Source organism: Conger conger, chromosome 6 (genome assembly GCF_963514075.1).
Source record: "Conger conger chromosome 6, fConCon1.1, whole genome shotgun sequence".
NCBI classification, from domain to species: Eukaryota; Metazoa; Chordata; class Actinopteri; order Anguilliformes; family Congridae; genus Conger; species Conger conger.
In genome coordinates this window covers 30320253-30392341 of record NC_083765.1, presented here as the reverse complement: position 1 = coordinate 30392341, position 72089 = coordinate 30320253, and the positions used below count along the sequence as shown (strand labels likewise).

General features: G+C 41.5%; 3 protein-coding genes across 5 annotated transcripts; 1 reads left to right on the top strand and 2 right to left on the bottom strand.

Annotated features, from left to right (window-relative positions):
• The first annotated feature begins 38556 nt into the window (after positions 1–38556).
• cdkn2a/b (cyclin-dependent kinase inhibitor 2A/B (p15, inhibits CDK4)) lies at positions 38557–40920 on the top strand. Its single transcript, XM_061246137.1, has 2 exons — positions 38557–38951; positions 40084–40920. Exons 1-2 carry the CDS (start codon positions 38826–38828, stop codon positions 40333–40335), a joined length of 378 nt encoding a protein of 125 aa, XP_061102121.1. The 5' UTR covers positions 38557–38825; the 3' UTR covers positions 40336–40920.
• A 2783-nt stretch (positions 40921–43703) lies between these two features.
• Positions 43704–64472, bottom strand: mtap (methylthioadenosine phosphorylase). The gene is made up of 8 exons (XM_061244986.1): positions 64177–64472; positions 61459–61545; positions 60007–60065; positions 59601–59768; positions 52867–52969; positions 51739–51978; positions 48015–48137; positions 43704–46320 (listed from the first exon to the last, which is right to left on the bottom strand). Exons 1-8 carry the CDS (start codon positions 64195–64197, stop codon positions 46282–46284), a joined length of 840 nt encoding a protein of 279 aa, XP_061100970.1. The 5' UTR covers positions 64198–64472; the 3' UTR covers positions 43704–46281.
• A 1417-nt stretch (positions 64473–65889) lies between these two features.
• toporsa (topoisomerase I binding, arginine/serine-rich a) lies at positions 65890–70440 on the bottom strand. Of its 3 annotated transcripts, none has more exons than XM_061244983.1 (2): positions 70348–70440; positions 65890–69286 (listed from the first exon to the last, which is right to left on the bottom strand). In XM_061244983.1, exons 1-2 carry the CDS (start codon positions 70348–70350, stop codon positions 66605–66607), a joined length of 2685 nt encoding a protein of 894 aa, XP_061100967.1. In that variant the 5' UTR covers positions 70351–70440; the 3' UTR covers positions 65890–66604. The 3 variants fall into 3 exon arrangements, with proteins under 3 accessions (XP_061100967.1, XP_061100968.1, XP_061100969.1); XM_061244984.1 differs by lacking the exon at positions 70348–70440 and adding an exon at positions 70099–70339; XM_061244985.1 differs by lacking the exon at positions 70348–70440 and adding an exon at positions 70271–70321.
• Positions 70441–72089: the final 1649 nt, after the last annotated feature.

Genomic DNA, 72089 nt, shown 5'->3' with positions numbered 1-72089 from the left:
ATTATTATACTTCACTTGTGGACTGTTGGGCGCTCACATGTGGTGAGGTTTTAATGTACACTGTTGATTTTTATTTGGACATTTTTTGAGAATGAGCTATTTTCTATGCTTTGCTATATAAGATTCATTTCAATAATAAAGAATTAAGCATTTAATTGAAAAAGTTTTATGCTACAAAAGCACAGGCGTTCTTAGCTCCTTCCCTTTGTGCCAATGACTTTTACAGCGCTGTTGTAATTAAGTTTACATTTACTGAGCACTTTATTAGGTATCTTTTACTTATTTGTCAGACTTATTAAGTCTTGTGCTGCTGTAGCCTAGAGGTTTGACGTGTTGTGTGTTCAGATGCTCTGTTTGTGATACTCATCTGCATACCTTGGTCTGAACAATAGCTGAACCTCTTGACCATATCTGCATGATTTTATGCATTTAGTTGCTGCCTGATTAAATATTTGCATTAACAAGCTGGTGTACAGATCTACCGAATGATCACTGCGTGTATAATAAAGTTTAAGCAGATGCCCCAAAATAAGTTAAAACTTGATGGAAGCTAGACACACTTCTGGTTACACATTTCTTTGACACAGAGAATAAATAGCTATAGCAGATCTGATCTCCCAATTGATAAAACAATCTAAATCAGCCAACAAGTAAAGACTGAAGTCAATCTCGATTCTTTGGATATAGTGTAAACTAAAATAGTTTACCCTGACATGAGCTGAAATGCTCTTGAATACTGTTGGACATTATCTTGATACTGGCGGCACAGATGGTGCAGTGGGTAGCACTGCCACCTCACAGCAAGGAGGTCCTGGGTTCGAATCCCCGTCGGCCGGGGCCTCTCTGTGCGGAGTTTTCATGTTCTCCCCGTGTTCGCGTGGGTTTCCTCCCACAGTCCAAAGACATGCATGTTAGGCTGATTGGAGAGTCTAAATTGCCCGTAGGTATGAGTGTGTGAGTGAATGGTGTGTGTGCCCTGCGATGGACTGACGACCTATCCAGGGTGTATTCCTGCCTTTCGCCCAATGTATGCTGGGATAGGCTCCAGCCCCCCTGCAACCCTGTTCAGGATAAGCGGGTTCAGATAATGGATGGATGGATGGATTATCTTGATACCCATCACGCATATGGAAAATTCTCAAAGTAGAATTAATTAATTTATCAAGACCATTCGGTTGTAAGCATACTTCACATTTCATGCACTGTGCAACTGACTGGAATTGGAATCAGATGTACTAAATACGAAATGAATTCACTTCAATTTGGGTATATTTTTACCTCACTGATAGTTTTGGAGACAACTAAATCAGTTACTTTTATATAATAAAATGAATAAATACATATTTTACCATTAAAGCATCAGAAAGTGGCTGCCCCACAACACAAAGATTCACTCTGCATTATCTAGTCATTCAGTTAGTCAGGTCCCACTAGCACAGACACAACATTCTGGGAATAACCACAACAACTCAGATTGTTGTGGTTATTCCCAGACAGACAGACATTCAGGAAGACAGTCAGACACAGTACGGAGAAATCCCCTCACTTAAAGACACAGAAATGAGGAGAGATTTTAATCTTGAACACATTTCAGTGTACACTGATAGGCAGATGCAAGTTTGTGAGGTGACAGGAGAGCAGAAGGGCTGGAGAAGAGGCACTCTGCATCTCAAAATCAGGGGTATTACATGCCCCAGCTGGTCACAGTGTGTATAAAACACTACCTGCAATTTGGAGTGGAGAGGGAATGAATGTGATTAGTTTAATTGGAGATGGTAAACATTGCTGTGTGTTGCTTTTGTCATCGTAGCAATAAAATATTATTCGTAGTAATGATACAAAGTAATGATACAAATAACAATTATCACAATTATTGTTATAGATTATCTAAATCAATGCATAATTATGGATTATAGTTCATGTCTATGCAAAGTAAAGGAATATCACACACACAGTATATGTGAATGAAGTGTGTTTGTGTGCGTGTGCGCGTGTGCATGCGTGTGTGTGCATGTGCATATATACACACACAAATGTCTGCATTTGTGGTCAATGGGTAGCGTACTGGGAGATAACCTTTGTCTCAGGGATGCTAAATATACCAGCGCAGTGAGAAGAGCGGATTATACGCGGAGGTCCTCAGTATGAGGCGGGGAGGAAAAAAAAGCCCATGACCGTAGAATAATTTCAGCCTTCTCCTTCCCCTGGGATTGTGTGCTGTCTGAGCCCCTCCCCCCCTTCTCCTCCCCCTCCCCCCTCCAATCCCCTAACTGCCTGCTGATGCCGGATGTGAGTGGAGAGACAGGAGCAAGGCTGCCTGGCTCCAGCTCCCGTGTGCTGCAGCAAATCTTACCCCCATTCCGAATACGGGCAATTAGTGGCGGAGCACATCCTCACAAACAACTGCACACAGCACACACATGTGTGCGCGCACATATGCACACGCACACACACATGCACATATACAAACATATACAGATTCATGTTAAGATACATGTTATGCTTCTCTTTTTGAGAAGGCTTTCTCAGACATTGGAAAATGAAATAATGGGACAGAATGTCTGTGTGTATATGTTGTGCATGCGTGTTTGTGTTTGTAAGTTATTTTCTAAATAATTCTGTGGAGGAGCTCCTGTGTGTTTTGTAGAATTACGACTAAACCACAAATAACTCTGAACCCAGTAGCTGCTTTGAGTAACATCCCCATTTCAGTGCTAATCTTGGGTAATCACATGTTAAAAATATGAATGGGTATCACCCAGTTACCAGGGAGTGAGTGTGAAATGACTCACACAGTCATATCATGCAAATAATAATAATAATAATAATAATAATAATAATATTACGCATGTGCACAAATTACAATATAACAAAAATCAAGCCATTACAAGAAATATGTATGCTTTAAAAACAACAAAAAAAACAACAGCAATTCAGTGCCCAGCCTTTCGTGGCATCTGGCTGGAGAAGGGACGGGAGCAGCGAGTTGTGGTTCCACCTTAAGAAAGGTACCTTAAAAGATTATCTCGGTTATTTCACCGCCACTGAGCCGGCACTAATAGTCCAAGGCAGATATTGAAGAGCAGCGCAGGGCCGTGGAGATCTATTAGAAATTCCCATCTACGCGCCTCATACATATTGATTTCTGACACCAAGCAGCAATGAAAGCCCCACGGGAATAATATATTTAGCAGGGTTTGCAGTGGGGAGGTCAGAGAGTGCATAAAGATTAGCCGCAGAAGACCATGACAGGCCCGCGCGTGAGAGCCAAAATTCTAGACACACATACGTGTATTTTCATGTGTTTATTTTTCCATCCTATACATTTTATACTCTAGGAAAGAAGTATCTTTGCACCTCTAAAAATCCCCAGGAAAAAAATGGCAACAGCTTCGAGCGGCGGATGTACACGCAGATCCTCCTGCCTGTCACATTGGACCTGTGTGAAAGACATGTGACATTTAAAAAAATACACAAACACTGAGTTTGTTTTATGCTGAAGGTACTCTGAAGGCACAGAACCAGTAACATTTTAATGCTTTTGGAATGTTAAAGTCTTCATTTCTCCATTGCTCTAACCCAACGTAAGTCTAAGAAACATGCTAACCTTCGGTACTGCAGTAATAATAACAATAATAATAATAATAATAATAATAATAATAATAATAATAATCACGGTCAGTTGATTCATGAATATATTTTTAGTCCCAATCAAACGCATGATTAAATACTGAAAAAAGGAAGAAATGTTAAATTGACAGTGTGATGGGGACTATCAGAAATCTTTTTATTTGCCGCACTTTTGTTCGATGCCTGCGCCGGCAGCAGAGTCCTCTCGGCTGGTGTTGGGGCGGCCGGCTCTGATGAGCTCGTCCAGGTGAAAGGGTAATTGCTTCAAAGTGAATCCGACTGCCGGGAGCAGCGCTCCGACCTATGGGGGACGGCTCGACTCCTGGCAGAGAGCACTTAACACCGCCTTCCCCCTCACCCTGCCTCGCTCCCACCGCCTGCATACCCAATGACATCGGCGTCCTGCTTTTTTTTCTTTCCTTTTTTTTTTTTTTTTTAGAGGCACTTCAAAGCGCCACTCGGCAGCCTCTCCAGAAATTACAACTGCTCCGGGTTTAGGCAATTTGACCAAATCCATTCCGCGAGCAAGGAGGGGGAGGTGGGGGGGGGGGGGGTGGTGAGGGGACTGGGGAAATGAGGGGGGTTGAGGCGAAATTACTGATGCGTCGGGTGAGGCACGGCTGACAGAATCAGGGTTATCACATTTTTAGGGGATGGGGGAGTAGTGGGGTGGGGGGGGCTTCACATCTCATCATAAAAAATATATATTTTTCATGACAAGAGATAAATGTGAGTGCCCGTGTTTTTAATGAGCAGAACATACTTTTAACGTTCAAATTTTGTTTTGGTCCCAAACATACTGCATGGGAGAGAGGCCCATCCATATGTATTCACAATGCACTTGTGTTTTGCACTTGCTGTATGAGGTTTGGGTGAACAGATGTATCTCACAGTTTCATTGGACTCTATCCCATGGCTCAGTTGGCTGAATGTTTACATACATGATTTTTTTACAATTTACATTGCATATGTGTGTATTTGCGTGTGTGTGCGTACATGCGTGCATGTGCATCTGATATGTACAAATTAATATACCACCTAGAGGAAGACATACTACCAGATGTCCAATGATACCAATGATATTGACCATTTTAAAATGCATACTGAAAAAAAAATTATGAATTAAAAAAACTGAGAGACTGACAATTAACATGGAACTCTAATGAACTGTGATTAAAGTCTGAGCATCTCGGGGAAATTTAATTTGGGTTTAAGTGGCAGTCAAGTTCCATGATCTTCTGTGCATCCAAAAAGCGTTGGGAATCTTTTTACAGCTTAGTTCACAAACAGCAAACAGCAGAGCCAGTAGAGAACTGTCACATCCCGTGTCTCGGTGTAATGATTCACTTCCTGGTTTCTTTGTTTCTATGTGTTTTTCCCACTTCACATTTTCCTTCTTCCCCATTACATGTCCACACACCCCGCATCATATTTGGATTTCCTCTGTTGTAATTGTCTCACCTGTTCCTTGTTGCATATAAACTCACCTGTTCCTTTGTTCTGTGCCAGATTGTATTGTGCTTAATTACTTTCCAGCATTTATCTCCTGTACCTATTCTGAGTTCCTGTCTCCAGTCCCACGTCGTCCTGTCCTGCCTCTGTTCTCCTGCCTGCCCTGCCTGTCTGTGTGAAGCCCTGCTCCAGCCCTTCGCTCTCCTGCCCCGCTGACTAATCTCCCGGTTCTGACTTCTGCCTGGTTCTGGATTTCGCCCTGCCCACCACCTTCTGTGCCTCTACCAAGTACAGTCTCCGACTTCTCAATCGAGTTCCGGACATTGCAGCCTCTCCTGGGTGGAACAAGGAGGCACTGTACCATACCTTTCTGCATAGCCTGTCTGAAAAGATCCAGGATGAACTAGGCCAAGACCGTGATGGGCTAGTGGACCTCGCCATCAGAATCGACACTCTTCTGCAGGAACGACGGTCAGACCGTGGGATCCAGCTCCGAGCCTCTCCAATTCACTCTGCTCCTCGCTGTTCTCGTCGTCCTGTATCTCCAGAGCCATTTACCCCATCGGAACCCATGCAAGTGGATCATGCCAGGCTAGCACTCCACAAACGTCAGCGACATTTCACCAGCCACCTATAATGTACCGTACTGTGGGGGTCAGGTGCATTTACAGCTGTCCGGTAAAGACAACGCCCATCAGTGAATGAGGAGGTCCTGATGGGTGCTTCCCTGACCCGTGGAGATTCTGCTCTCTTGTTAGTGTTGAAGATAACATTTGAGGAGTGGTGCCATTGGCTGGAGGGAGCCTCTTGTGTTGACTGACCACCAAAACCTGGAGTATCTTTGCTCTGCCCATAGACTGAATCCACGTCAAGCCCAGTCTTTGTTCTTTTTGCATTTCCTCTTCAACCTCTCCTACCGACCGGGATCAAAGACCGTTAAGCCCAACGCATTGTCCCAACTACACACCTCGCCCATGGAAGAGGGAGGTCCGGAATTAGTGCTTCTGCCCAGGTTGGATATTGTTGGTCATGGAGGAGGCCCTGCGAACCAACCTGGGGCCTAGCAACACCCCTGAGGACCACTTCTACATTCCTGAGGCTACATGTTCCCAAGTGCTCACCTGGGCCCATGCCTCTCATCTGGCATGTCACCCCAGCACTACCCACATCCTGGCCCTCCTTTCTCGCAGATTCTGGAGGCCCACCTTGAGAGTGGATACAGCAAAGTTCATGGCGCTACGCGTGCCCGCACCAAGATGGGTAACCAATGACCCAGTGGTCTGCTCCAACCCATAGCTGTACCTCATCACCCCTGGTCCCACATCACCTTTGACTTTGATACGGGACTACCTGCTTCGGAGAGGAAGCATGATTCACTTCTTTGTTTCAATGTGTTTTCTGTATTTAGATTCCAATTCACGTTTTCCGTCCTGCGTATAAGCTCACCTGTTTCTTTGTTCAGAGCCAGATCGACTTGTGCCCTACCTTGTGCTTGTGTTCATTACTTTCCAGTGTTTATCTTCTGCTCATCCCATACCTATTCCAAGTTCCCGTCTCCAGTCCCACGTTGTCCTGTCCTGCCTGTCTGTCAAGCCCTGCTGCAGCCCTTCACCCTCCTGCTCTCCTGCCCTGCTGACTGATTTCCCAGTACTGACTTCTGCCTGGTTCTGGACTTTGCCTTGCGCACTCCCTACTGTTCTGTTTGCCTGGACTTGGTTACTCTCTGCCTGATCTGTATTGCCTGGTGTCTGACTTGTTTCTGTAAGCACTGAATAAAGCCTACCATTTACTACATAACTATTTTATCCAAACCTTCAGGAGACATATTCCACAATCCAGTCTGGCTCATTCCACAGAAGGAGGGGGGGGGGGGGGGGGGGCAAGGTTGGAAACCTTTTCAGATTTCATGCTGCTGACTGTTGACTGTGGAACTTAAGACAAGGACGGACTTCAGGACAACGTCATCAAAAGCCGAGCCCCAAGTCCACCCATACGAGAGCTTTTCTGCACAGGTATTGATATTGATATTGTGTTGAAAGAAAATTTCAGCCAGTTAATTAGGTTTACTGTACATTGAAGACAATGTGATTTTGAACAAACACTTAAATGTAGGCTGCTAGATTATGATATTAATGCCTCTAACACCATATAGTTTTAGCACAATATTTTATGTAAGCAAGGTAGTCCTATGGATGCCAGATTGTGTCTGTCATTGGCCACAAAGAAAGGTGGTGTTAGGAGGAAACAGGAGAAGACACAGTAGCCCCCCTTCAAGAACACCAGTCAACTCCTGAAATAAGTACTATATTCAGTACTGCTAATCACCACCACTACAGCAACTAATACTGATGATACAACTAAACTAATTCTACTACTTCTACCACTGTGCCTAAAGCGCCTACTTACAGCAATAATATTGAATACTCGGAATACTATAACTGATGCTAAAAATGCTATTGATAATACTATTACTATTGTATACTATTATACTACAAATATTGGCACTATTAAAAGAATCATTATGAGCCACTGTTTATGTAAAAAAATGTACAGTCACTCGTTCATCTAAGAATTGGTTGAAATTGAATTGAATAAACTAACCTACTTCCAGTAAAATAGAAATAATGTAAATTTATTATCAATTTGTGATACAAATACAATATTGGTAAACTAAAAAGGACACCAAAAGGGTTATTTATATCAGCCCTTATGCAACGCGAACCAAATCATGGCCTGTTTTACAGATTAATATTTCATGTTTTTTTAAAGCATAACTTCTGCTTGAAGCCCTACTTCAGTTCGCAATGACAAGAGGTCTCTCTGTCTGCACCAAGCTGCAGACCTGAGCCGTGCAGTACAGTAAATTAGCATTCAGAGCACGCGGCGTATTTAGCACTTTGCGATTGAGTTCACCGGAGGCTTCGCCCAGCTTGTCCCTGAGGTATTCGCGGAGAACGACGCAGCGGCAGGTGGGTGGGGCTGCCTGTCAAAATGAGATAATAATGCATAGGGGCAGCAGCAGATGAATGCACACAAAAAGGCATCTATCCTGGAAACACACGATAAAGAAGATGCTGGGAGCTGACAGCGAGTGTAGGATACGTGTGTGACTCTCCATACAAGCTCTGCATTCTCAAAAACACCTCACAGGAATTTATGAGTTGCCGCAGCAAAAATAAAGGAGAAAAACAAATTCTAAAAACTGAACCGCACCTTTCCCTGGTAATTTCTGCTGAACGTGCAATAGCTGTTATTAGATAGATTCTTTTTTACATCGGTATTGATAATTAGTATTTCTTTTGTGCTTTCAAAATGTGATTCTGAATGAAGTGTCAAGAATGGCATCTATTAGTTGCTCATGACGCATATGCAGGTGACATGAGGATTTGATATACCTTCTGCAAAAATAGTTTTGGGGAACATTTTATGGGAAGAATACACTCACACTTTGCATGCCTTTATATCCACTTCTTGTGATGTTGCATACTTATGAGGACCATTAATTCCACTCAACACATGTGGATCACAATAAAGCAGCTAGTATAAATTAAGTATCTCAAGCCAATAACTTGTATCAGATTGTACAGTACTATACAAAGACATTAAATAGGGTTTTGAAGGTCAGTGCTTCCCAATGGTTAAATATAATTAGCCAGCCGTGACTATTATCTTCTATCACCCTAATAATCTGGCGAGTATTGAATGTTTAGTCCATGAACTAAAACCATAAGTTACCAAACCAGTAGATGTTTTTAATTGAACTCATAAGATCCAAGTACCTCTATACTAACTGTAAAACAAGGGAATGATGGGGGACACAGATAAGTACAGGGCTGGATCTGGTAGTATATACTGCAAAAACTATTAACTAAATGATAGATTATTTATAAACTACTTTCTTTGAAATCAACATTGTCCTTTTTCTGATATGCAAATATTTCTGTGAAAATGCCTGTAAATGTCTTTGTCCAATGTCAAGTGTTTAATAGAGTGATGATGCAGAATGCTGTAATAGATAGTCAGAAAAAGCGGACACACCAACAGAAAATGTCATAATCTCTCCAGGCTCAACCACCGAGGAGGAAAGGTTGGTGGAATTTCCACAGAAAATTAGCAAAGCGTTTGGTTACAAAATGTAGTCATATATTGAAATCATAGTGATGTTCTAAATACCAGAAAGCTGTTGTGTGGCTTACCGCACACAAATCAGGTTTAAACCCTGGATTTGCACTTTTATTTCATTGCCAAGAAGTCCATGGCTAACAACAGCTAACGCCATTAGCCTATGAAACAAAATCCTAAACATCACTTCTGCAACGTGATGTTAAAAGTGAAACCGACCAATTATTATCAACTAGGTAGTGTGGTAGTTATCTAGCTAGTTAGCCTACTTTTCATGGTTATGGTTCAAGGTAGTTGGCATGGGATGTATTGATATACAGCATAAGGACAGCACTTGAGTCCTTTTTGGTTTATTTTTGCCAAAATACCTCAGCTGGTCTTTAAATATAATGATTGAATGCAATTTCCTGACATTATTATTTATTAAAATACTAAAATAGCAATTATCTATGATGGCTACCAATTCAGAACAATGGCAGACACAGGTTTGTTTTCCCCCTCAGAAGGCTCCACCTACATGCCTGAGACGTGTTGCCGACTGGATGTATTAGCTTGTTTTGGTGGTGAAATCTAAACATCAGCTAGGTGGCTAAATGGAAAAATTTCAAACACAAAAGCAGAACTCGGACCAGCAGAAAAGGTAACCGAGCAGTAACATTTTTAAAAATCTGTTGTTATTCTGGACCTGTTTTAAACACCCCTCAGTCTATAAACTTGCAAAATGCTTAAAATAGAACAACACCCAGTAACGTTAGCTAGCTTATGCCTACCTTTGCTAATGAGATACTACTTCAATGCTATAACCGGATGCTGGCTGCACATTGAGAACATCAAATGAGTGACTAAGGGGTTAATGTTGTAAAGCTTTTCAAGGGGTTAATGTTGATGGGGTGTCATGTTGGTCATCATATTAATGATGCATTGCTTTTGCATTGCCCCCAGTAGCTTTTGAATGTTTGAGGACAACAATGTCAAGGCTTAATGAAAGATTAAGCTAGCTAAGTTAATATAGTTGAACTTGTTTTGTTTAGGCAGTTTTTGACTGTGGCAATAGGCTACTTACTTCGGTAAGCTGGCTAGCAAACTTGTAGCCAAGTGATTGAGTCTGGAAATCTGTAAATTATGCTGAATGCACTATAGGCCAACTTTAAACTTATAAATAGCTTTTCCATAAGATTACATTATTGCCTTTTTACTTCTAAGAAATGACTACAGTGCTATTGCATGTAAAAGCTCTCTCCGGGTGTTGCATTCTACCCTCCCCCCATCAATGTTCAGCAGAAAGTGACGTTCTGCTTTTCACTATGTTGTAAGTTATCTACAGGCAAAAAAAAAAAAAAACCCGGGCACCTTGCACTTGCACACAATATTATTAAGTTGGCTGTGACAAACTGATAAAATTGAAGATGTTATACATAGGCTAATTAAATGCGTGCATCTACTGTCCATATTTTTATTAAGTAGATTTTTATGAATATTCCGTGCAACCACTATCCAACATTTGTCTTTGTGTGTTGTAGTGTTCTATAACCTAGCGTTGGGCAGAGAGTTGTGCCTAGATTGGCTAAAACTCCACCCAGACCATCCAATCCCTACAGTCGGCTATTGTCCTATGTCATGCCAGCTACAGGAGAAAGAGCATCCCTTAGCAACAAGGAGAGTCTAAACTAACATGCACCTGCAGTTCTGAACTTGCTACATTTTCCAAGTATGAACAACCTCTTACTTTCATGCAAAATAGTCTGACATTTACTAACAGGTTATAGACATTTACGGCTTACATGATTAATGCTAAGACTAATTGTCTCCTCTAACCATTATGCAGGATTAAAAACCCATTACTTAGAAATGCAGTTTGGTCCAACGTGATATAACAGCTGAAGAGGCAGGGGTATGATTATGCGTATGAATTTATCTCTAGGATGAGAATACACATTTTTGAACACCAGCATGTTGAACTCTGCAGAGCTCGTTCGGGCAGACAGCGCGAGAAGTGCCGTACCCTCACATGATGCTTACGTCTAATGGGAGGGGCTATATAAAGCACCAACCTTACCTGTTAAGGCCGTCACACATCTTGCAGAATCCTACTATTATTCTATATAAATAAGGAGCAGGCTTTTGAATAATAACTGGAATGTGAAATTGTCATATTTGTTTGACTTGTTCAAGCTTCAATCAGTGGACCTCAATCAATATATTAGTATACCAGATCTTATTATTGCAATTATTGTACTTTTTTTACAATCTTCTGGGCCTGCTGCTGCCAGATGGGGAGAACAAGAAGATAGAGAGGTAGGGGAGGGTGACAGGCAGGGGGAAAGTGAGAACAAACTTTTCAGGATAAAAAGTGTTTTATCATTTAGTAAGCAATTTAGAGTATTTTACATCTCACAACACATAATTTCATTTAGTTTACATGTGTCCTTTTGGAGTCTCCAAATGTCCTTTTTGGAAATCTGCCTAGACATACAGAATGCTCATTTAAGGTGATATTGGCATCAAATTTGAAAGGGATTTGTCCCGCGATTTTGCTGTGGTTCCATTATGTTTCTAAGCCAACCAGACACAGCCATGAGCATCTTTTCAGTGAAAAAAAGCTTCCACTTCCACTGTGTCTGAACATCTGTAACCTTGTGTTCGTAATATTTTGAGTAATTCTGGCTTTTGGAAAACCCCAAAGGGTTACTTTCCAGAGACCATGATTGTGCCAGTAGTCAAATGGGTTGTAACCATTCTAGAACCATTTTCAAGCTTGTGTTAAGAAAAGGGGTGATTATTAAAGGATTATACAAGTATACTAAGGTGAATAGTATATGGGAAGTAGTTAAAAAATAGTAAATGTAAATTTGTCATTGAATGTATTTTTATTAAAATACACCAAAATGTGTTTCTATTTACTTTTCAAAAACTGTATTGTAAATAATGAAACTATGCTTTAGTATACCTTTAGACAATACACTTATACAAGTATATTTCTCAACATACTTACGCATGCTTAAACAAAAGTCAATTTGATTGTCATGTCAACTTCAGCATATCCATCCATCCATCCATTATCTTAACCTGCTTATCCTGAACAGGGTCGCAGGGGGGCTGGAGCCTATCCCAGCATACATTGGGCGAAAGGCAGGAATACACCCTGGATAGGTCGCCAGTCCATTGCAGGGCACACACACCATTCACTCACACACTCATACCTATGGGCAATTTAGACTCTCCAATCAGCCTAACATGCATGTCTTTGGACTGTGGGAGGAAACCGGAGTACCCGGAGGAAACCCACGCAGACACGGGGAGAACATGCAAACTCCGCACAGAGAGTGCTACCCACTGCACCATCCGTACCGCCCACTTCAGCATATTATTAAGTATATTTTAAATCAATACATTTTAAATTGTGCTTCAAGTATACTTCAGGGAAATACACAGTAATTAATTTACATTTCTTAACATACAAAAGCAAACTTAAGCAAAAGCATAGTTGATCTCACTTTAACTCATGTGTGTTATTAAGTGTATTTTAAGTCAATGCATTTGAGACTAAGCTTAGGGTACTTCAAACAAAATACATTTTGATGCATTTATTTAGGAAGCATACTTAAACAAGCATACTTATACTTGATTTTCATGTCAACATTTGTGTGTTATTAAAAGTATCATTTTAAACAGTGCCAAATAAAGCAGCCATGAATATGGATAATGGAGCTGTTGCCTTGCAAGAAATAGGTTCTCTGGGTCTTGAACCCAGGCTGGCTCAGAATGGAGTTTGCATGTTCTCCATGCGCTCGCATGGGGTAAAAAGGGGGTAGAAAATAGAGTGACGCAAAGGCTATAAAGAATGGGTGAGGAGTTGTCTGTGCATTAGAACTGAGTCATGATACCTATCTGCTTGATAATTACACAGAATTAGATGTATGGAGGAGGCTTGATGTCTTTTATGCATGTTCACTTGCAGCAGAGTAGTTACGGAATAGGGCAGATTTGGTTGCACATGACACAAGTTGCATGTAAATTGCTCAGTGTACCAGAGGTTTCACGGGCTATGTTCAGTGCCACACTGCCACATTGCAGCACTGCGATTAACGGATTTTGTAAGGTACTGTTAATGTTCCTGTAATTGCTTTCATTCCCACTCAGATAAAAGATTTGTGTTCTCTGAACCAGAGAAGAGGGCGTAAGAAAGACAAAATGCACTGACTCTTTCTCACTGCTCATTTTTTACTCTAATTAAGATGCAGGCTGCTGGTAAATATCTTTCATTCCAAGGAAGAGGAAGCGAAATGGGACAAAAGCAAATTGCGTCATTCGCGGGAGGGAAAATGAGTGATATTAGTCCCCTGAATGCACGCATTTTATCTCGCCGGGTCGATGAGGCTCTGTTTAAATGCGACGGCGAGCGCTGTCAGTTTAGAATGAAACCCAAGGCGAGCCATTTGTATTTCTCAGCTCGGCTTATCTTATCTGGAGGCCTATAACTGTCATAACGCAGGTCCTGAGACAGACACATGGAGCAGCAGCGCCCTGCACACGGTACTGCATCAACACCACCGCGTCGTGGACATTTCCTCCTCTGCACGCATCTCCCAGCTTCACCCAGAGCCCAGGCCAGGGAGCAGCACAGAGCCGCATGGAGCTACACAACCTCCTGATTCCCTATCCTACCACTGATAAGACCTGTTAGCATAATATTAATACCAACAAAGAGGGCCTGATTTCCCAAGACCTTTAGCATCAACCTTTTGCATGTGCGAAACCTTTTAGCACACACAGAATTCAACCACAACCAATGATTGGTGGGAAGCATATACCATAGCCAATCATTGGTCATGTTATTGGTTTTGCATATGCTAAAAGGTTTTGCACATGCTAAAGGTTTATACTGAAGGTCATAGGAAATTAGGACTTTACTATGCTAAAGGTCTTAGTAAATGAGACCCAGAATGTATTGTTTAAAAGAGCTGAATAGTACAAGGAGGTTCCTGGGAGATTTATTTTAGCCCTGGTATTTAATAACGGAATTTGAATTTGTTCTAACTAGGCAAGCAGTTTGCTGCAAAGCTACACCAGGTGTTGGTGGGTCATGTAGAAATGCTCCAGTGTTCTTGGGATACTCCTTTCACTATCAGTCACCAATGGCCCATCCAGGGATCAGCTCGCCCAACCATAAGCCAATGTCCAAGCACTACGAGAAAAGGCTGCAGCTGATTCCAAGTCAGTGCCTTTGAGCAGACTCTATGGAAGCACTCATTGCAGGATCCTTTGTTTCTTAAAAAAATAAGGATGTTCATTCAGTGGTGGCTGAGCTTGATTAGGGTCTAATTGAAAAAGAGACCCATGGTGCCACCCCTCCATCAGTGAATGCTGATAGCTGAGATTCTAGTTCTGACCAGAGGCTGAGAACAAAGCTTTGGTCTATGCAGCGCTACCAATCACTACCAGTCTGCCAATCTTGTCAAACTTCGTCCGCATGTGAATATGAGGGGGGTGAGGGGGGGGGGGGGTGGATGGAGCAATCCGAGAATGGGGAGGGAGAAAAGTGATGAGCAGAGCATTTTGCGTCTGCCAAGTGAAGACATTGGCGAACCCGCAGCGTAAAAAATAATTCCATAATTTTTCAAGAGCAAGCAGGAAATGCGCTGTTACTTAGCAGATTTAAAACAGCCCACGCCTATTCGTCAATTTTGTTATGTCATTTCCTCCGAGTGCCACAGGAGCACTGCGCTCTCTCTCTCGCCCCATAACTCACGGCTGCCCCATCCATCTTTCAGCAAAGTGCTTTTCTTTTGCTTTTTTTTGGAAGTGAGGGGGGTTGGGGGAGGAGGGGGAGGAGGGGTGGAGCAGTCAGCCTCCTTCTCTCTCCTATTGGCAGATAGAAACCAGGCATCACTCACTTTCTGGTCCGGATGAGGTGAGAGGCTGGTTGAGAAACTTCAGATGGATTGTGGTTAACAGGAGTGTATCGGCACCAGTACGTCTCACCTGAATAGCTTCTTACATTCCAACATCTCCATGTTATTTTCAAAGGTCTCACTAAATTATTTTTTTGACATTATAGAAATTTGACAAAGAGAGGGAAATAGTCTATTAGCTGGTCAAATAATCTATTTCCCATTTATAAAGGAAGAACATATTTAGAAGAAATACTTGTGGTTCATGCTCAGCTTTATTTTGGTGCCATAATTTCATTCCATTGGAGACATGAAAAGGAAGACCTTTGCATTGGAAAATGAACACTTTTTTACCATTTTAGTTGCCTATTTAAAAAACTTAATTTTCTTTGCTGTCAATATATGAGTGTTTTTAAACATTATTGTGAACAAAAATATCAATGTAAACTGGTAATGTAAAAAAAGAATGAGAAAAATTAGTGGCAAAAACAAAGTAGAATTGCAGAATGATTGTATCATAATGACAGAATAGAGATAATTGCTGCAGATTGGTGCATTAGTGGAGGAACAATGATGGAAAAACAATACTGGACATTTAAGCAGCAGAGTCCCAAGCATACAGTGGGCTCCAGAATTGAAAATATGCACAGAAGATGCTGTAAACTAAAAAGAATACAATTATTGCCATACATTATATTTTCCAACATGTGGGAAAGTAGGTATATAGTGCTTATCTTTCTTTCATTCAATTTTGCCACCAAACATGTCGATGGTTTGTAATATTCAATTTTGGTCTTATCTGACCATAGCACTCTCTTCCAGTCATAATCCCAATGAGGTTTGGCGAACTCAAGATGCTTGGTTTTGTTAATTGAGCTCAGTAAGGGCTGTCTTTAGGCCACCCTTCCAAAGAGTTTGCTGGAATGGAGGTGCCATTGTATCTTCTTCTTTTTTTTGACTTGGTTACCACAAGACACAACCCATCTCTGCAATTCTTAAACTGCGATCCGTGGGTATCTTATGGCCTCCCTTACCATCTTTCTTACCTTCTGTGGGCATAATATGCACTCGTATCCTCTTCCTGGCAAGTTTGTAACCATTCCATATGTTTAAAAAAAATGTATTTGTATTATTGCCCATACAATGCTATGTAATATGTTTAACCGTTTATGTATTTTGTAGTACCCAATACCAGACTTCTGACTTTCAATTATCAACTGTCCCTAAATTGAGAGTTCTTTGGCTTTTTTTTTTGGCAACCATGCTGATGGTTGAGAAAGGGATTGTACATGCCTGTTACCTCATTTTTATACTCTAGTGAAACAGGAAGTGATAGAATGACACAATATAGTGCCTTTAGAATGGGATGAACTAGATTAAAGTAAAATTGTATTGCCAATTTCACTTTGATTTTATTTACAATAATAGTTAGAGGTGCCAATCATTTTGGCACCTGTGATTTCCAGAATTTTTTTATCACCAAATAAAAAACTTTGAAACATGATAGTAAATGTAGTGAAATAAAAGTATGTAGTCATCCCATCGGGTTGAACATGAAATATAGATCATTACCCCCCCACACACACACACACACACCCAAACACAGCACAAAAGAGAAAAAATGAAATGAGCCATGTCATCTTACACCATCAGTAGCCAGTGACCCAAACCAACCTATCAGCACATAAGGAATAATGATATTGTCTAAATGCAAGAACATGAGATCATGTTCACATACCACCAAGCATAGCCTTGTTATGAGAATTGATTTCAGTGTAGATATTAATGTTCGTGGCAGAGTATGATTCTATTACTAATTGAGATTAATCACTCCGCAGGTTTGAGGCTCAACCAGAAAAGATTTTGCTGATTGTTTATCTAAGGCAACAAGCTCATCATGAACAAACATATCATATAAGGATACTGAAGATGAGGTGTGCTTATGATAAAATGGTGAGAGAACATTGAATACTGAATTGCTCATAAAACTATGTAGTGATTCGTAGCATTCAACAAGCATTCAAGCAGCCTAACTTAGAGAGAAAACCGTATACTGAGATATATTTCCAGGCGGTTTAATAGGGGCAAATATTTAATTGATCAATTAGAAATGTTTTTAAGGCGGCACAGATGGTGCAGTGGGTAGCACTGCCGCCTCACAGCAAGGAGGTCCTGGGTTCGAATCCCCGTTGGCCGGGGCCTCTCTGTGCGGAGTTTGCATGTTCTCCCCGTGTCTGCGTGGGTTTCCTCCGGGTACTCCGGTTTCCTCCCACAGTCCAAAGACATGCATGTTAGGCTGATTGGAGAGTCTAAATTGCCCGTAGGTATGAGTGTGTGAGTGAATGGTGTGTGTGCCTTGCGATGGACTGGCGACCTGTCCAGGGTGTATTCCTGCCTTTCGCCCAATGTATGCTGGGATAGGCTCCAGCCCCCCCTGCGACCCTGTTCAGGATAAGCGGGTTCAGATAATGGATGGATGGAGAAATGTTTTCACAACTTTGGAACCCTTCAACCATTTGCTATTTTAGCTAAGCAACAGAATAGGGCATTTCCAGTCATCTAACTTTTATTTAACCAGTCTAGAAAATAGTTGAGACTGGGGAGCAGCCACCTTATAATCATCACTTTTTAATGCAACAAGCTAGATATCACTACTCTAAGCTGAATGGCTAGTCAGTATCTGGCTCATATGGTATCACATTTTATGGCTGCAGTCTGGATGTGTTTAGCAGAAGTTAGTTTATAAGAGCAACAAACTATAATTATTATGTGAATTGTTTAGGCTTTTCATTCATTACGCCTGATTAAAATCTTCACCTTAAGCTCCACACAATGGTGGAACATTTTGTTTTTACAGCAGAGTTGAGATTAATTGAAGTCCTGTCTCTGGATTGATTCTCCTTGGTGGTGCAGCCTTTGATATGGATGTAATCACATAGAGATCAATTGGGAAGCTCAGATACATTGAAAAGTTTTGAACAATGACCATTGACCAGGTGTTTATAGTCAAATCTGCATTCTCTGTGAATCAGATACATTGGCACTGCCCACGTAAAGAACATTGGTTTACCAATATTTACAGCTGTGTTACAGTATATGACATGTCATACAGTAGTATACTTGTTTGTAATATTGCTACCATGCAGTGATAGTGTACCAGTTCCTTCATATACTATCCAGATACCAGTTATTGCTACTATGCTAACTTTTTTAAAGAACATTTTATAGGGTTATTCTCTCATAATTGTATTTTGTTTGATTACATTTTAGTGTTAACACAGGTAAATACTAAGAGGAGTGTATCAGCTTGATTAAATAGTCAATTTACAGTAGCATAGCTAACCAACTAGCTCAGATAGTGTTGTTTCATTTGCTCTTTGTAACCCCTTTCAAAACACTGTCTAAACACATTTTGTTAATAACTCATTAAATATGATATCTTGCAAGACAAACAGAAATTATGTGATGACTTGTTCAGAAAAGAATTGGTTAATCCAATCAGCATAAACGAGCCCCTTCATTGTTCACAGAATGAACAAAGAAGTTGAAAGGGACCATTCCAGAGCCTTTAGTCATTGGTAGCAAAGGGTGTTTTCAAAGTTAATGTGAGTGCTAATAGCTTGTAGTGAGGCAGAACAACCACAGAGCCTGAAAAAACATGCGGAAAAGGTATTACAGTGGAACGAGCATTTCCAGAGAAATTCTGCCATTGACTACCACTGCCTGACATTGAAAACTTAGCAACAGTCAGACATAGCAACAGTAACCATGGTGGGGTGGGGGTGGAGGGGGTGGAGCCCTGTGGAAAGGTCAGTGAGTGTGCTTATTGTAGCTTCCAGACATTAGGGCTACTAAATTGTTCGGATACAAATGTAGGCTGGATAGGCTTTCAAGAACGATGGTGGCTATAGTCAACCAAATTGTTTTATCAGAACATCTAGCCAGTCTGTGAACAAATGTAGCCTGTAGCAACCTTCCACAACTGTACGCATTGGTACACCCTCTGACCACAAAGCCACTCAGAGGACAGGCAGGTGTGACTCTTGGACTGGTTCAGTTTTTATGTGAAGTTGACATATTTGTGGACATTTCGAAGCTATACAAAGTTGAAGTGAAACAGAACTCTAAATTGCTGTGAAATCAATGGAAATAACAACAGCATTAACAGATATACAAAGTTGAAAACCAGCACACTGTTAGGCCAGTGCAGTGGTTCCACAATCAGGTGTGCTTGAGGTGGACCATATCAAATACCTGGATTCAGCAAAGGGTATCCAGGGAGAGGTTTGGAAACAGGGCTAGTACTAGTTTCAACCCCAGATGCTCTCTCTGGAAACAGAATGCACTTGTGTGAGATTAGTTCCTTACAAACCTGATTGGTTCTTCTATGCCAGTGCTATGTTTTTGGTCAGTGGTTGAGTTGGCAGGAATGGCTGCCACCAATTGTAGTCCCACCAAAACAAGATTATTATTCATCAGTTTTCATCTGTTGCTCACAGACTGTATGAATGTTGTGTGTACAGACTGTAGAGATAGAAAGTGTCAGCTTTTCAGGTATACACGGACACCCTGGCAAAGTTTTTTTATTTTTTAAAATTTGCACTTAAAAAGAAAGACTGGGGTCAACCGTCACTCAAAAAATCCTTGATTTTGACATCATGACTCAAAAAAACATTCTGAATTCAGATCAGATTCTGTCATCCTTCCAGTTCAGGTTTTTTTCTAAAAACGTGTGTATATGCACACATTCAGAAAACACAAAATGGGTAAATGCTTTTTTGATAAAGAACTGTTCTGTTTGTTTTTCCCCGTACCTTTATTTGTGTGTTATGAAAGCAGTGTCAGAGTTTGCCACAACGGGAGTGTTTCTTCTTCTATTTGAAAGCAGATGTGCTGTCAGATGTGGGAGTTGCCGAAGAGTCACCAGCATAAAAATGCTTCTCACCGGGATCAGAAGGTGGCGATGCCCCTGAGGTGTCAAATCCGGGCTTTGATACTTGCTTAAAGTTAATTTGGTTGTGCGCTGTTTAAACACTGTTATATGGTTACCTTACGGAAGTTTATCAATTTTAGATACGCAAAAAGCTGAATATAGGTGTCGGATATAATAACTTCCTTCTGCAAATACAGAAAGTTTTTATTATGCTCATAAGTTGATGGTCCTAAGTTGTCAATATATCTTAATTCTGTAGCCTTTGTCAAGCAAAACAATTTCTTTATTGAAAATCCCATGGGTGTAACATGCAAAGCTAGAATTCGATAAAACGGCAGAATCACAGCTTCTGCTACCTGTTTTAGCTTATGTTTTCAACCAGGAATTGGTTATTTTCCAGAATCACACAGTCACTGTCAGATGTGAGGTGTAAAGAATATGACCTTGGTCTAAAATCTCCATTTTCTACATGGTCCACATTGTTTTATTTATATCTGCTTTATATGGGGGTTTTTTTGCTCACTGAATTTACATTTTCCTTGTTCCATTTCCATCTTATGTGTATAAGCTTGAGGTATATTTTCTGACTATATGTTTATTTTCCAGTGGTCCACAACAGATATTGGAAATGACTGAGAAGTTTCAAAAAATCTGCATTACATCTGTGGAAATCAAAACTACTTGTGTGTGTGTGATCAATATCATTTTTCTGGTCAGAATGGTCAAGGTCTATTTAAAATTATATTATTATTATTATTATTATTATTATTATTATTGTTATTATTATTAATATTATTATTATTATTATTTGCAGATTGGGGGTATGGCTAAAATGGAATAGTGATTCATCATTTAATTATGATTTGACAAATGCGTGTGCCTTCCCCGTTTTTAACATCCTCCTCCTTTTCAATTCTCTGCTCTGCCAAACTGTCACGCGCTCCCCCTGGGATTAATTCGAGCTGTCTGTCTTTGTGAGCCTGCCGGCGCTCCCGGGGCGGCGGGTGCACGACACTGTCAATGAACAGAGAGCCTGACACTTCCAGGAGCAGCACGCTCCCACTCCCCTTGTTATTGTTTTCGCATTAACCCCTTCGTCCCCGCACCTGTCTGCCTGCTCGCCCATCCGCGCTTCCCCCGCGCACCGCCGCGCTTACCGAGGAGAGGATAACAGACGGCGAAACGCGCCACCAGAACAAGGAAAAGATTATTGCGACTGATGATCCATTGAAATGCCTTACGCGCGACAGAGAGAAACTAGAACAACTAGAGCATCAAGGGGGAAAAATGTTTTTTATGGTTTTACGGAAGCTTTATACCTGCACTACCTACAGAGGATTTTCTGTACTGAAATTTCAAAAGAATTTGTTGAAAAAAAATACCCCTACATACTAATACTGCAGTTTGGCAATGTCCTTATTTCTGGTTGTCAAAGGGTGCGGTACAGATGGCCACCCAAATAACAGCAAAAAAAGAGAAAGGTCCAGGACGATGGCAGTAAGTCTGGGTCCATAACTATTTAAGACTGGTCATAATGTTGGGAGATGGGTCTGGGCTTATGTCCAGGAGTGATGCAGAAACAAACGTACAGCAGGGCCTCTCTGGCAGAACGTGCATGACCTGCTGTCGTTGGCATAGAAACTAATCCATGTTCACGTTTCAGCACCTGACTTGGTTTTCCACAACAAAAGGGTGATGTTGAGCAGCCCTCCCGCCCCCTACACACGACCCCCCCCCCCCCCAACCCACCCCCATCCACACTTCCTCTGCTCCCCACCCCTCCAATTAAGTGACCTTTCCAAGGGGCATTGTGGGAGCTACTGACACACATATGCCTCAGTACGTAGCTGGTCTTTACAATACCTCGTTCGCCAAAATCGTGAAACAGTACTGCTGTGTCCTTCAGACCTGGCTGTCTGCTACGACCAAACAGAAGCTATCTTTGCATACTTTTATTTAACACTCACAGGGCAGCAAAGTGGAGTATGGCCTATTGATCAGACAAAGCCCACAAATGGCTTTCGTTGGTCAACAGTCCCACCACTGGGGCATGTTTATCGGGTATCGGATACGTGTCATTTTCCTGCTTGGTTTTGTTTGGTTTTGTACCTCGTTGAGGTCAGTTGTGTGAACATTACCTTCACTTTGGAAAAAGTTTTGGTGGATCGTGTGTCTTCATGAAGGAGATGGTGTGCTATAAATAGCCGTAATTAGCTATAAAAATGCTAATTATAAAAAGTTGATGCCCAATATGGATTAGCTCATCAGTTGGTTGTGCATAGAACACATAACAAAAATAAATAAGCCCGCAGGACAATATAAAAGTTGCATCTGTACGTAGAAAGATATGAAATAAATTGAAGAATAAATTGAAATCAGTTGTTAATGTTAATGCTACTGAAATTATCAATGACCTGTAACAAAGCTGAAATATAGCCTGCCAAGACGTGAACAACCCTGGGTACTGAACATGTCCTTTTTGTATACACATTAGCTACACATACCTTTGGTCTGAAAAGGCTGATTGTAATATTGTACCAGGTTTTCAGGAAAGCTGTGAATGGTCATATAACAGACATATCACACTGTCCAGCATGTGTGCCTTTCCAGCACCGGGAAATGGCAGTTGCTCTAGACGTCCTTTCTGAAATTTCCGCGGAAACAGCACATGCTAATTCAAGCCAGCGTGCTCGTCGACACCTGCAAATGAGCCCGATTGACGTACACTTTACACGTAAAAAGGTCGCTGGGGGAATGAAGGCGCTTTGAAGGTGTTTATATTTCCTCCCGGACGACAGGCCACGGACAGCGCGCTCCTCTCTCCCTCCCCCCGCTGACATTAGTCTGAGAAATAGAAGGATGAGAATGCTGCAGAGCCCGGTCCACCCCCCATCACCTCCCCACCCCCACCCCCGCCATTTCCTCCCCCCCCCCGCCCCACCCTCACCTTCTCCTCCAAAGCTCCCGAGCTCTCACACTAATACAATGCCCTCTTAAGGCTATGGAGCGTGCCATATAAGAGAGGAGCTTTTTTCTAGCGTCCCAGCCTTCAGAGCGCCACTTACCTATCAAAAGGCCACTCTGCGGCCGTGCCTCCCAGCACCGAACCGCACACTGGTAATTAGGCATTCTGGCCCGAGCCTATTCAATTAGCAGAGGTGTGATTACCCCCCACCACCTCCTCTAGCCCCCAACTCTGAGCGGGCTACCACACCGGGAGAGCACGGCTATTATTGAATCCCAATATGACAGATTATGAGCAAATACAGGAAAAGTTGTGGCAATAAATCCAACAAACATTACACCGGATGCAGTGACCTAATAGGGAAGCACAAGAAACGAGGTCTACCAAAATATTGCACTGTGATATAATTTATTAATCATTTTAATTAATATTACTGTTTGATTGCATTGAACTATTAAATCCGAAATGTCTCATTTGTTGGCACGAGATGACTCGTCTTGTTATTCAGCAACCCTGAATAATAGCTCAATAATATTTATCTGAGAAATCAAAGCTCGACACGCCAAACCGCTGCCCCTGCAAGACGGAGACGGAGGACAGCCATCTTCAGGAGGCCAGGAGGAATGTTCTCTAGTGATGCGTGTGACACATATCTGCTGTGTCAAATGATTCTATTATTCACACTTGACGACAGGAAATTAGGGATTTCATGTATGAAGTATTTGCAGGCAGGCTCTGTCAGGCTTTAGGAATGAAGTCTTAATGAAGCACCTTGGATCTCTCGCAGTTTGGGCCATAATGAAGACATTCCAAGACACACGCAACAAAAGAGCTAACTCCACCTAGTGTCAACCCAGCATTCCCTAGCACAGACATAGCTGAGATTTCACATGCAACAAAGTGAAGTGTGTCACTGAATATTTTAAATTACTTACACTAAAACATACTGCTTTATACATGTATGGTAGAATGCAATTATTATGTAATTTCATGATTGGAAAATTGTATATTTTAAGCTGCAAATCATTTTCTGGTGTGCAAATTTGCATTTTTACAATATGTTACTTATTCATATGTTGTGCATGATCATTGGGACCATTCTGCTGACAGAAATTTGGAGGAGAAGTTGTGTATAATTATCTAAACTCTATGTACCACCAAGAGGCAGAATCAAGTAATTAAAATTTCATGTTAATGATAACAATCACAAGTTGTCCATGCCCTTATGTGTTACTTAAAGCTTTATGGTTGTGTGCACAAATTAAATACAACATCAATATTCATTGTAGCACTTTGCTTTGTGTAATTGCATGACTGCAAAAATATATATAATACTTCAGGCACCACCAAAAAAACAATTTCAAATAGTTCATATTGATTTCATGTTGTACAAGTGTTCGATTATTCCGTCCCAAATGCTGTGTAGATGCCAATCATTAGTAACGATTACCTAATAGGCCACTGTGAAATCTTACAAAACCCTACCGTTCATAGGAAAGGCAACACCCCGGGGAGGGGGGTGGATGAAAGAATAAAAAAGGCATCGTCTTTAAATGCAAAAAACCTTTTGCGAACACACACCTCAATGCAGTGCAGCTGAATATTATTAGTTTTTTTTTTAATGGGCGGAATGGTTTACCTCGCGGTTTATAATACTGGTGAGTGCGATAGTCTGTAATATACGTGGTATACTGGGGAGGCAGAAAGCTCACCTTCTGAAACGCGTTTTTCAATATTCAGCCCCTGCTCACGTCATGGCAGATCCTCCACACTGTGTTTGCCTGCCTGTGACAGTAATTGAGGGAAGCTGGCTGGAACAGTGTCAGTGTGGGGGAGGGGCGGGGGGAGGGAAAGCCATTCATCTGAAATCCACGGCGGTGGAACGCCACATTTACGGGCTAATGTGTAATTAGGTAGATAGGGAAGAAGGTCAGTCCATTCGGATTTCCATCTAGAGTTTGCCATCTAGTGGCAGACCCAGGCCTGCAGATAAATTCGGTTTTGATATAACAGGAGCACAGTGTTTCTCGCGAGTAGATGCGTCGTTAGTTTATTGAATTGTATGTAACATGGTTTCAGATGGGATGCAAGGATTATTATGTAAATGCAATATGGTAAACTAAACAGATTCTTGAAAATGTACAAGCCGGTTATGCAGCTGCGGAAATAACAGCAGCTGTTTAAAAATAAATCTGTGGTTCAGGTCATGATCCGCATTATGATGCAGTATTGAGACTTAGAAAATTAGAATACTAAGTTTAATGTACATGATTCATGTGAGGGCAGATAGGCAGGAATCAGGCTACCACTGGCGTTTCTCTGTTGTGTGGTCTTTCCCTTCTACCCATGATTCATTGGGCTCTTATGAAACACGGAAGCGTCACAGAAGAGTCTCATAAAAAGTGTCAGAGGGCTTCACAGGCTCAGGCTCTGATATGGGAGGGGAGTTTCCATGTGGGGGGACAGACTGGTGTTTGGAGGAGAGGGATCAGTGTCCCAGGGTCAGGAGCAGCAGGCGGCGGTGTTGGGGGGCGGGGGTGGTAGTGGGGGGGGGGCTTTGCGTCGCCATGCAACAGCAACGTGAGGCGTGGGCCGGGACCTGCGAGCGATGGCACAGACTGACAAATGAGAGGTGAGAATGAGGTGAGAAAGAGACACGGAGAGGGCACGGACGCTAAGCGCTCAGGGAGCAGGGGGAGGAGGACAACGACTGAGCCGGCACACAGGCACGCAGACACATACACTCACATACATACACACACACATACACATATACATACATTCACATACATACACACACACGTACACATACACACATGCCTATACAGAATACATACACATATACACATACACAGAGACACTCACACACACACATGCAGACATAATGTACACACTTTCACACACATACATACATACATACATACATACATACACGCACACACATACACAAGCACACACAAACACATACACACACACATACATACACACACAAACACATACACACAATTGAATGTGTACACATATATACATCTAAACATATATTTATGCACACATGCATATACACGTGCACTCAAACACATACACTCTCTCTCTCACACACACACACATGCACACACAGATATACAAGCACATACAGTACAAAGCAACAGCATTTCCTCCACATTCTAGCTACACTGCATTCCTGACAGATCTACAACAATGTTTATTTTTTATAAGTAACTGATTCTCTTCCCATGCAATGAAAACAATCTATTCTTGTTAAATTGATGCATGAAAACATGCATTTAAAAAGTTGTATCCTGGTAGATTTGCTGCTGAGGCACATATGCATGGGATGCGACTCAGTTGGCTAGGCTCTCAGTGACTGAATATCAGTTACATATGAATGTCTTACTGTAAGCTGATTCTCCTCCACTGGAGGCCTCCTGACATCATATTTCAGCTCTTGGCCCCATGCAACGATGGCTACCACTGACACAGACAGCACCTCTCTCCAAATCAGTCTGCCCTTCCTACATGTCTGTGCATGTGGGCATATGTGTGTGTTGGCATATGTGCGTGTGTGTGTGAGTGTGTGTGTGCATACGTGCGTGCATGCTTGTGTGTGTGCATGTGTGTGTGTGTGTGAGTGTTTATGTGTGTGTGTGCGTGCGTATGTGTTTGCGTATGTGTGTGTGCATGCGTGCGTGCATGTGTGTGTGTGTGTGTGTGTGTGCAGGCAGGATTGAACCCAGCAGCCACTTCTCCTGTTCCACCTCCCGGCTGACCGGCTGTCTCATATGGTCTCTGGGGAACGCAGACAGATGTTATCTATCTGCGGTGTGAAGCTCACCACACGCCCAGCCTCCCTCCAGATGACATTGTCTATGCGCTCTTGCAAGCTTAGCATATGTAATTTAACACATACCTGATTAGCCGACACTACTGAAGAAATTATTTCAAACTTCGTGGGCATCCTAGACATTTTGAAGTTGAAATGCCTAAATGTGCTCTTGGAAACATGCAATACTGGATATACCTTCTACTGGAGGCTCTTCCAACCCTAATCAGATTTGATGACAGAATATGTATGTGTATATCTGAATCTTTTATTTTTTTAAAATACATTCAACACCAACTTGCTCACAACATCTAGAGTAACTATATTCAAGTATCTATAATTTATTTTTGCGTAGAAAACATCAAAATATTCATTAAGATATGGATTGATGAGCCAATTGAATGCAATCAAATGGGATGGTTAAAAAGATAATGATTAAGATCTTCCATTTTATCAAATGATTCAAGTAGTAATTACACATTATTCCATGTACTGTATCATTTTCATACAAAGCTAACACGTGTGGCTGTTTTTCATGTTTACCAGATGCACTCTAGTGCCATGCGTAAGTAGCTTTCTATTGCCACCTAGTGGCTCCAAGCTGTAAAATCACCTTAATCACCTGAAATACTGTTTGTTGATATTATTTCCCTCTCCAGTGATAGCTGCAAAAAGTGATACCATGCCTAATATGATACTGTCTGAGATGTTATTTTGTTAGTTGATGTGTACTAATAATTTTGATTGGAATGAATCATGCACAAACAAACACACATACACACACATACGCACTTGCCAGTATGTTTGTGAAGGTCACTGCTGACTGATACCATATACTACAATGTAAATATAAGGCACTGTAGACACAACATGGTGATACTTAGCTGTGTCTGTAGACACAACTTGGTGATTCTTAGCTGTCCTCAAGCTTATCTACATACTTTCAGATCTTTGTATGAAATGAAACTCTCAGGCATAAACACAGAACCAATTCATTTGTTTTGTTTTTTTTAAACAAAAATCAAGGTGTTTATTAAACGTAAGCATTTCTTAAATGTCCACATAGTGCAGAGTATAGATGGTGGAGATAATTGCATGCAACTTTTTATGAGCAGGAATATGATTGAATGTCGCACACACTCTCTTCTGTGGCTAGTGAATGAATCTACACTTGCATCTAGACCAACCGCACAGACTGAGCAACTGTGTTGCAATGGATGTGTCTGTTCCACACAAAAAGAAAAAAAGGAGGTTGTGTATGGTTTTCCAGACAGTCTAAAACACAGAAATGCCAAGAATGCTCCTTGGCTGTTTAGCAGAAGGTCACTGTTGACTGACACCACATAATGCTCAGTGTACATATGACTATCTGTAGACACAACAGGATGCTTTTAAATTTTCTTCATTGCTGTAATGAAGCTTGTTTGAACCCTTTTCCAAAGAGCACCATTTCCTTGAGCGCTCCTGGGTTCTTCTTCATAGATTTCTTTAAGTTAGCATTTCTTAAATTAAGGTTGACAGCAAACTTTATTTAACCTTAATTATAAATGTATTTTATTTATTTTCCATGAAAGACAGAAGTCACTTTGGTGGATTCATTGATAATACGTGTGTGTGTGTGTGTGTGTGTGTGTGTGTGTTATTGGGGAGGGGAGAGGGGGGTTGTGTTCATCTAACATACCATAATGACAAACAGGCTATCCAGCCCAGCAATCTTCACCTTTCCCAAGCACTAAAGTGTAATTAATATTAATTTGTCTATATTTAAATTGAATTACAAAAAAACATTCTATGGATAGCAACATACAATACAATACATGCAGGCAGAGGCAGAATAGACACATGACTAAACATCCAATGTAGTATCACACAGTATATAATACATGTGCTAAGAATGAGATCAGGTCAGTGATATTACGCAGGAGGTAATGGTTTAATACTGTATGCTCAATCGTAGGACTCACGTGTCAGTATCAGGCCATGTACTACGTCATGTACTTCTTCCTATCAGTTTCAGGCAGATTAGCAGTAAATTCACCTCCGGAGTTATGGTAATGACTTAAGGACATCGTGCTTATGACTCACACACAGTTTAAAAAGAGACACAAATGCTACCTGACTGCTTCACTTTGTTAATGTTCTGGAAGATAAGACCTCTCACTCTGCAACTGACAAGCAAGAAATAAAAATATATTTTTCTATACTTATACCTATAGATCTGTACGCAACCATGAGTTGAAGCTCTCTCTCATACAGAATTAGTAAATGTTTAATAGCTTCCTATACATCAATTACTTTTAATAAACATATTTGTAAAATATAGCTCCTGGAATTGTGCCAAACCCAAAGTTTGGATTTGTTTCTGCTTTGGACTATTGTATCTCTCTCTGTCTACTAGTCCTGTCTGTTTCCACATTGCATAAATAAAACAAACAGAAGACACAACACAAATGAGAAACAGTTTAAAATTCAGACTGAATGAACAGGTTAAATATACAGGCACGGGAAGCTTACAGGCTTACTACTTTCAAAACATAATAATTTTGTATTACGATTTGGCTGTGGTGAGCTCAGTTAATGTTCCCGTTCTGTGGAATATTTTTCTATATTTCTTTCTATATACTGTCTATATTTTTCTTACCATATTTGCCTTTTGCTCATGATTCACATTGAAACTGCGCATGTTCATGCCTCTGTATCCACAGAGTGAATCAAATGTGAATGTATATTAATGGTAATGACCAAATGTGTGTAACACAGTACAGCAAAGGAAGGCAATGCATAGAAATAATACCAAAGTGAAATATAGTGTGGTAGGAACCCCCCAAATGCACCAAAAAAGCGGAAGTATCTGAGAGGCGAAGGAAACGTGTTTTCTCTTACCAGGCCCTATTGGAACAGGTTTAATGAAACATTTTCTGACTCCAAAAGATTAGTTTAACTGTTCCTCTGTTCTAACAGTTCAACGACTGCAAATGTCCGCCAATAGTTTGGTTCTAGTATATGATCTCTATCTATCTGTGTAGACGTGAAAGTGCCTCTGGCCTGTATAGCCTACAATGATACAATTATGTATCTGGTGACAGCACTAGTGTATAGGCGAGTGAATATGGGGTGTGGGTATCTTATGTTATCTATGTCTATTAGAACTCTAAACTGTTTTGTGTGCAGTGGTGCAAGTCAAGAGAATGGAAGTTAAACTGAATGCAATTTATAAAACAATGTGTAATGCAGAAATAGAATGCCAATGTAGAAAGGTGTAATATGAATGGCTATACGCGACTGTCGTACAGGAGGTCATATTAGTGAGTCTCCTCTAACCATTCCACGTCTCCCTCTGGGTTTACCCAGGGTTTACAGGAAAACAAATCATCAAATAAAGAGTCACAAGACAGTGGTAACAACAATGTTCCTGCTAATGTTATCTCTCTATGTCTAACAAACCTGGTTAATCTTTGTAGCACAGGTAACTTGGTTTATTTCTAAATGGTATTTCAAGATCTTCATTCAGCACCCATTGTACCACACCACCAATAACACCAAACAATTTCCGAGAACATTAGCTATATAAAGACACCACTGTATGTGGGAAAACCCATGGTCTATACGGTACTATTTCCACTTAACAGTTTTCGCAGCATTCCACTGAGGTGGCAGAATTACGCAGAGGCAGCACAATGATGGGGGAAATAGTCCTGTATTGACGAGCACTGTCTTTTCATCAAACCTTGCTGACCCTGTGTCAACATGGTCAACACAGTCTGTTTCCTTCTCAGGGTCTGTAGAGATGCACACTTGTGTAAAATCCCCTACAGTGTTATAATATGAACTAGGTCATAGCTCAATATTGTTGATACACACACTCTCTTCTGTGCCTAGTAAATTAAAGTACACTTTTATCTACTGTAGACCCACCATACAGCCTGAGTAACCATGCTGCCAAATGCATCTGCCCTCTCCACTGAAGTGTTGCCTAGTGCAGAATTCACACAGTAAACCATGGTGGAGATAATTCCACGCCGCTCGTTGTGTTAACTCAACATTTTGGATGGTTCACATTGGGGCATATATAAAGCTTTTCAGGCAGATCTACACCTGCCATGGATGTGTCAGTTTCATAACATTTACAAAAATAAAAAATGGGTTATGTGTGGTTTTTCATACAAACTAAGACACAGAAATGTCAGAAATGCTCCCTGGCTGTTTGGCTGAAGGTCACTGTTGACTGATACCACAGGCTGCACTGTGGGTAAAGACCTTTGTCTGTTCCATACGACATGATGCCTCACCAATGATACCAAACCAAATGCTTTACATTTTAGACATTTCACAAGCATTGTGGCTTTGGGACCTTTGCATGCTATTAAATTCAGTTTTTGGATTCAAGACAAACAGAAGGAAAGTCTGCAACATTAAACCAAACCAGTGGTGATGCACCTGAGCATGAACTGTATCTCAAATGTAAAACATATGCGCAATTATAATTCAGGCCCAGTTTCTTTGTGTACTGGACATGGTTGATCCATTTCTAAATAGGAAGATCGCCCGAGAAGACACCAAGTAAACTAAACTTACAGGGGAAATTCATAAGTCCCACCTCATAATCTTACCTGACAGAGACCAAACAGGTTGAACATCTGTCTATCTCACTTTAATAAATGTCACCAGGAAGCATTCATAATATGTGGGTATTACTTCCTTACTTTGCATTATTTTTTACCCTAAATACTTTGGATGTGTGATTGCTTCTGTTATATTAGCAAATTCAGTCCTCCCATGGTATGTCTAGATTAATACTTTTGTCGAATTTTCATTGCATGCAAGGAAGGCTGAGCTGTTTTCACTTTTCAGTGAGAAGTATCCTAAGTATTTTTCTCCGACTCCGAGGATTAATCAGCACTAGCTCAAACCCCCCTCCTCCCCTCTGCCCACATCCCCCGCACCCCCAACCCCCCCACCTCCACCACCATCACACCCACTACTCCAGGATACACTAAAACCGCACGTCCTGATGATTCACTCTCCCAGTGCTCAAATGTACACTCACAGCGGAACAGAGAGAAAACCTCCTTCCCCGACAGGAAGCCAAACGCTGATAAATATTTGTGGCCGGTTATATCTTTAACCTCTCTTGAACTGTTGTGGGACCATGTACCCTTCAGTATGCAAGACTGAAAAACAGAGCTGAGAGCAGGTGCAGATTTGAAGTGTGACTTCCAAGACTGCAGACTGAATGGTGGATTGCAGTACAATGAGCTGAGCTATTTGGTGCTCCGTTTGGCAAGGCATGCTGTAGTGTGAGGTTCTGATACCAATTTTTCTTTGGGCCAGGCCAAACATTTTCCATGTACTGCCTGTAAATATCAATACAGACCTACTGTACTGTACATGCATATATTGAGAGCAGACCCAATCTCAGCTGCAACTCGGTTTGTTTGTTTGTTTGTATGTTTCCTTGACATAACTTATTATCCATCAATCCTCCAGTTAATACAGTTACAGCACAAGGAAAATATAGCATAATACATTAAATCCATTACAGCTGCAGAACAACAGAAACATATATAATAATATAGTCCAAGAACAGACAATACGTTTGTATAGGCATTAAAGGAAAGATTACAACAATAGTTAACAACCTTTAATCGATAGTTGCAGGTTCAGAATTCTCCCTCTATAGCTGTTTAAAAGTACAGCACTGTTCCTTTGTTTTTCTTTCTTACTGTCTTTCTATGTACTTCCCTTTCCATGTTCTTCGAGTATTCCACTGTCTCACATCCTACTGCTTCCAGCTGAGCTTGCCTCATGCCTCCTTGTCTGAGGTGAAGATATATGATGTAGATATTAATATAAATTATCCTCCAAACATGAACTGGATTTCAATTAAATTGGAACCTCCTCAATGTAGCCCAATGAAAAACAAATACATATTCTAACCAGAATATTTCAGCTGTCCTTTTTAAAAGTTACAGAAAGAAAGAAAAGAAATACAGAAAAAAGAGAGGCCAATAAGCAGCGATTGACTGGTGCCTTATGCAAGAGAGATTTTATTATTGGAATATTATTGGTTCCTTCCGGTCCTTTCGATGTTTGCCCTGTGAAATTTCCCCTCTTACCACAGCCAGCACTGGGCAACAACAGAAGGAAGCACGCCACCCACACACAGTGCAGAGGCGAGAACCGGTCATCCGGGGACAATCAAATGCACACAGAACAGCTACCTCCAGCCAGAATCACCAGCCAGTTAATTAATTTATTTATTTATGTTTATTTGTTTCTTTATTAAATAACAAGCTCCAGTGCAGTGCAACTCCAGTGGGGAATCGTTGAGTAGTGATAGCATTTGTGTGTTTTAGTGTGTTAAATAATAAGCAGCTCGAAAGCAGCATGCAGCACAATATCCATCATTGCAGAGAAACAAATTGAAACCAATTACAAATGTACATAACAAATAAAATACAGAAAGTGATCTATCTTTAAGTATTCAGTTTGGAAAACTTAACTGGTATAAATGCATTACGTCAAAAGATAATTGTTTAAATGTGCACAACACATATTGCAACACCTTGAATGCATTAAGCATCAGTCTCGTGGGTGATGGATTAATTATGTATTTGTGGGGGCTTGGTCAGATCACTTGGTTGTTTTACACATAATAGTTTGTTTTCCTGGGCATGCCTGGGTGTGATTGAAATGTGATTTGTGACAAGGCTACTGAGAGAGGCGGATGGACATGGAGAATGAGCTAAAGCAGTTAAATGATTTCTGAAGAACCACTGCTCTTGTCTGCAACACTGAGTACTAACATTTGGACTATACAGGACAACTCAGTTACAAAACAGATATGACGCAAACATCCCACATCCGTTTTAAATGATTGCATGCTCATAATACCACGCACAATCTGTAAAACACTGGGGCAATTATACACTCTAGCCTCGGCTGTGCAGAAAGAGGAACTGAATTATCATTTAGGATAGTACATTAAGGCGCTGAGTAATAGGAAAAAGATCACCTGCAGTTCTGTGTCTGCAGACTTCTCAGAACTAGCTTTACAGGAACTAATGCGGGCGGTCATTGTTTATTGTGCAGCTCTTTGTAGCGCGCTTACAAGTCACATGGTCTACCCTGGGCCCTGCTATCTTCCTCGTGGTGAGCTGAGCTCATTTTCAAGTGAGCAGATGGGTGGCATGGTGATGTGGGATTCATGGTATCTGATGGCTGCACACATTATGACTCCATTTCCCCCATGCTAGCATAGGCCAATGGCTCAAATCTATCTGTATGTGCTGCCTAATCGATTGTAATCTATCCCAACCAATGTTGTACGTTCAAAATGCAGAGGCTTTCTGAACTGTCATAGTCATGGTGCACTGTTTCAAAAGTAGTAGCAAAGCTCGCTGTTTGCAGGACCCCCAGAATGTTCTGTCCATGGTCCTGATGCACCACTGCCAGGAATGCAGTGGGCAGCTGTGAGCACAGCTAGGTATCCAATGGCACGATGACCCTATACATAGGGGTTTGGTGTCTGCTCATCTTCATAAGAGGAGCTGCAAAACTGAAAATCCCAGTAATTGTGTCTCCATTCAGTGAAGCAATGCACCGAAAGGAAACTGAAAGTTCAAAAAAACATTTTCTCTAAAAATCAGTTAATGCATCGATTTGATTGCTTTGAAAGCACAAAGTTTGACAGGCGCTCCTTTAAATGTCTATGATGTTGTCAACACATGTGTGTTACAGAAGGGCCCTCCCGTTCATTCTGCGTAGTTACACCTATCTGCCCAAGGCTGTTCTGTTAAGGGGATGACATCCATGTTATAGGATATTTACACCAAATCCTTTTTATTGGCAGGCTTCTTCAAAGTTGAAGAGCGTGGCAGAGACTGCTGTTTGTTTAAAATCAGGTCAGTTTAAATGGAAAAAAACCTTGATATTTCAGTTTGGAAGACGTGTTGTGTTGCCATGGATAGCCAGTTAGGTACTGTCTACTGCTTCTTCAGTTATTGTTTTTGTACATTATATGAAAGAGGTGTACAAATTAGTCTTTATTTTCACATTTGACCTTCCCAAGGAAAGTGGTTTTGTGAAAAGATGTACGTTACATTTGATACCATAGGTGCCTCACAGTATGCAGTAAGTATGCAGTAAGTGTAAATGGTTTGAGGACTCTGAGTCTAAAGGGCATGTGTGACATTAGAAGAGGCAGTGTGGAGGAGTCCTGATCCCTTAGTGAGATGGAAATGGCCTTGCCTCTGATTCATCTTGCAGAAGTGTCATCTCACAGAAGTGACATCATGTGTACATGATGTAATGGCATCAACACCACTTCTCATACTCATTTTGAAATATATACAGTACTGTGCAAAAGTTTTAGGCAGGTGCAAAAAAAAATTCTGTAAAATAAGAATGCTTTCAAAAATAGAAATGTCAATAGTTTATTTTTATCAATGAACAAAATGCATGAACAGAAGAAGTGAATGAACAGAAGAAATATTTCAAATTTTGACTCATCAGTCCAGAGAACTTGCTGCCATTTTTCTGCACCCCAGTTCCTGTGTTTTCGTGCATAGTTGAGTCGCTTGGCCTTGTTTCTACATCGGAGGTATGGCTTTTTGGCGGCAATTCTTCCATGAAGACCACTTCTGACCAGACTTTTCCACACAGTAGATGGGTGTACCTGGGTCCCACTGGTTCCTGCCAATTCTGAGCTGATGGCACTGCTGGACACCTTCCAATTGCAAAGGTAAGTAAGCTTTAATAAAGTTTCCTTGGCCGACCACTGCATCTACGGTCCTCATCATTGCCTGTTTCTTTGTGCTTCTTCAACAGAGCTTGGACGGCACAGCAGGAAACCCCTATCTGCCTTGACTGCAGTAAAACTACCTTGTGTCTTGTTGCTGTGCTCAGTCTTGCCATGGTGTATGACTTCTGACATTAAACTGTCTTCAGCAACCTCACCTTGGAAGCAGAGTTTGGCTGTTCCTCACACAGTGTCAACCCTCCTACACAGCTTTTTCTGTTTCAGTTAATGATTGTGTTTCAACCTACATATTAAATTGATGATCATTAGCCTCACACACCTGACTATATGCCTACAAAATTCATGACTTTGTGCAAGTGTTCCTAGACGAATTAATGCTGGTTTGAAGGCAAAGGTTAGTCACACTAAATATTGATTTGATTTAGATTTTTCTTCTGTTCACTCACTTTGCATTTTGTTAATTTGATAAAAATGAACTATTTACATTTCTATTTTTGAAAGCATTCTTACTTTACAGAATTTTATCACACCTGCCTAAAACGTTTGCACAGTACTGTATATATATTTTTCTCCCCATCCCCTACACTGCTGTCCACCAATCCTCACACTGCAATCTATGGCAACACACAGTAATCCAGTTACCCCTTCATTGTTAAATAAACAAACGACTCCAAAGGACAAATTTGAGACTGACGTCATTATTAGCTTGCTAGAGGTATGGCTAAGTCTAGCAGCAAGGTTATACTGTTGCAATGTGTATCCATAACCATTTTTTGCAGTTATATTGGCATTGGTATATGTTTTTGACTGTGAGACAATGATTCCTTTAGTAATACACATAAAATGGAGCAATTGGCAAGAAAGTTTTAAACCAGTAAAAATAAATTGTCCATTGTTTATTGGTTATTTGGTTAAACATTAATGCATTTTTCTCATGGATTTACTGGCCATCCAAGTGCTGACATCTTGTATGCACAGCAGAAGACCATTCCAGCTGCTTTCTTTTGAGCTATTAGTGATTTCCTCCGGTGAATCACCACAACTCCCCCATAAGGAAGGCATGTCAGTCCAACAGGAGGTGGCAGTTGCCAATGAGCTGATATGTGCTTCTGGACATATTCCTGTTTTCTCATGAGCAGACAATACATTGGGAGGAAACAGGACAACTCTCAACACTCAGCAACAGCCATCTGTATTTATGATGTACTTTTGAACATAAGATGAGAGTATTGTGCAACCCTTTCTTACATTGATGTGGAAATTATTCTTCAGTTATGTTTTGATTTTTTTTTATAAGCAGTCATTCATGGAATGTCCATGTGAGAGCTGACAGCATGTAGACTATACTTATTAACCGAGTGGATTGTTTTTCGTGAACATGACTGATTAGCACCAAATGTGGCAAGCACTAAAATTGTAGCTTAAATATAGATTACTATTATGGCATACTTTTTTCCATTTTAGATAGGAGTCATAAGTACAGATTCCACACAGTTGAATCTTTGTGTGAGCAATGGTAACCATTAAGTTAAAAAAAATAACTACAATAACTATTAATCCCTTTCTTTTTGTTTATTTGATTTTGTTTGTTTTCTCCATTTCTCCGCTGTGGTGTCCAGAATGCTGGCATTTTTTTCTGTGGGCCTTTATTTAACATTTTATGACAGTGTGTTTAAGTTATAGCATGCACACAAATGGAGATAAGCATCAATATACCAAAGGAATATTATGCACAGAACAACAACTACAAATTAGACTACCAAGTCCAATTTAGAGGCAAATCTCAAGCATGACAAGATTTATATTTTTAAACCTTTAAAGGGGAGGTCCATTGAGAACATGTTTCTCCAGAGAGAACAGTTGCAAGTGGGGAGAGTGAGAGAGGGAAGAGGGACAAAGCCCCTGGAGCCATTTCTAGGTTAAGGCAGAGTTCTTCCTTTTTTATTCAGGGACGCAACTTCATTTCTCCAGATGCAGTTGCCTGTCAAGCAGCCTACCACAAGACTACCCTGCCACCCATTTGAAAAGGATAGAGCTATCCTGGAAAATAGTGCTATATATTTCCAGGACATACAGTGTCAAAATACACCTCACTTTTACTGCCAGTTACTGAATGTGTGTATTGTGCTAACATTGATATCCTCAGAAATACATTTGGCTCTGCACAATTAGAGTGGATGACATGAAAGAATACATGAATAATTACATTTCATGTGATTGGCTGGTATACTGGTGGTGTAAAACAAGTTTCAAAAAGTATAAAATGGGTTTTTGGGGATCAGTCAATTAGGTAATGAAATAGATGGGGCTGACAATGCACATATTTGACACACGGTGTTAGGGATACATAGGACTAAATTGAGTTCATAGACTAAAAACAATCTCTTGATGATGAACGACAACGTTGAAGGGATATTTGGTTATTCAAAGTGTTAATAATCGGACACACAGCTCCCGACTTGTAGGAATATCATCGACACTAGTTATGCATAAAAAAATTATTCTGGTCATTATGTTTTCCATTACCCTACATATCATGTCAAAATATAAAATAAGAATACTAGCTAGCCTACCTAGCCCAGACTACATCACAGGGGGATCCAAATGTGTTATATAAACAAATAACTAAACCAACAAACAAATACATAACTTGCAGACAGCAGTCTACGTTATCGCTACCTGTTGTGACCGACAGGTTGCAGTATCGGACAGAGAGAATCCCAAAAAGAAAGACACATTGAACGAAATAATAGGATACACGGGATTGCGATTAAAGCTGGCAAATGTAATAAGGGCAATGACACATATTGACTGCTTTTCAGATATACATTTCTACTGAAGGGGTCAAAGTTGTTTTCCTCACACGTTTGCACTTTGTGGCTTTCGTTTTGTTGTTATGAACACAAACGCTAGTTATCGTTCTCTTCCTGGATTTAGGTTACTGCGCGTGCGTACTGAGCAATACCGCAGAAGCGCAGATGACGTTTGGCAAATTTGAAACAGGCAAGTCTGAACACATCTAATGTGCGGTCCCTGTGATCATACGTAAGGGATATTCCTTTGCGCGTTCCGGCAATAAGGACACTTTCATTGCGTAGTCTATTGCACATTTCTATGATTTGCCAACAATAAAGACCAGTAGCCTACAATCTATTTTCTATTTTTAAAAGATGATTTTGCAACCTTGACACCAAAGTCTACCTGTCAAGAGGAATAAACTCAAGCTCTGCTGCCAAGTGCTGGTGCCCACGATGATTCGTAAAGATGAATTAGCATCAGCAGCTGCTACTGGAAACGTGGAACTTGTGGAACTTTTACTTCAAGCTGATGAGGTTGATGTCAATGCTGTAAATAGCTTTGGACGAACACCTCTGCAGGTTGGTCCTCATTCATTGGATTTTGCATGCTGCTTAGTTGTTATGAAAATCCCCAGGTAGCCTAGATATTAAGCGTATCTATATTACAACGAATTCATTTGTGTCTTTACAGTGGAAACCTGGCGGCTGAATCGAAGCCCATTAGAATAGTCTGGAAACAGAACCAAAATATCGATGTTTGTGGCTTCGTGGTTCAAAACAGATGTAGCCTAGGCTACTTAGGAGCACCATTAACTTTCAGCATCAGTCATGAATTATTTGTAATGGGGCTATAATTTTAAGCAATGTACCCTATGTCAATGTCTTAAATTGTCCTCATTAGTAAGCAACATCATAAGCAGCATCAAGAGCGATAGGCGTGCATTATGTAGCTACAGCTTAACGCCTTTTCTTTCTTTATTTATTTTTTAACTAAATATAATCGACAGTTACTTGTGTTTTTGTCTGTGGAAGGTATTCCATAAGACTTATGCCTGTGGTAAGCTCTACATATTGCTCAGCTGCATAAATATGTTGCTTTTTGCATCCACCACGAATGTGCATTGTATGACAAAATGGGTGTCATTGTGAAAATGTAACTTGTTAGTAAAATAGCAACATATATAATCTTCTTGTGAGTTCACACCCATCGCATAGGCTACGCCGCTTCAGCTCCGAAATACCACAGATACAATTTAAAGTAATATAAATACTTTCAAATAGTTTAACTATTCGTTGAAACGCACATATTTAAAGAATTACCAGACCTGTCACGAACAGTTTATGGTTTATTAAAGCGTTAGAAAAGTAGCACTTAGAGAAAATAAAAAAGCTCATCATTGACCTTCGTTTTCCAGCGAAACGGGTGCCCGATTACGTTCATTCGATATGCATATCTAGGTAGCATATATCTTAAAATAATAAACAATAATCTAATAAACAATAGTCGCATTCATTATTATACATTTGGCATTGTAGCCTACACGTATTTAGCCAATATTATTTATTTACTTTTCTCTTCTTTATACATTAAATGTAGGCCTAACTAGTTTATTGAATTGTTGACTCTGGCAGGTGCCATTTCGGGTATTGACATAGCCTTAAATCTAGCGCGTAATTGGCCATACTAATTTTATTTGGTTTCCTTACTAAGGTGATGATGATGGGTAGCACTAAAGTGGCAAAGCTACTGCTGGATCACGAAGCGAACCCCAATGTGTTTGACAATAGCACCGGCGCTACACCGCTCCACGACGCCGCAAGAGAAGGATTTCTGGAAACGGTGAAGATGCTAATCCAATTCGACGCCGACATCAGTGTCAAAGACTATAGAGGCCGCAGACCTATAGATCTGGCGCGAGAGACCGGACACCTAAAGGTGGCTTCTTTTCTTGAAAGTCTGTAAATGGCGACAGACGTGGGTTTAATTTATTTTTGTTTGTATTAAGGTTATTGTAATTTATACATATGTAATGTGCCAAGATTAAAGTATTATTTTATGTAAAACTAACTTTATCTTTGCATTTTATGGAGGAGTTTCAAGCTTAATTTTAATCGAATCAACGGTTCAACTGGTTCATAGAACCACTGGCAGAAAAGTAAACAATATAAATAATTAAAATGATTAATTATTGTGTATCTGTTGCATTGTTAAGATATTAAAATTGCCTGTATTTAAGAAGCTAAATGTAGATCTGATGTGCGTCATTTAAATTAATGTAGATTTTATTGTGCTGGAGGCTATATGCAAGGCCAAAAAATTAGACAAGAAAATGAAGGTATAGGCAAACTGGTAGGTGTGCCATAAAATGTGTGTAGCCTACTGGAATGGATATTGTTTTAAAATTGGAATTGGAAATGTTTTACAAAAAATATAAATTACGTGGAGTGAAATGTGTGCCATATTCATGTCTGTGCCAGTCATGAATTGCTGACTGGATGTATTTGGGTGGCTTTGAAATTCGAAGCAGTAAATGTGAAGAGAAAACCATCTATTATGCTTTGTTTTTATTTATCTATTAGAGTAACTTTATTCGATGTGTGACAGAGCTAAAAGGTGATGCCCTATTACGCAACGTCTCGTCAAAACGTGTCGAATCAATAAATATGTACCGAGAAAGCCACAATATACAGCCTATATTTGTACTTCGGCATCACCTTGAATTTACCCGTTTCTTAGAAATACTCCACACAATTTCATATGAAGTTGGGCCTAATCGTTTATTCGTGTCATAGCCCTGTTAGACTATGCAGGTTGCTATATGTGTAATAGCTATATCTTGATTTAAATTGATAATGTTTAGTATTAGTAGTCTATACAGTGTAGTACAGCAGGATAATGAAACAAGATGCGTAAATTCGAAGAGAGAAAGCAAGGAACGATTTGTAAATTGGTTGTATTGCCGTCTGCTGCGACCAAAGCAATGCACAAGTAAAACGCAAAATAATAATTATAATATTACTAATAATAAAATAGCACAACTATAATAAAACCATGGGGCCCATCGCCACCTGTTCTGTAACATTTGCTATTCAAGATCGGATACCACTTTACTCTTATTACTATTATTAGCTTGGCCTTATGGATGCGGTATGAAGCAATGTATTGCAGGTGTCTGCTAGCTGTTTTGTACTTAAGGAGACAAGGTGACACGATATTGAATCACCATGCATAGCATAGGATTCAAATGCTATGCATATGCAATTCCTATTTCCTAATAGGAAAGTAGAAATACAAATATAGTTGATTTCCAATTACGGAATAGGCACGGTACAGTAGTCCAGTTTGCTCTCGTCTAGAGGAACGAGCGTGTTTAAACCAGCATTTCATTGTACCGTTGACCTCGTTTTGACATTCGAATTCGTTTTGACTTTCAGAAGTCCACTCCGTTCATCCCACTCAGTATCATAAACCATAAACGAGTTTATGAATTTCAACAATTAACATGTGTGGGTTGGAACCTTTTCAGAAATCATATAAACGTAATTCCAGAGAATCGCCATTTAAAAAATAATAATAGGCTACTAATAAACTATCCTCAAGCGACCTTCATTGCATTTACATTATACTAAATCGTTTCAAATCGTGAAGAAATATAACAATGTCGAGTTGGACGTAGCAGATTGGACCTTTTCCTTAAACAAAACAATTGGTGTGAGGCGCCTCTCATCATCCATGGAGTATGAGACGAGCGAAGATAGTGAAAGGCGTGTCTTATTGAAACTCATATTGTCCACAAGAGTAGCATGCAGGGTTATGGTTAATAAAAAAACTTCCAGCGTTTCACATAATAACCAATTTCTTTTCACTGCATACATACGATGTCCCCACAAATAGTAAGTAGCCTTAATCTCAAGTTCATATGGCCATCTAGGAAGATTTGTTTTGAAATAGAATGCATCCTATTCGGTTTCATGTATTTGAAAACATAAAACAAACTGACATGGATGGTGAAGTGTGACGCCCATGCATCCAGGCTTATCAGTTCGCACCAGACCAGCCCGCTACCACAAATAACTTTGGGATGGTGCTGCGAAATACTGAAAGCACGAGCTAATAGGGAGGAAACCGAGCAACATTAAAAATGAGGAAGCAATAGTTCCGTACCTCCGAACTCCAGAGAATAACTTGAATCAGTGGACATTCTGTATTCATTAATTCACGACACAACGGTATTTAGGCTACTCCTGTTCTGTGACTGCACAACCTCGTCAGTGCTGCATTTCGCGCCAAAAAGAAATAAAAAAATTTTTTTAAACATACAAATATATTCTGTATTTCACTGTATTCCCTACTGTCTTTTAAGCAGATTTCCAAGCATGTTCCCAAAAGGCACAGCAGATTCCAATCACTATAGCTAGAGTGATTATGATGGTGGAGATAAAATATGGTGGATTATGGTGTCCATTTTCTTCATATTTCCTTCAATTTCCTTTTCCATGTTGCAAATTTTTGTTTACATATTCATATATTCACAGGTAATCTTGTTTGCATACTGTCACACTGCCAGCTAATTTATTTCCCCATAAGAAATGCCCACAAATATAAATTTTCATAAAGGAGAACATTTCAAAGGCATTTTATTTTACTAGAATAATTGTCTCATTTGAAATACAAATGATGTTTGCAGTGATTGCATCATAAATGTTAGTTGTCACCTGCATGTCTGTGTAAATATAGTTTAAACAGTATATTGAATTAAGGTTGTTTGGTTTCAGGGAGGTTCTGAAGAAGCTCTGAAAGCATAATTCAGAGGAACTACAATGGGCAATGCAGCTCTGACTTTATTGTTCCACAAACAGCAAAAAAGACAAATGTTTCAAAGAACTAAGTCTCACACAGAAAGTGTTACTGATTCTTGTATCTGCAATGTTACATTATCCTTTTTGGCAATTTACTAGAATGCCTTTCCAATTTAAATAAAACTGAAAGCAATATACTCATATAAAATGTGCAATCTTATTCAAACAAGTTTTTAATGTATAACCGCTCAAAGCAATAGTACAGCATGCCTTCCAAGAAAGAAAATTCATGTCCCTGGTGCTCCATTAGCAATACTGAAATACGCTGTACATGGTCACTGGGTTTTCTTTTAGCAAGGTCAACGTGTTCTAGGGGAAGTATTTAGAATATGGGGACTGTAGACATGCCGACCATCATGTGATTACCTATAACTAGCAGCAGCCAAACAGGGACAGCAGAGATGAACTTCATTTCCCAGGCGTTCCAGCTGAACACCTTTATCATTCTGACTGTTTAGGGAGCACACAGAGTAGACGAAACGCATCATCTTTAATACACTACATACATACAGATATGCATACATATGCTTGCATGCGCACACACACACATACACTCACCGAGCACCTTATTAGGAACATTTTTACTTTATTACACCTACTTATTCATGCGATTATCTAATCAGCCAATTGTGTGGCAGTAGTGCAATGTAGATACGGGTCACAGGCTTCAGTTAATGTTCATATGAAACCATCAGAATGGATATAAAATGTGATCTAAGTGCCTTTGACCATGGAATGATTGTTGGTGGCAGACAGGGTGGTTAGAGTATCTCAGAAACTGCTGATCTCCTGGGATTTTCACGCACACTAGAGTTTGCAAAGAATGGTGGAAAAAACAAAACACCCAGCATGAGCAGCAGTTCTGTGGGCAGAAACGCCTTGTTAATGAGAGAGGTTAGAGGAGAAGGCCCAGAATGGCTGAAGCTCACAGGAAGGTGACAATAATGTAAATAACAACACATTACAACAGTGGTATGCAGAAGAGCATTTCTGAACACACGTCAAATCTCTACGTGGACAGGATATAGCAGCATACGACTTTATTAGGTATTTATTAGACTTAAGTGCTCAGAGTGTACATACATAAAGTACATATACTCACTGAGCACTTTATTAGAAACAGTCTCAATAGTTAACTGAGAATGGTGCAAAAAACAAAAAACATCCAGTGAATGGCAGTTCTGCAGACGGAAACACCTTGTTGATGAGAGAGGTCAATGGAGAATGGCCAGAAAGGCTACAGTAACTCCGATAAGCACTTTGTACAATTGGGGTGACCAGAAAAGCATATCAGAATGCACAACCCATCAAACCTTGAGGCGGATGGGCTACAACAGCAGAAGACCATGTCGGGTTTCACTTCTGTCAGGCAAGAACAGAAAGCTGAGGCTGCAGTGGGCACAGGCACACCAAAACTGGACAAGTTGAAGACCAGAAAAACATAGCCTGGTCTGATCAATCTCGATTTCTGCTGAGGCATACAGATGGTAGGGTCAGAATTCAGTGCCAACAGCATGAATCCATGGACCCAACCTGCCTTGTGTCAACAGTCCAGGCTGGTGGTGATGGTGTAATGGATTGGGGATTTTTTTCCTGGCACACTTTGGGCCCGTGAATACAAATCAATCATTGCTTGAATGCCACAGCCTATTTAAGTATTGTCCCTGACCACGTGCATCCCTTCATGGCCACAATGTACCCATCTTCCAATGGCTACTTCCAGCATGATAATGCACCATATCACAAAGCAAAAGTAATCTCAAACTGGCTTCATCAACATGACAGTTGAGTTCAGTGTTCTTCAGTGACCATCCCAGTCTCCAGATCTGAATCTAATAGAACACCTTTGGGATGTGGTAGAACAGGAGATTTGCAGCATGCATGTGCTGCTGACAAATCTGCAGGAATTATGTGATGCAATCATGTAAACATGGAACAGAATCTCAAAGGAATGTTTTCAACATCTTGTGGAATCCATGCCGCAAAGAATTGAGGCTGTTTTGAGAGCAATGGGAGGCCCTACCCAGTATTTGTAGTGTTCCTAATAAAGTGCTCAGTGAGTGTACATACATACTCCAAATTCCTCAGAAGACCATCGAAACGTATGCAATGATAAAACATTGGATCGGTAATGTTGTTTTAAATAACCATGATCTTTAATGTTGTTTGAAATAGATATGTCCTGCATGCAAGACTACCTAGTACATGCAGGGCACTGTCAAGCAAACACTGCCAAAAAGTCCATTAGGTGAAATGATGGACAGGCACAGGAATATCTTAACATTAACTGTGAAGATGAAGGCTTTCCTTTCACTATGAACTTTTTAATGACATTTTAATGATATGTTATTAAATGTTTCAGTTTTCAACCCACCGTAGGTTATAATTCACGTCTCCCTTGAATTATACGTCTGTGAGTAGCTGTGACTTGATTAAAGCCAATTGCTGGTGATTAATATTTCCATGGGTTAAAAGCAGGTATGAAGAGCAGAAGGTAATTTTTGTAAGAATCAGGACTGATTGTTACAAAAACACAAAGCAACAGCCATCTTTGTTGCATAATAATAATCTTGGACTTGAGTTTTTACCATATAAAATTGTGCAACATAAACAACATTTCCATATGTATCCCACACTGTATGGTGAGTGTATGTGTATTTTTTGGCACCCTTGAAGAAGATGAGGGGAAAAAGGCTCCATAAAATAAAACAAACACAGATAATGAGTTCTTGTTTTCCCATTTTTGGAGCACACAATAAAGCTCATTACCCATGTTGCTTTATTTTTTTGTTAATCTTTATCAAGCGTGCCAATAATTCTGTACCTAATTACATAAAAAACATTTCCCAGTAGATATTACAAAGGGATGAAATATGTCTAAAAGAAAATACAAAAAGACGTACAAAGTATGTGAAGCAGGATGTGAATACAAAAAAAGCGTATCAGGCACATTTCTCACTGATAGCCAGACCTGACGTTTCCGCAGCTTAGATTTACCGGGATGTCCCTCTACGTGGTTTTATTGGTAGGTAAGAGAAAATCCATATCTTCAGTACTTGGGCAGCATTACAGAAGACATTGCTGTAGCCTGTAGCAAATGAAAAAAAAAGTGGCTAAGTTAAAAAAATGTAAGCAGTGATGTAGATTAAATATGTGACCCATTCTATCATAATCAGTCGTAAGTCGCTGAGGCCAATTTCACATAAATCGGTTTTTATTTAAAAATGAACATTTTTGTCTGTTTTAGGACTTCATCTTCATTTTGAAGAATATCTTGGCTTTCATAATCTACATGTCTCAATGCCAAATTCTGAGTAAAAATATAGTTTTTAAGCTTTTAAATTCAATTCAAATTCAGCATAGGAGGTTCAATGTGCACCAATGCACACACAATCCTATCACACTGACTTTTAAGTAGATTTTCATTGGGCTATATACAAAAAAAAAAAAACATGATTCCCTCACATACTGCACAAACCTACTTCCTAAATGCCACCTGGATATTTTTGTTTACAACATACACTTGAAGTACCAAAATTCTGTGTTGAATAGAAGTGCCAAGAAGACGTGCAAGTGCTGTCTGTCAGTTCCATCAACATAGTAGGCAAAAGACACATTCCTTGAAGGCTCGTCCATGCAGCTTTGAATAAAAATGACTGCCGGATAGATCCTGACAGGTTTTCAGGCCTAGTCACATGAATTGGTAAGGTAAATCTTGAGATGTGTTGTGGGAATGACCAGTGCATTAGCTGTGGCTGTACTGTGAATGTGGTGAGGGAATGAGCTGGGCATTAGCTGTGGCTGTACTGTGAATGTGGTGAGGGAATGAGCTGGGCATTAGCTGTGGCTGTACTGTGAATGTGTTGTGGGAATGACCAGGGCATTAGCTGTGGCTGTACTGTGAATGTGGTGAGGGAATGAGCTGGGCATTAGCTGTGGCTGTACTGTGAATGTGGTGAGGGAATGAGCTGGGCATTAGCTGTGCATATTATTAGCCAACTCCAACTGTAGAATTATTACTGTATATATTGCTTAACAGATTGAGATGTAACTAAGAGCAACAGCTGATTTCAGAGGCTTGCGGTCATAACAGTGGTGGCCACTAGTGGAGTGAGCTGACAACATCGCTAAGGTATAGCTAAGAGTGGTCCAGACCAACCTTACGAAAGTACGACATATAGAAGGCATACTTAGTAAAGAACGCTTCGGGAAACACACTGAAACGTTAAGGTACAACTTAAGGTACAACTTACGAACAATGCAGCGTTAATTAGGCTTCGGGAAACGCACCACTGGGCATTAGCTGACAGTCAGTTTGTCAAACAAATATGGACCAAGTAACTGTTATGTCACCCACTCACTATTCATGGGCTTGTGGAAAGTGTTTTGAAACCACGGAACTCAAGTTTACAGGCACTTTAATGTTGTGCAGTAGGGAAGCCAAGTACAGCTCCTCCACACAGTGTGTGAGAGAGAGGAAATGACAGTGACGGAATCTGTTACCAATTTGTCCACAACGTATTACTGCAGACTGCAACACAATAACTTAAGCAAGAAAATCGACACAGATTGCGCCTATGTTTTCTTGTGGGGAAAAAATGATTGACTTCGTATTTTGACCACAATTATACCATTGACTTTACATTAAAATTGGGTCTGAATGATATGCCATATTGGAGCCAATCACAGAGGCACTAGTGATTATCGTCTTTCAGCATGACCAAGAAAAGAGCTTCAAAATAGAAGCCAGTTTTGGCTGCTTGGGATGGATGCAGGACTCACTTTGAGGGCCTTTATTGTCTGACTCCAGTCCATCTGGCAGATCTGGGGTATGGCGGTGAGCAGGATGCTGCTGGCCTTGTTAGCATTCTCCTTCATGGTCTTCAGCACGTTGTCCACACAGACCTGTGACATGGAATAGGCCATAACCACAGTCCTGAGCCATCAACTTCCCAATCATCTTTACAGGAAATGCATTAGACCTCCTAGAGCAGGGCTGCATAACCATGTTCCTGGAACTCTACGGTCCTGTAGGTTTTCATCCCAATCCTAACAAAGCCACATCTCATTCAACAGCTAGAGAATTCTAGGTGCTAATTTATAGAATCAGGCATGCTAAATCAGGGCTGAAACAAAAAACCTACAGCCCTGTTCCTCAAATCATGTCCTTTGAGGGCCGAGAACAGCTGATTTTCCACCCTCCCTTTACCTGGGAGCCAGTTTTTAAGCCAGTCTGTTCACTCAGTAGTGCCAATTGTTCAGGTAATTACCGGGGAGGAAAGAAAACAAGGGCTGGATTTGGATTTGAAGATCCATGACCTACAGATTGGTAGATCTCCAGGAACAGGGGTGGGCAGGCCTGTCTTGAGATAAATATTTAACATACATACAAATAATTGAAGACAAACAGATTGCATTGATCTACCCAAAAATACCCATGTCTCAAGTCTTTAAAATGAAGATGTGCACCCTTGTGTCAATGTTGTATCAAAGGTACAATAGGTCAGATATTTGTGTAAAAACATTGTTACAAGACCATTGTAAATCCCTTCTTATCATTGAAAAGGGCTCACTGACATGTTGACTCATCCTCTGCCTGTGTTTATAGTCCTTAAATTCAGGTTTCAAAATATACAGTTGATGCACCGACACTCTGTACCAAAACATTAGAATAACATACAATAATTCAAGCTCACTGATTTAAAATTGGTTCTAATTGCCACAGCCAACGGCATTTCAATGTGAACACGTTCACGTTTCTTGACCCTTAGGAGTCATAAATTAGCTATTGTAACATAAAAATTAATTTTTTCATAAACCCAATTCTAGAATAAACAATCATTACAGGTAATTTGCAGAAAAAATTACAAATTTGGAAACAACTGGTAAGGCTTTTAGGTTGGCATGTGCACTTTCCACGAGATGTCTGTACACATACTTTGAGTCCAACTGACAAACCGCCCAATGCATAACCTGTCTTGTTGGCACAATGCACTTTTACAACAGGCTGGACATTTCCAGTTTTTCATGTTTTGTTTTACGCTTTCATTTTCCGTTTGAGCAGCACATTTACAGTTTCCCAGTAACAAGACCCAAGCATCTGACAAAGAAATCAGGTGGTAGATTCCGTGTCATAATAAGTCACACATTGTACAGGGAATCCCCAAAACAGAATTGCATAAAATGCCATGATTAAATGTGTTATCTGTCTACTATGGAAATGGGAAGGTGGTCATGTGTGCTTATTTTTTTTAATTCCTTTAGACAAACTGTTCTGTGGTTGACCCGAATGATGCATCATCACAATCACAATGCTGCTGCTGTTCATATGCTGTGCTACAGGCATTCCGCTTATCTCACAATCGCCTTTAGTGTAATACTGTTATGACCTTAATAGCTAAAATTACATCTAATCTTCAACTTTTCATTTATTGGTGCCTACTTGTTGCCATCATATCAGAAGGTGATTCCTGAAACTACAAGAGCAAACTACTGTCATTAACTCAATCAAATAATGTCAGGTTCCAGAAAAACAACAGCATTCGCCCAGCAGACATTTTGATGTGGTCCAAAACTGTAGCACTTCTACACCAATATTGTGTCATTTACTCCTCTAGCAAAGTGGCAAAAAGCTGATATTACTTTGAGATGTCCACGTCAAATGTAGCTATAATTTTATTGCCTTGTAAACCACACTGACCAGCTGGATAAAGCAATCACAGAGTGTAAAACACACTGTCTGCATTGTGGGGAAATGTGGGGGTTTACTGACACACCAGTCATGACCACATCTGTTGAATGCGTTAAGTTTGTGGATACAAGTTCATTTTGTGCCTTAGATTACTTAACACTCATTACTCAGTACAAGTACACAGGAAGCCATGCATTTGGGTTACCAACATTTTTAGGCTTCTCCACTGCACGATTTGTCTCTTGTTTTTTGTGTCAGAAAATTATCTTCAACAAATTCTGTTGAAAATATGCCTATAGAGTACAATTTGAGTGCGTGCGGTAAGGTTAGGCCTGATCAGGTCTAAGAGTAGCCAGACAGGCTCCAGCTGACTCAGATGAACTACGTGTTTCCCTGCAATGACAGCGGAATGGTGTGTGTGCGTGTGCGCGTGTGTGTGTGTGTGTGTGTGGGAGGCAAGGGAATTAGGTACGTGCAGTGAGAAATTATGGCAAAGAATGAGTTGGAGGAAGTTGAAGGGTGATTTGAGGACGCCAATAAAGTCCATAACTCCCTCACACATACAAAACGCTTATCAGCTAGCATAAGACCATTCATATGAAGCCACCATGCTTGTGTTGCCCATTTATCGCTTTGGCTACATGGCAGCTACTTCAGTGTGTATAGTTATTATATGTAGACAGTACGTTGTAACCAACCAACAGTAAAGGGTAGGAAGTCCTAGTAAAAATAACTAAATTCCCATTACTGCTCTTTGTTAAATATAATCACCTGCCAAAATCACATTCCAAAAATGAAAAGAAAAAGAAAAACAAGCTCATATCTCAGTATGGTTACATTGTAATATACAGTGAGTGTGACAAAATGTTTGTGTCTCATTTTTCCCCTTTGTAGAGCAGCCTATTGCAGAGCTGACTGCTTTAGTTTCCACAAACGTCGTTGGAAATATTTGGTTTTCATCGGTCTATTGTTCCCGAAAAGTCAGGTGCAGGACAGGTGTCTATGGCATGGACATAATCGCATTCTGCACACCACGCCACAGGCTAATCCCCAACACTAGACCAGCTTTCATCCACAATCTCAAGAAATGGGAATTTCCCTTGGCAGCAGGAAGAGCTCTGTATTCTATCCTCGTCTTACTTTGGACTTTGGCCTGTGCCATTCCTCAGTCAGGGAGTGTGGACGTGAGGTCACCTCTTAAAGCGCTGAGTCAGACGAGCAGGCAGCAAAAACAGCCCATTACGTCAGTGTTTGGGCCGGCTCCCAGAGCACCTCACCCTGCCGTAACGGCAGCGAATGAAAGGAGGACCCCCTCCGCCTTTCCTCCGCTCTGCCCAGCCCCCCTTCCTTTCTCAATCCTTTCGCCCTTGCTACGGGCTTCATTCACATGCTGCTGTTAACGGGTCGAAGGTCATTTTGATGAAAGCGTGCCATCTTGTCACTTACCACACACACAGGCAATTACACAATGAGTTTTTCTAGTTCACCAATTTCACAGTAGTCCCTCGAGTTGTAGAATGACTCATTACACATTTGACGATTGTGCACATTTGATAATGGAAAACTGGAGGGTGGAGATGATTCTTGGATGTGATATTTAGCACTACAATACTAAGGCAGGGTAATTGGCACATTCTTTCACAGGATGAAGGACAGCAAGACATATTGTAACTGTAACTGTAGACAGTCAGATTCTGAAACCTACTATACACCCACATTTACACTGAATTCTGAATTTAGAAAACCAACACACCTCAGTTCGCAATAGGGTTCATTGCCTGATGCCAACTGTACCCCACTCCCACTCCCACTCACCGCCTCCTCGTGCTCCTTCCAGCAGTCGTAGTCGGTGGCCATGGCGATGCTGGCGTAGCAGATGCCGGCCTCCTTAGCCAGCACCACCTCTGGCACGGTGGTCATATTGATGACATCAGCGCCCCACTGGCGGTACATTAGGCTCTCGGCCCTGGAGGAGAAGCGGGGGCCTTCGATGGTCACCATGGTGCCGCGGGTGTGGCACTTCACCCCCAGGCTCCTCGCCACCTCCAGAAGAACCTGTCCCACAGCAGGGAGGGGGTGGCCAGGCTCAGTAAGACTGGAAACATGGAGCTGCTGCCTTTTTAACGTTAATGCAAGTAAAATATATATTGTACAGATTGACAGCATAGGTCTTATTATTAATACCATTTAGTGTGAGTGCAAGTTTGGAATGCCAGTGTGTGAGGGGGGAAAATTCCCTGATGAGTGTATAACACCAGTGTGTGAGGGTAAGAGGTCCCTGGTGAGTGTGTAACACCAGTGTGTGAGGGGGAAGTTCCCTGATGAGTGTATAACACCGGTGTGTGAGGAAGAAAGTTCCCTGATGAATGTATAACACCGGTGTGTGAGGGGGAAAGTTCCCTGATGAGTGTATAACACCGGTGTGTGAGGGGGAAAGTTCCCTGATGAGTGGGTAACACCAATGTGTGAGGGGGAAAGTTCCCTGGTGAGTGTATAACACCAGTGTGTGAGGGTAAGAGGTCCCTGGTGAGTGTGTAACACCAGTGTGTGAGGGGGAAGTTCCCTGATGAGTGTATAACACCGGTGTGTGAGGGGGAAAGTTCCCTGATGAGTGGGTAACACCAATGTGTGAGGGGGAAAGTTCCCTGATGAGTGTATAACACCAGTGTGTGAGGGTAAGAGGTCCCTGGTGAGAGTGTAACACCAGTGTGAGAGGGGGAAAGTTCCCTGGTGAGTGTGTAACACCAGCGTGTGAGGGTAAGAGGTCCCTGGTGAGTGTGTAACACCAGTGTGTAAGGGAAAGTTCCCTGATGAGTGTATAACACCAGTGTGTGAGGGGGAAAGTTCCCTGATGAGTGTATAACACCAGTGTGTGAGGGGGAAAGGTCCCTGGTGAGTGTGTAACACCAGTGCGTGAGGGTAGGAGGTCCCTGCACCACCCACCTCTCTGGTCCTGCTGCAGAAGGGCTCGGCCATGGGAATGTGACACACCCCCGGGGGGCTGTTGGGACGGGCATCGCAAAACGTCTGCGCCCTCTTTGTGGTTCTGCAGGGGGTGGAGGTGATGGCAGTTTCAGTTGCCATGGTACTCCCACTTTAATACAGCCAGCTTGTCATACATGTGGAATGAGTTGCATTTCAGGCTTGATTTGAACAAGTTACTTTGTCAGTAACTTCAGGCTTAAATTAGTATTATCCTTCTCGCTGTATTGAATGTTAGGAGTCCTGTATTGAAAGTCGCAGTCTTATTTTATATGTCTTAGATTCATTTAAGTACCATTACCAAGCCCACAGCCCACAGCACTGGAGACACTGCACAGGCTCTTAAACTGTATCTGTACTTTGAAGAGAAAGATCAAAGGTATCATTTGTTTAAATAGGTAAAGAGGTGTATCTCTGGTTATATTCAAATTTAGGTAAAACTGAAACCAGACTGGCCAGGACATATACACAGTACATACACTCATTTTGTCATTCCCAATTTCACTAAGAATCAAGAATTGAATATGGTTTTCTGAAGAGGTTTGTTTCTTTGTCCGCTAAAGAATATGCTAGCTAATACAGTCTTTTAGCTATGAAAATTGTTCATAAAATTAATTCCAAAACCAGGGACCATTTGAAATGTAATATGAGTGAGAGCTACAAAGACAAAGGATGGAAAAAGCTAAAACAATCATAGTATTGCAGCAATTCCTTCCTATAGTCACCTCCACATAAGCAGCCCACTGACATCATCCCTGCAGTATTTGTTTTGTTTTCCTGCCTGGTGAAACTAAAACTCAGCTGTTAGAATGCCCTGACTGCCCCTCAGCCACTGGTGCATTTTACACACTGAGTCACGTTGCTACGCCGATGGCCGAGATAGCACAACAACACAGGACCACAATTATATACTGGAAGTCTCTCTCCACTGACATAAAAACTGACTGTACTTGTTTTATTATGACAGAAACTCGTAACATTATAAATGCTGACAGTGCTACTGGAAGTGTACTTCCCATTTGCAACCATTTGCATTTGCAACCATTTGCATTAATGTTGACTGCTCTGTCATGCTTTTTTTGTATGTAACCCAGGGGGCTAGATAGAAATATGTGTATAGCCTGTTTTGGTGTAAATACAGTACATCAATGCTCATTTTCTGAATTTCATTGTAAATACTGTGGCCTACCCCACAGAAATAAACTACAAATGTAAAGCACAGCCAAGACCTAAACAGAGCTCCCCACACTCCTGGGACATTGGCACATGCTTCTGTATTTACACTATTTGCCTCATTGTGGGATAAAATCCACTCCATCACAGACAAAATGGAAATAGTGCCACAACGTTTGCATTTATTCCATTGAATGATGTTGTTTCTTCCCCCCCCTCCCCTTTACAAACACAACCAGTCAGACTGCTGGTGAGGCGTGCCTGTGTGAATCAATAAGCAAATCTCCAGCTATAAGCTATTATAGAAGGAGCGTTTGGGTGGAAGTAATCCATCAAACTGGTTGAGTGTGATGCACCATACTTCAGCACCTGTATAAGAATGATGTTCAACTGGCTGGCCGTGGGCATTCTGCCACGTACAATCTGTGCCAGAAAACTAAATTTCCCATTTCCATTTGGGCATGGCAACAGCATGACCAGTACCATGTCAGGCCTAAAAAAAACAGTAAAATGTTGCAAATCAAGATAAGGGTGTGGGACTATTTTATTTTATTTATTTTATTTTCTAAGTATTATCAAAACCTAGATCTGTGAAAGGATTTTTCCAGTCCCAGTGCAATAAACTACCTGACAGCCAATTCCAATGAGTAAAAAAATGACTGTACATATCCAGAACAATAAAGATTAATACTCAAGATGCGAATAATGATCATATTCATTCAACCGCTTCCTTTAAAGATTCATTTCTTGAATGATAATAATTTAAAAACTCTCCATACTTCTAAGCTACACTTATGAACAACATTCGACTCACTAGCTGGAAGCACAGTAGATTGATATGCTAAGCAAAATCAAAAGGAAAAAAAGGGAAAAAAAGAAGAAAAAAAACGGAACAAATACATTTTGCACTTCTTTTATTTTGAGACATTCCCGGACAAAGAGGAACAAAATCTCAAGACAATTAGGACATAGTTCTTCATAATGATTGGTGCTACATTTATAAATGTATTAAGGACTAAGTTACTCCATAATAAATGTGTCCCTCAGAATTACTTTTACACTACATTATTTTCTATATCCCGGGTGCAGACCATTATTCAGCCGACATAACTTGTGCTTCACTGTACATAACATTTTTAGAAAATATAATTCATTTTACAGCCGAATACTTTCTAGGACCAGGACATACAACAACTTCCCTCAAGTGTACAACAGTCTCAGTATCCTGACAGACATCTCTGAAAACAGGCTCATCTCCTGAACCTCCAGGACGCACTTCCCATCAATACGTTTACAGGAAATTACCAAGAACAACGCTGCTTTCATGTGAAGCCACACTGCCCCTAATAAACCCACATAAAAAGTAGTTTCAGCTAGAGGTTAAGCAAACACAAGAAAAGGACAGACAACAAAAATGCAGATGCTGTTCTTATGCCTTCTGCCGCTTCAAATGAACTCGAGCTCGGGAGAAACCGTGGCCTCAAGGCTTTGCCATGCCGCACGATCTGTGGCCGTGGACTGGATACCCTTTCAGACATGAAAGCCAGGCACAGCCATGCTGAGCGCAGGGGTGTGGTTTTCAACTCATCATACATAGATCGGAGCAGTTCAGTGTCAAATTACAGACAATGTTACCTTTCCAAAACAGTGTTTGTCTGACTCTTTGTTGACAAACTTGGCCTTATCACATATTTAACAGAGAACTCCTTTTAAGCAAATAATACCAATTTGATAGACAGTCCTTCAGGCATGAAACTATAGCTACCCTAGCGAAGGACATGAGGCAGGTAAGCTTCCCCCTTAAAATCAGCTGTTCCAATATGCAGCTGAGACAACGCTATAACTAGGGCATTTTTACAGCCTGTAATCTCTTTATGCCCCCCACAGTCAAAAAAGCAAATACAAATATATAAAGAAATGAGGCACAAATGTAATCACACCATCAGCTAACCCGTCGGAAATATGCAGTCACATGCTGTGGGACAAGACTGAACAAGCCCTGACATGCCACTCTCCACTGCACTCTGCCTGTACAAAAGCCTGGCCCTGGCTGAAACCACAGCTTACGTCCGCCCTGAACCCAACTGCCTGGTTATAGAGGCAAGCCTGCAAAGACATTGATGAAAAGTTTCAATGTTTCTATGTAAGCCTTTGTAGACTGCAAGTGCCTTTTTGACAGCCGTTTTAGCATACGGCTGAACAAATGTTTCCTGCAGGTACGTGGTAACCAGTTTTGTGACTCACATAAAGTACAAACACATTTTGTCTGTGGAATCCGGCCATTTGCATTTACTATTGTGTTTTTCAGCTCTGTTATGTCAGGATCCTTAGGTTCTTACATCCTATGTGATTGGTTGGTTTTGTTTTAATTTCAAATTCTATTTGTAATCTTAACAAGTACTATTGCTCACAGACCCTTAAAAGTAGGACAATAAACCGCCATGTCAATTCTAGCATAAGTATGTAGTACACACAGAAGCAGCAGGAGAAGGGAGATCCTGAAACAGACCCGGTCTAATTGCTTATAATAGTCCTGAGGGGTAAAGTAATGCTAATTTGTACATTTATGCAAAGGCATGACTTGTGGTGGTACGTGCAGCTGGCCGCCAGCCTTTTTTTTGCATATGACAGAAGTGTTTATACAAAGGATCCCGAATATGATCCAGAATAGAGCACCTAGACTATGGATATGTCCACTGTGCCAAGCTCAGGACATCACAGAACTGACCACAATTCAGGGCTTGTTACACCAACGCATTGCCATGGGTACTCAAATCTTGCCCTGGAATTAAAATCCAGCCCGGCTTTTCTTTTTTCCCCCAGATAACTAACTGAAAAAATGCTGCTACTGATTGGCCAGACTGTGGTCACATGCGACTCCCAGGTAAAGGCAGTGGTTTCAAGTGGTTTCAGTAACCAAGCCATTGAGAAGAGGCATGGTATGGTTGGAGGAAGGTCTCCGTTCTCTAAAATATTCTGTTACTGCCAACTGCTGCTTAATTCAGGCTGTTTCCATGGAGGTGAACCAAATACGTATTTCCTTCCTGTCCCCGAGAATTATATATATTTCAGCATAACAAAAAGCTTTCAACAAACAGATGCATATCATCACCGAAATACAGACGGGAAAAAACAGGAAAAAATCATTTAAAAAAAAAAAAAAACAATAACCTTGTAAAGCATATTCTACATATTCAACTACACTGAATGAGATGACCGACTAACTGAAAACCAAGTCTGCTGTACTGGAAAAATAGAGAACAAATGACTGGCAGTTCGAGTTTATGGGCTTGTTTGTTCTGAGTGAGAAATTTTTTTTTTTTAAATCAATCAATATAAACTTTAGTGAGACTGTAAAACCTGTGTCTTTTTAATTATGCTTAACAGCCAAATGTGGTACTAGATCACAACAATTAAGGTAGATAGATGTAGATACACAGACGCATATATCAGCTGATAAGAGGTAATACGACTGGCAGAGCCAGAAATGTCCTTTCAGCTGCATTCCATTGTAATGACACGTAATTCCCTCAGATAAGGTTGCGTAGGTAAGAGCATGGTTTGAGGCCTCAGGATGGTTTTAGCTTCCGTTTCTGTTCAGTCACGACACAGTAAATCGAAACTGAAGGAAGACAAGTTAAAACAACCAGCACACAAACTGACTGTAAGAATGGGGCCAGTGGAGAGGACAAGCAACTTCCAGTCATTTCAGTCCATATCCTGAGTTTTTACACAAACTGAAATTCTATGTACACAGTGGAAGGCCAGGGGTTGGGGGGGGGGGCAAGTTCAATTGCATCACTGTTCACTAAAAGAGCAAACAAATAATAACTATACGATTGTAATTTTCTCAAAGGTATTAACTGTCACATAAGTTCTTCTAACTGTTCCACATTTGCACTTCATCCAAGTGACAAGTGCAAGATAGAGACATATGCTGTCAAGCTATCTGGAAAACACCTGAATCCGCAATACCAAAACACCTGAATCCGCAATACCCGACTACAAGTTACTGGACAGAGGAAGTCATCAGTCCTCGCTCAAATAAAATAGATTAGATCTACACCATCTTACACCACGCACAGAGACAAGTACCCTCATACATGCAATACAGAAAGCAAATAACCTCCTTACACAGAACACAGAGCTCGGAACACTTGCACAGAAAACACAGAGAGTAATCATGTGGATCAGAGTACACCGTACCAAATGGATGTTGGAACAAAAGCCTTCTCACTGAAAGGCTGCATCGTCCATTCTAAAAATGACCTACAAAAATGCATGCAATTGATGCAGTTGTTTGTTGGATTACACCAAACACAGTACAATTGATTTATCTTAGTTTAATTGAAATGGCTTCATCAAAAGGGAATTGCCTACTTGTCCAGTCAAAAAGAGAGGCTACATAGACACCTAGTGGATTTAAACTGAATTACAGTCTATAATATCTACACTTGGTCAAGAACAGAACAAACAGCACACATATTCAGGCTCATTGTGAGTTATACAGCCAAGCCCATCTTTGTGAAAGACTGCCTTGGCTGTAAAACTATAGTACTGCTCTGTGCTGCATAAACACTGATAATTAGCACCAGCAGGCTTCTATAAAACATGGCAGGAAGCCATTCCATGCCTTATAACTTGCAAGTTGTGCCACCTTATATCCCTTAAAGAAATATTTTTCCTGGAATAGTAACAGAGGATTTAAGGATTTAAGGAAATAGGGACACAGGAGGCAAAATCAAACTAATATGATTTAATTGTGGTGCAGGCAAATCCCTCAAATTCCCAGTTAAATCAATCTGTGTTTTCCCTGCCACCTACATAGAGTGTGGGGATGCTGACCTCCCTTTACGGCAGTTTCTAAAACACAGATTAAGCCTAGTCCTAGTCTAAACTCAGTTTTGACTGGGGATTCCCCATACAAAACTCAGTTTATCCCAGAACTATGCTTAATCCAACTCTGCTGAATGCAACTCCATATATGTATGCAACTTATTTGGAGGAAAAAAAAAACTAAGAGAGAAGATCTCACGATTTAGCACTATGAAAATAAAATGCCATCCCTTGGCAAACCATAATGCTTATGCTTGACAAAAAGGGGAGAGAAACTGCAAACAATCACATTTCTGGTTGTATGTACCAAAACTGAGACCACACAGTACTGACTAAAAATGAGTCAGGAGTTTCACAGGACAAGTTATCTAGAAAATGCCATGGAGGAATCAACAGAGACCAGAGCCTTCCAAAAATTGCAATTAAGAAAATACACACAACATAGCCAAAAAAGGGACCAAAGTTTTGTTTGCAATTTAAAATAGTCAATGTCTGATCTACATAAGAATGTCTCATGATTAATTGTTCAAGCACTTTCAACACATTTCTTTATTGCTTGAAGAACTGGTTTGAATCTGGCAGTGTACGAACGTGCATTAAACCTGTCACAGGCACCACTCTCAACAGCAGACATAATGAAAAAGATAAGTGAATACATAAAGATGGCGCCCTCCCTCCATCCCCACCTGTCGATGAACTGGTCGATGATGACAATGTCCCCTGGTTGGATCTCCTCCCTGAGCGAGCCGCAGGCTGTGGTGACCAGGAGGTGGGTGCAGCCCTCGTCCTTCAGAGCCCAGATGTTGGCCTGGTAGTTGACATTGGTTGGCATGATTGTATGCTGTCTGCCATGCCTATTGGAGGTTTTTTTTTTTTTAATGAAATAAATACATAAATAAATTAAATGGAAACTAATCTAAACACAAAATGTTGGCAATGACAATATTAGACTGGTGCTGTCAAGTGCTTTAATATGATAAACCAATTGGAATTGAACATCACTTGCAACACAAAAAGCCACAAGAGGACAAAAGACAGCACAGCAGCTCAGTGGGCCTTTAGACATCCGTGCACACGCAGGAATCAACTTACCTTGCGAGGAGGACACATTCAATATTCTTAATCTTCCCCACGATGAGTGCGTCAGAGGGCTGGAAGTGGAAAGAGAAGTTCCAGAATCTCAGACCTATTTATACTGAGCTTTCAAACCTGAATCCAGTGTCAGTCCCTTTCAAATGTCACTTTCCAAAACCACAATTAAACTACCAACTGAGATGAAACCGATTTAAGAAAAAGAAACCTTGGACATAAAGCTTACAGATCTACTGTCTTTACAGTCATGTCACCCTCACATTTCAAAAATTCTGTCCTAAATAGATAGACTTCAGCACTGAGTGAAGGTAAAACAGTGAGATTGAAGGATGTGATTATTCATGCTCTTGCCTCGTTCAGCTAGAGAAGAGCACAATTCAGGCTTCTAGCATGTCGATCAAATGTTATCTTGCATGATAACAAAACGTTTTGCCCACTTACTGAAAATAAAATCATTCCGCATTGGTGGAAATAATATATTATTTTTGTAAGAATACAAGGGCAAACAAACTAAGTCATTCATATTTTTAAAAACAACCAATGCAAAATAATGCTTAAAAATGTATACTGGTGGTGACACAGAAGATACTGGATCTTCAACAGAAGAAAATCACATGTTGGCTGGGCATATTTAGACTCATTCTTTCATGATTTCATGGAGATATATAGACAGTTAATTTGTGGAAATGGATATCACCCTGAGATAACTCCATGTCAAAATGATTAAAATGTCTACTCTGGCCACTAGAGTTCACAATTCTAGTTGAGTGATCCAACAGAAAACCACACTGCTGCAAACTACTGTAGCTTTTTCATATCATTGTTTTGAGCGTGGAACAGAAGCTCAATGTGCAAGATTATATTTCCTATGGCTTATACTTGTGAAATGCCCCCCTTGCCAAGGAGTGTATTGCATTAGGATATGGTCCAAAATCAGAATTAAGAAAACAATTATTTAAACTTTGAAGGAATTCTATGGAGATGGTGACCTGATGCACATATCAACATTAGATTGCTATGCATTATTTGTGAATCATGAGTGGACAAGTAAGCCAACATATGGCTTTTTATTCTTAAAGATTTTTGATGATTTTCATATGTACTACATCCATATTTAGGACATTTTATTTTCATTGCATTTGGTATAGTTACTAGAAATCAACACAGATTTGTATTTCATTAATATCCTTATAGACAATCACATAAAATAGCTGACCCCCAAAAAAGACTGCCATCTTTGGACCCCTGTAACTGTTAAACTATACACAATACCATGTCAGAAATTCAGTTTTATTCATTTTAACATAGAGAGACTGCCTGAAGTATGAGGATTACGAAACATAAGCCTGTAAAAGGCTTAAATCCTGGTTGAATTTTGATGGAGACACTCTACTATGAAACGCTCAGTAGGCTGCCTGTCCACTTCTCCACTGCCAATCAGACATAACAAACCTTTCCAAATGGAGTGTCCACATACTTCTCAGTCCTTCCTTCCAAGATATCTGGATCATTGAGACCAGACCCTCCAATAACTCCAATCTGAAAAAAAGACATTGGGGTGCATGGGAAGAGGATAACAGTGATTATCACTTGATAATTTTAGGGTTGTCAAGGCAGAACGTACCTTTTTTTTTTTATCTGGAATTTTATATTTTGTCTCAAATCACACTAAAAGTTAAGTGTTGAGTTCAGCACAGTGACACAATACCAGGCTCCCTAACTACAGTGGTGTGAAAAAGTGTTTGCCCCCTTCCTGATTTATTTATTTATTTATTTATTTATTTTCAAACCTACATGAAAAAAGTGTGAAAAAGTGATCCCCCCCCCCCCGTTAAAACATAACTTAACTGTGGTTTATCAAACCTGAGTTCAATTTCTCTAGCCACACCCAGGCCTGATTACTGCCACACCTGTTCTCAATCAAGAAATCACTTAAATAGGACCTGCCTGACAAAGTGAAGTAGACCAAATGATCCTCAAAAGCTAGACGTCATGCAGAGATCTAAAGAAATTAATTGAGATCTATCAGTCTGGAAAAGGTTATAAAGCCATTTCTAAAGCTTTGGGACTCCAGCGAACCACAGTGAGAGCCATTATCCACAAATGGCGAAAACATGGAACAGTGGTGAACCTTCCCAGGAGTGGCCAGCCGACCAAAACTACCCCAAGAGCGCAGCGACGACTCATCCAAGAGGTCACAAAAGACCCCACAACAACATCCAAAGAACTGCAGGCCTCACTTGCCTCAGTTAAGGTCAGTGTTCATGACTCCACCATAAGAGAGACTGCGCAAAAATGGCCTGCATGGCAGAGTTCCAAGACGAAAACCACTGCTGAGCAAAAAGAACATTAAGGCTCATCTCAATTTTGCCAGAAAACATCTTGATGTTCCCCAAGACTTTTGGGAAAATACTCTGGTCTGATGAGACAAAAGTTGAACTTTTTGGAAGGTGTGTGTCCCATTACATCTGGCGTAAAAGTAACACTGCATTTCAGAAAAAGAACATCATACCAACAGTAAAATATGGTGGTAGTGTGATGGTCTGGGGCTGTTTTGCTGCTTCAGGACCTGGAAGACTTGCTGTGATAAATGGAACCATGAATTCTGCTGTCTACCAAAAAATCCTGAAGGAGAATGTCCGGCCATCTGTTCGTGACCTCAAGCTGAAACGAACTTGGGTTCTGCAGCAGGACAATGATCCAAAACACACCAGCAAGTCCACCTCTGAATGGCTGACGAAAAACAAAATGAAGACTTTGGAGTGGCCTAGTCAAAGTCCTGACCTGAATCCTATTGAGATGCTGTGGCATGACCTTAAAGGCAGTTCATGCTCAAATGTGGCTGAATTACAACAATTCTGCAAAGGTGAGTGGGCCAAAATTCCTCCACAGTGCTGTAAGGGACTCATTGCAAGTTATCGCAAACGCTTGATTGCAGTTGTTGCTGCTAAGGGTGGCCCAACCAGTTATTAGGTTTAGGGGGCAATCACTTTTTCACACAGACCCATGTAGCTTTGTATTTTTCTCCCTTAATAATAAAAACCTTCATTTAAAAACTGCATTTTGTGTTTACTTGTGTTGTCTTTGACTAATATTTAAATTTGTTTGATGCGAAACATTTAAGTGTGACAAACATGCAAAAAAATAAGTCAGGAAGGGGGCAAAGACTTTCACACCACTGTAACTTTACCAAAACAGATGGCCTGTGTTGGAAACTGTAAAACAGCTACTCGGTTCAATTTACATAATGCGATTGGGAGGCAATGTAGTGGCCCTACTGTACGTCACTCATAAGTGAACTAGGCAACCTTGTGACGTATACACTAGTTCCGGATTTATCCTGCAGGGCATTAGCAAAGATTTCTCTTGGCATAAGCTAATTTACCCCTTTGAGTAGGTTTTGGAATTTTTTTTTTATTTTTCTCTCCCCTCAAATTCTAAGGGGTCGTCTAGGACTTTCTCTTCTACAGCTTTCAATTGCCGGTAGTGACTCTCATCAGCATTAGAACGTTCTGTTAAGAACTGTTTCACAGTTAGTGAAGTCTCAGTCAGTGACTGGCCTGGGTGTAAGATGCAGTCTGCAACAATTTAACTATATAGCAAGTTAGCTTGTTAGCCAACATTCTTGTTGCAGGCGCAATCGGTACAATCGAATGAGTGTTCTAATGAAGTAGTGTATGGTTAGGTTCCCCCGGCTACATTACGAACGTGGACCAGATAAATTCACAAAAATAACAAAATGTTTGCTTGACTTTGCACCACTCAAAAGCTACATTGTTTCCTTAGTGAGATGATAGCGAACGTTACATTCAGCGAATTGCATTCGAGTTACGATCACCAGGGCACGTGTTATATCTTGCATCTTGAATCAACAAAGAATTATGTGGCTCGGCAGCTACAAAGCGAAAGGCCCCCGTTACAGTGGCTCGATCCGTTTATTCACCAAGAGACTAGCTCAGCGGAAACTCGGGCGACTGCAGTTTTGAGCGCTTATTCGGATTTCTTTTGCTGCGTTAGCTGCACCAAACATGCACCAAGTAGGCTACAAGAATGCGGTTAACCATTGTGATAAATCTCGTACTAGCTACGCCTGAGTTTGCACACTTGTTTCGCTCCATAGGCTACGTATAGCTAATGAGTTTTACTGCATGGTTTTCAAAGTGTTATTACCTTCACCTGCATGTCAGCCATTTCTTCAGAGCTGCCGAAACGGAACGTTTTTTCCCCCCCAAGCTAGATGGCTACTTCCTTCCTGCTATACGGAAGGGGCACACCGGGATAGGCAGAAGGAAAACGCTGTCTTCAATGGTACAGTGAGTTCAGGCAGCGTTCAATTTCAAGTATCGACAACAGTGTCTATGGCAACAAAGGGCATTCGCTTGCAGTCTCCTTTTTATAGCTTATTTTTGTTTTACTCCAATACAGCATGCGTTATCTGCCGATCTAAAGTACTTCTCTAAAATGTGACATCATCGTTCCACTTTAAATGCGTGCTTCACATAGATACAAGTTTGATTGCACTGCAATGTAGCCTAATTAAAATGTGTTGAGCTTAAAGTGATTCGCATTTATTTGGAAAACGAGTGTTCAGTTATTCATGCTTTGCGTAGGTTAAGCAATGCAAATGTATACTCGTCGTGTCATGCCTTACCCGTTTTAAATTGCATATGCATTTGTGACACAATGTGACCATACATTGAATGTGGAATATTCATTCTAGACTGTGGCAGTAGGCCTAATTAATTTACTGTTTAAACTGTTTAGTGTGCACACCGCTGATTAAGAAACAAGCAACAAAAATGATTAACTTCCTTGGAGATCAATCATTTCAATTGTTTCAAATTGGTCTCCATACTCATTTTGAAACCAGTATTTTTCAGCAAACATCATTCACTTTATTATTCCTTGGATTGTGATCAAAGTTCTCCAAACTTCACCATCTCAGAGCCAGATGGTACCTATCGTGCACAGGTGTCAAACTCCAGTCCTGGAGGGCCGCAGTGTCTGCTGAGTTTCAGGTTGTTCTCAGAACCTGCGGTTCATTTAAGTCATTGATTGGCTAAAGAATTGACACACCTTGTTCTCGAGGCCTTAATTGACAGCTGATTGAAAGGAAACCACAAAAACCAGCAGCCACTGCGGCCCCTTGGGAATTCAGTTTGACACCCCTGCTATAGTGGTATCACCCCATGCTGGTGCCAGGCCTTCTGCAAGTTCCTGCAGGACTACTCCCTCCCCACATTGATCCTCAATTTAAGCACCCTCTGCTAGTGAGCTGGACTGGAGAAAAATGAAAATAAATGAACAAAAACTCCTCCAAGCATGCAGTCTGCTCCTAATGGTATGAGACCTTTCTGATTGACTTGACCATGCTCAGAGATATTCAGTGACATTTGTGAATATAAACAAATCAACATCCTTCGTTTGGCTTCATGCTTTTGTGTTGGCCACTGCTGTGCATAGTCTGCTTCCTTCTATTGAAAACGGTGATAATTTGCTTGACGACAGAAAAATATTGGCTAGTAATGTTCTCCTTTCAGTCTTTTACATTCTGCCACAGACCTACAGAACACACACCTTGTTGAAGCTACAAGGTACAGGAATAACCGGTGCAAATTTAAGTTCAAAGTTATCCTGCAAGCTATTAAATTAATCCAATATATAGCCAATACATGGACAGAGAAAAATAAATGGCTTGATTACAAATTATGCTGGCATTGTTTCATCTTGCCATTTTATGCTCACTCAATAGATCTGTTTGGCAAGAATGTATGCTCATATTCAATTGTAAAAATTCCATACACGTTCAAATAAAGTACATTTGTTAAAAATGCTGAGCACTTCAATGCACCCAGATGGAAGAAAATAATTTTCTCAGGAAAATGGTATTATGTTAGTTTAATTCCATGCCTTTACACAGTGTCTTGTTGGAAATAATGTGTATATTCATATAAGAACAGTGGAATACAATTCTGAGAAAATACTGATAGCACCAAATAGGTTGTCGACTTGTCTCAACTAGAATTGCATGGTAGTTACACTACTGCAGTTTCTGAGTGTGTTGCAAACATTCTGACAGTGCTACTGGCAACCATCTTGAATTGGAATCATTCCTTACACACTTGCTTTGATAGCAAGAACAGTGAGCCACTATGATTGTGGCATTAACAATAGTGTATTATTTTTAGTCTAACAGTAATTAAAACACGGATTGATTTTTCCATTTAACCAAATTAATCCTGGAGATGCAATTAAAAAGTCACTAATACACTCCAATCCTTGGCATTAGTTATATGCAATGTCTGTGGTTTCGGTCTTAAATTTCACAAGGTTTCTCAAACTGCCAGTAGATGATTTAACTCAGAAAAGGTGGTAAAAATCTACCAGGGGCAGCTACATGTGAATCTTTTCCCTGAGTATAGCACAGCAAAATGAACATTATATAATGAATGGTTAGTAAAATGGCATTCATCTGAAAATATTGAATGAGATAATTTGGCAGTTCAAGTATATAATGGCCTTGTAAGAAAATAAACAGATGAAAGTGTGCATTGAGTACTTTTAGCCTATGCTTCCATACTTTGTCTTAAGACAGATTTCACAAACAACTCAACAAATTGCTCTCAGTGCTTATTTTGGAGGTGCTGGAAGTCTCATCCTTGGGGGATGTACGAGTCCGTTCGCAAATGCCGATTGGCACATCGTGCTTTGCGTTATCTGCGGTAAAAGCTGCCCCGTCTTTCAAAACCTCCACGCTGCTCTCCTGACTGGCAGGCCGAGTGGGCCCTTCCCAGGTCTGTAAGACGGCTTCCAGCAGCTGCGTGTTGCCAGGGTTTCCGGGAGTGGCGGACGCTTCATCGCTGCTTTCCGGGCAGCGGAGGTCAAGGGGGGCGGCTTCGCTGTCGCTGTCGATGGTGATGACGCTGGGCTCCTGGGTCTTCCTCCTTCTGCTCTTCTTTTTGTGCTTCTTCTTCTTCTTGTGGCGTCTCCTGCTCTCCCCCGAGGCCCTGCCCTCGTAGACGATCTCCACGCTGGGGCTCCGGCTGTTCCCCTGGGACCGGCTGTGGTGCTTCTCCCCGCCGGGCCTCTTTTCTTTGGCGCGGGAGCTGGGGGAAGGGGAGGACGGAGCGCAGGGTTCGTGGGACCGGTCCCTGGGCACGTCCTCCAGGTGCCGGGTCTTGTACTTCCTTTTCCCTCCCGGCTTGTCGTGCCGGGAGCTCCGGTGCGCGGAGCGGGAGCTGGCACTGGAGCGGCTTCTGGAGCGCCTCCTGTCCCTGCGGCGGGGGCCCGGGGGGGTCCTGCTCCGGGAGCGAGACTGCCTCCAGCGGTCAGGGTTCTTGGGGTCGCTGGGGTAGTGCGACCTGCTCTGGCCGTATGGAGCGTGGCCGAGGTCCCTCTCCCGGGTGTGGCCTCTGTGGGAGTCCCGGCAGCGCGAGCGCGACCGTTTCTCCCGACCGCGCCCAGAGCCACTGCCGTCCCTGCCCCTCCTCTCCTCACGCGCCCCGTCTCTGGAGGGCCGGCGGTCCCTGCTCCGCGACCTTGAGCGGCCCACGCCTCTGGAGAGCGTGCTGTCGCTCCGTATGGATATCGTGGGGCTCCTGGACCACCTCCGTGTCCCATCGAGGGCCCGCCTTTCTCTGCTCCTGGACTTCCGTCTCCTCCTGGACACGTCCCGTTTCCGGTGCCTCTTGTCACGGTCGCACTTGTCCTTTCGGTGATGTTTGTCACTTTTGGAATCAGTCTCCCTGGAGGTTCCACGTCGGTCTGGAGGAGGGGAACCCCAGGGGGAAGACGGCCGCCTGCCGTCAGGTGCGACAGAGGTGCGGTCGCCGTCTTTGGCCTCTGTTCTCTCGCGGGAGCGAGCCCGCCTCTGGGTGGGGGACTTGGGTTTGGAGGCAGTGGAGGAGGGGGGGCTGAGGCTCTGGAAGCGGATGTGTTGGGGCTGGGGAAAGGCCTCTGGGCTGTTGTCACGGACGGACTCCTCCGTGTCTGAGGAAAGCTGGACGAGCTCCGGCGTCCGTTCAACCATGGGCTTGACATAGCCGACGATGACGCAGTCTTCCTCGCCGGTGGAGTCCGCCCCATCCTTCCCTGCCGCAGGGTCCACGGGCCCCTGAGGGTCTTGCAGGGGACCGGCCCCGGGCCCAGCCCGCTCCTCTGCCCCACTCTCAGACTCCGATTCGCTGTCCGCCAGGGGCATGGGCGTCGCCTGCTCAGCCGTCGAGTACGATGGTCCAGGAGTCTCGTCGTCCCACGGCGCCTGGCCCAGCTCTCCGCCGGCCCCGGGGCCCCGCCGCAGGTCCAGCTCGTCCTCGTCCTCCGATATAGCAATCACCGAGGCGTCCGAGCTGCTGTCCTCCAGGGAGGACGGGGCAGGGCAGTCGTAGACGGCGTGCTGGTCGTAAGCCTCCATGTTGAATGGTGAGCGCGCAAAGCTGATGAACTCGTGCAGGAAGTGGTCGGTGCGCGCCAGCAGGAAGGGCCGCAGCTCCTCCTGCATGGCCTGGTCCTCCATGTCGTACCGGGTGATCCAGGACATGATGATGTGCTGCACGATGTTGACCAAGGAGCCGTGGGCACCGTAGAGGACCGTCAGCTCCCTCTTCAGCCAGGGGATCAGCCGGTGGAGGCACGCCGGGTTCCTCTGGTAGAATTCGGCCGAGGTGTCCCGGAAACGGCCGCCGTCTCGCACGCTCCGCACCCGCACGCCCGTGCGGTACAGCGCCCGGCGGAACCTGATCACCTCCTGCTCCCGTAGGGCACGCAGCGTCCGGCCCTCGCTCTGCGCCCTCCTCCTCGCTGCCAGCCGGGTCATCATGCGCCGCACCCCCCTGTCCGCCTGTGGCGGGACGGCCGCGGCCAGCCCTTCGAAGATCACCCCGTTGTCGGGGGGCGTGGACGTGATCTGCCGGGCGTCACGCCTCTCCCTCGTCAGCGTGGTGCGGTACCTGAAGCGGTGGCCCCCGGGACTCCCGAAAGAGCCGTTCTCCACCGGCCTCAGGACAAACTCCTTGAAGTCGTTCTCGGCCTTTATGGTGTGGAATATGGAGTTGAAGCCCTGCTTGCACAGGGGGCATTCGGCTTTGTTCTTGGACCACTCGTGGATGCAACGGAAGCAAAACTTGTGCAGGCAGCGGTCCAGGTATGCCATGTTGTTGAATCTGTCCAGGCAGATTGGGCACTTTGAGTCAGGGGATGCCTCTGCTGTCATTGCCTGCAAGGCCTTGTCCGAGCCAGCCTTCTTTCGTGTCCTCAGCCTCATCTTTGTTGGCTCCATTATCTTAAACAGAAGTCATTATTTTAATTGGTTATTGTCTTGCATAATTGCACAAGCTTTATCTGGATTGCAACATATCTGCATCATAAGTTATATTGAATTTTGGAATTTAGCCACATTCTTATCCAGAGCCATTTACATACTGTAGCTTACATTTGTATCAATCAATTCGCGATCAAAAGTACCTTGCTCTCGGGTACGCCCGACAGTACCCCACATGAGAATAAGCCTGCAATCTGAGTTATGTTCACGACTACGAATCACAGAATGTTGACAATAACGGCACGCCTAGTCTAGGATAGTATACACCCAAGGCTACAACGTTTCAAACAGATACGTATATATTATGGGTTTGTTGCGTTTACATTTGTACATGTTTACACTTGTATATCTATCTAGTCCAAACACACACACACACACACACACACACACACACACACACACACACACACACACGTGCTACGCAACTGGATAAATAATTTATCGTTAGCATAGTGGAGTCTTATGTTCCCCACAAACAAGCTGTCTAGTTGGCATGGCCTTACTTGGAAGCCATTGAGAAAAAACAAAAATCCTAAAGCAGTTTTAGGAATCTTGAACCAGGTTATCTAATATAGTTAACGCCAGTTGCCCAAGTACACGGTCTGTGCGGTAAGCTAACGATACATAGCTAGGAAGCTAGATCATCATGACATCAAACATTTCTCAACTGTGACAAATGAAAGTAATACTATAGCTTGTAGATAGCCAGATCAATATTTTTATTTAATATAAACTGTGATTCATGCGGAAAAATATGTATAATTCTAGCCTACCTTGAAAGAGCAGAAAAGCAGATGCCCCCTGCGCTTTTAGCTCCCCAGCCAGCTAGCTAGCCAACTTTCGCTTAACTTCCGCAGCTAGCGAGCCAGCTAAGCAACGACTATGACGTCTAACACAGACCATCACAGAACACACTTAAGAAGGAGTAATGGTAATCATATTTACGTTGAAAATAGTGAAATATACAGCGAATTTAGCTAGCTAGGCCAGTCTGATATATTTGGTAATGATAACATAAATACCATAAAGTTTCATAACACCCAGTCAGAACGTATTTGAGGACCATACGCAGAACAGATTACGATGGCTCTCCCTCGTGGCGTGGAGTACTAAACGGGTTGTTGCATGAGGAAATGAGAAAGCTACTTTTTGAGGTGTCCAATAACCATACGAAAATATTTTTCTACATTGCATCTGCAGTTCTAATGATAGTAGAATTAATATTCAAGAACGCAGCATGTGGCCAAAGTCACGCTAATATTAGCTGAGGATAGTTTTCTTATTTCTCACCTTCAAAAGTAAAAAAAATAAATGGCACTTCACATATTACGTAATAAAACTTGTTCAGGTAACTTTGTGATGGGTTATGCTACTTGTACCAAATTGTATCATACATGTGTCTGTTCCATTTTACACTACTTTTGGGGGTACAAAAGGTATGTTAAAAGTGAGAATGTTCAAATTAGAGCAATAAGGTATTTCTTAGGAGAACACAAGTTTGCATCTCTATTGGCAATTACAGGAGATATGGGATTGAAGCATTGCTCTTTTTACCATGATTTGTATGTTAAATTGTTTAATAATACCGAGCATATGGAAATGCTCTGAGATGGTGAAAAACTGGAAAGAAGTAAAAGGGCAACCTATAATTGATGTTTTATTTATTTCCGCCCATTTAGGCTATTAATTTACTGTGCGGCAAACGGAAACATTGTAAATTTATAGATTCAAAATATATATTTGGAATTGATATAATTACGGTCCCTTATAACCGCATAACGGGTGGGTTATGTATGACAAGGCACGGATATAAACTTCATTCATTCATTCACCTTGCTTGAATACTGTAGTATGATGCAACTGTCCATTTCTTTAGCACAAGCTGTCACAGGCCATTGAAATCTGATACATACACGATTATCTTGGTAACATAATTCACGTGTACATATTGGGGCTATATTGGCTCAGGCGGTAAGAGCAGTCGTCTGGCAGTCAAAGGGTTTCCGGTTCAATCCCACCCTGGGTGTGTCAAAGTGTCCCTGAGCAAGACACCTAACCTCCAAATGCTCGTGATGAGCCAATATGCGATGTGACTGTCTGTCTGTGTCTGTCTGTATGAATGAATGGGTGAATGAGTGAGAAGCATCAATTGTGCAGCAATTTGGATAAAGGTGCTATATAAATGCCAACCATTTACATACAGAAGGACATGATCAGATAATTAAATGACAGGATTCTAGTACTGCTGCTTATTTTAACATTGGATGTGTTTTATTCAATGTTTAACTCTTTCTCCTCTACAGTATGTGGCCTTGCTGACTGGTGTCAATGTCCTCAGCACCAATCTGATTAAAACATTAGCCAGTGGCATTGACAGTGTGCATTACTTCAATAGGCTTAAAATATTTGTCATGCAAGTTGCAATCCCTAGTGCAAGAAACCTTGGAGTGGTGATGGACAACAGGCTATCCTTCTCCAAGAACATCGCTACGGTGACCCGGGCGTGCAGGTTCTTCCTGTACAACATCCGGAGATTCCGACCCTTTCTCACCACCTACTCCACTCAGCTCCTTGTTCAAGCTATGGTCCTGTCCCACCTGGACTATTGCAATTCTCTGCTGGCTGACCTTCCAGCATCTGCCATCAGACCCCTACAACTCATCCTGAATGCTGCAGCCCGTCTTGTATTCAATGTTCCCAGACATTCACATGTCATCCCCCTGCTCAGCAACCTCCACTGGCTGCCTGTTATGGCTCGTATCAA

Coding starts and splice junctions, on each gene's coding strand:
- cdkn2a/b (XM_061246137.1), top strand. CDS start 38,826: ATGATTCGTAAAGATGAATTAGCATCAGCAGCTGCTACTGGAAACGTG. Junction 38,952..40,083: donor TTGGACGAACACCTCTGCAG/GTTGGTCCTCAT, acceptor TTCCTTACTAAG/GTGATGATGATGGGTAGCAC.
- mtap (XM_061244986.1), bottom strand. CDS start 64,197: ATGGCTGACATGCAGGTGAAG. Junction 59,769..60,006: donor GAATGTGTCCTCCTCGCAAG/GTAAGTTGATTC, acceptor AACCTCCAATAG/GCATGGCAGACAGCATACAA. Junction 48,138..51,738: donor GGAAGGAGCACGAGGAGGCG/GTGAGTGGGAGT, acceptor TCCATGTCACAG/GTCTGTGTGGACAACGTGCT.